The sequence below is a fragment of the Scyliorhinus canicula genome, chromosome 23 (genome assembly GCF_902713615.1).
Source record: "Scyliorhinus canicula chromosome 23, sScyCan1.1, whole genome shotgun sequence".
Classification (NCBI taxonomy): Eukaryota; Metazoa; Chordata; class Chondrichthyes; order Carcharhiniformes; family Scyliorhinidae; genus Scyliorhinus; species Scyliorhinus canicula.
The window spans coordinates 27,062,830-27,134,386 of record NC_052168.1 but is presented as its reverse complement, the minus strand read 5'-3'; the positions used below and the strand labels follow the sequence as shown (position 1 = coordinate 27,134,386).

At 50.0% G+C, this 71,557-nt stretch overlaps 1 protein-coding gene across 2 annotated transcripts; it reads left to right on the top strand.

Moving 5' to 3' along the window:
- The first annotated feature begins 14,129 nt into the window (after positions 1-14,129).
- serhl (serine hydrolase like) lies at positions 14,130-70,294 on the top strand. Of its 2 annotated transcripts, XM_038783435.1 has the most exons (14): positions 15,848-15,862; positions 17,589-17,594; positions 24,228-24,273; positions 31,831-31,980; positions 37,981-38,094; positions 40,096-40,137; positions 41,755-41,774; positions 46,071-46,145; positions 49,209-49,312; positions 54,766-54,845; positions 57,359-57,393; positions 60,373-60,449; positions 60,913-61,006; positions 69,998-70,294. In XM_038783435.1, exons 3-14 carry the CDS (start codon positions 24,231-24,233, stop codon positions 70,106-70,108), a joined length of 945 nt encoding a protein of 314 aa, XP_038639363.1. In that variant the 5' UTR covers positions 15,848-15,862; positions 17,589-17,594; positions 24,228-24,230; the 3' UTR covers positions 70,109-70,294. The 2 variants fall into 2 exon arrangements, with proteins under 2 accessions (XP_038639362.1, XP_038639363.1); XM_038783434.1 differs by lacking the exons at positions 15,848-15,862; positions 17,589-17,594 and adding an exon at positions 14,130-14,175 and having other exon boundaries at positions 24,193-24,273.
- The last annotated feature ends 1,263 nt before the right edge of the window (positions 70,295-71,557 follow it).

Below are 71,557 nucleotides of genomic sequence, written 5' to 3'. Positions count from 1 at the left end.
CGCTAGCTGGGGGTGTCCAAAAATGACCTCGCCTGGAACCTGCTTTAGCCAGTGCGTCGGCTTTTACATTTCCTGGGGGGATGATCGATGGTGGCTTCTAACTTTAATGATGCCATACGTCCTATCCTTTGCCTTCTCTAGGATATGGCGGAGTAATGGGGCTGATGGAAGGGGCTTCCCGTCCGCGGAGACAAAACCTCTTGTCCTCCACAGGGGTAGAAAATCTGTGAGGCTGTTACAGACATATAGACTGTCCGAATAAATATCTGCTGGCTGGGGAACGAAGCTGGGTGGTCCACTATGTATACTATGTCCACGAGCTCTGCTGCCTGCGCGCCTAAGTGACCTGGGAGTTTTAGCGATATCTCCTCTAAAGCTCGTCCCTGCGCATCCTCAACATAAATCCCGCATCCAGTGATGCGTTCGCCATCTAAAACTGTGGATGAACCATCCACATAGATCTTCAGTGAGGCACACATGTCGGTGTGCTGGGGGCTCTGGCTTGAATTCCCTATCTTTCTGGGGGGTGTCTTCGCTATGAAGGGTCCTGTGTTGTGTAGGGGTGCTACTATCTCGCATTCATGGGGTTGTCCTGGATACTGTAGGTTGTCCGCTAAAAATGTGTGTGTCCTGGTCCGTTTAACTGTTATGTCCCGTCCCTGTAACAGAAGTGTCCATCTAGCTGCTCTTATCTGGCTCACTGAACCGTCCTTCAGTCGTCCGTCTAGGAGTAACTGTGTGGGGGTGTGTTCGGTCAGAATGGTGATGGGGTTGAGTCCGGTAATGTACGAAAAGTACTGAACTGCCCAAAAAACTGCTAGGAGGTGCCTCTCACAGGCTGAAAATCCTTGTTCTACTGGGTCTAAAAGTCGGGAGGCATAAGCCACTGGTCTTAGCTGCTCGTGCCGTTCCTGAAGGAGCACGGCCGAGAGGGTCAGATCTGTGCTCACTACCTCTATTGCATAGGGGGAGAGCGGGTCTGGGACTTGTAGCGTGGGTGCTGCGCTAAGGGCTTTCTTTAACTCTTCCACAGCCTCTGTATGCTGCGGAAGCCATTCCCATGGGGCTCCTTTCTTAAGGAGGTCTGAGAGTGGGGCTGCCTTAGTCGCAAAACCATCGATATGGTTCTGACAATACCCAACCAGTCCTAAAAACGACCGGAGGGCTGAAACATTTTGGGGAAGGGGCAATTTGATGATCGAGTCAATTCTTTTGAACTCGATCTCGCGTTTGCCGTGCGTGATGACTGTTCCCAAATACATCACTTGATTCTCCAATAGTTGGGCCTTTCTGGGGTTAACTTTACATCCAATACTTTACAATAGTTCCAGGAGTTCGGACAGAAGCGTGATGTGCTCTGCCTTGGTGTCTGTCTGCCGTAATAGGTCATCCACATACTGTACCAGACATTCGGGTCAGGAAAATTTTGCTAGTCCATTTGCCAGCTGTCAGTGGAAAATGGAGGGGGAATTGTGGAATCCTTATGGGAGGCATGTCCACGTATACTGCTGTCCTTTAAATGTGAAGGCAAATTTGTACTGGCACGCCTTTGCCAATGGGATTGACCAGAAGCCGTTGCTAATGTCCAATACCGTGAAATATTTGAAGTGGAGTCCCTGTTTGAGCATGGTCTCGGGACTTGTTGCTACCGTGGGGGCTATTGCTGGTGTAAATTTGTTGAGTTCCCGATAATCAATGGTCAGACGCCATGATCCGTCGGGTTTCCTAACTGGCCAAATAGGGGCATTATTAGTTGAGGCTACTGTCCTAAGTACACCCTGCTCTAATAGGCTCTCTATAACCTTTCCAATTTCTCCCTCCGCTTCTAGGGGAAATCGGTACTGTCTCTGTGGTCTCGGGTCAAGTCCTGTAATCTGAACTTGTCCAGTCATTCTGCCGCAGTCGTGCCGGTGACTGGCAAATTCTGTCCTGTGTGTGTTCAAAACTGCCCTAACCTGTTTGGCCGTGCTAAGCGTGGTCGGGTCAAAACAATAGTCGCCTACTGCGCTAATCCTGTTTGCATACTCTCCTAATGTGAGAGTTGCGGGTGCTCTGTCAGATTTTGCCATTCTCCAGACACACTGATTGACTGGATCGAACGACAGGCTGTGGGCATTCATAAAGTCAATACCCAGTATGTGTTCTGCTGTGCGGGGCAGATTAACTAAAACAACGGGGTGTCTGGTGGAGATATTCCCTAGTTGGATTGATACAGGGGCTGTAATGTGTCCCTGCTGTGAGTAACCTGTAAATCGGCTGAGTGTAATTGAAGCTGTAGTGGGCCACGTGTCTGCCTGTAGTGTAGTGGAGGAATTAATGGTAGTGCCATTACTGGCACTTCATGAATGCCCATAGCCTGTCGTTTGATCCAGTAAATCAGTGACTTCACCCCACTGTGTCCCAAAGTAATTCTATGGGCTTCCCTCTAATTTTTGCTGTGACCACCGGCCTTCCGGATCGGTCCCAGAGGGTGTCACAGACCCAAGTGGGGGAGCCCGAACACCGTCAGTCCGTTCCGTCCACATTGGTCTGTCCTGACTGCGTCCCTATACTGTGGATTGGCTTAGCTTTGTTCCTGTTCAGAGTGCCTGTCTGCTGGCCTCTCTGAGATCTCTGTGGGCCGTTGCATTCCCTTGTGAAATGCCCTAACTGTCCGCAGTTGTAACATTCCTGCGATTTCTGTGGGGGGCTGTTCTTTCCTTCGTTTACCCATGCAGGGTTTTGGTGCGCTCTTACTGCCTGAATATCTGCTGCAGCCTGAGCAGCTTCTGGGGTCTTCACTTTAACCTTGCCTTGGACAGATTGCTCCCAAGCGCGGGACAATCTTTTCAATACCCATTTTTCATTCTGGGACTCTTCTGAGGGGTCATAACTACTGCAGACATTCTGTCCTGCATCTGTGGCGTGGGAGATTATGGTGCGGGTCCATTTAACCATATTATCGAGGGTTAAATATGCGTGGTCTAAATCGCCAAAAACGGCAGTGAAATGAATCCACAGCCTTCCTGCGAATGCTGTGGGATGCTCTGTCCTCTTCTGCCTACACTTATTTAGGCCTTCAACTGGGTCTCCTCTATTGTACCCTATCGCGTCTAAAATAGATGTATGCATCTCTTCGAGGGTGCCTCCTCCAACGTTCTGTGGGTCGGGGAGGGCTGCTACAACCAATGAGTCTAAACTCAACACTGTGAGCTTTACCTGCTCTCACTCATCCAGGCCGTACATGGTCGCCTGTTGCTTAACTTTTGCAAAGAATTGGTGGGGGTCTGCAGTGGGGAGGAACGGGGTGATTTTCTCACATGCGTCCCTTAGTTGAGTCACGGTTAAGGGGGTGGTGTACGTGACCTTGGCTGCACCTTCTATGGTTGCCTTTCTTTGGGTGGTGACTGGGTTGATTGGTGCGGGTGCTATCTGATCTGTGGGGGGTTGGGGTGCTTTCCTTTTCTGTTGCGCTGCTGGTGCACATGTTCCCTGAACATATCGCTACGCTGTCTCGCTTAATTCTTGCCAATCTGGGGTATTTTCCTCATCTAACTGGGTCCCAAATGTCTCTTGGAACCCATTCTGTACAGAAAGCAGAGATTGCAGCTCCGCAATCTGCTTCCTAGATTTAGCATGATCCACTGTGCTTTGCCTTTGCTCAGTGGTGGCAGCATGGAGTGCTCTTAAAGCTGCCTTTAGGTCAGAGCATTGCCTTTGCAGTGCCTCTACCTGCTTCTCTGAATCTTCCCTGGTCAGAACTGCACGCTGCACAACCTGATAGGCTTTCTCATACTGGGCTTGGGAACTGCTCAGATGGGCTAGACAAGACTGATGTGCCCTCTTGGCATCATCCACCTCTCTATCCTTCTCTGCCAGTCGTTGCCTTAAACCTAGATTCTCCTTTTCGATGTCCCTGACATCCACTTTGCTCATCCTATTCCTCTCCTCTAATTCTTTGCGGAGCGTCCAAATGACCTCCTCTGTGCCTCGCAATTGTGCCAAGCAGGACACAATTGCCATCGGCTTGCGTGCTTTTCCTAAATTCTTTTTATGAATTTGAGAAAGGTTCTCCCATCAAATATGTCCTATACTCCCGGGACTTGTCTCCTCATTCACACAAAACTCACTCCAAAGGGGCCATCCTTTCCCTTTGAGGTACATCCTGAGTTCCAGCTCCCACACGGGACACTGGCCTACTCTGCTGCTGTTGGTCACTGCGACCACGAACTGCTCTGGGTTCATGAGGCGTTCCATTGCCTGCATGGCCATTTCCTTTTCTCTCTGCTCTTTTTAATTTGGAACGAGGGATGATAAGGCAATGCTTATAAATACGGGTACGGCTTTCGCTATGTTCCGACTTATAAACTCCCGACAGTTTGTCGCAACAAAAATCTCTCGGTTTAACCTTACAACCCTGTTAGTTACGCATGCAAAAACACACTTCCGAATTATGATTATTGATTTGAACTACTTGAACACTTGTAGTTTTTCCTTTTCCCAATTGGATTTCAAATTCAAATTTCTGGGTTTTCTCGGAGTGGGGGGGGGGGGGGGGGGGGGGGGGGGGGGGGGGGAGCCACTTCTAATCGAGTCCCAGCGGATGTCGCCACTAAATGTTGCCCGTTCTGGGTGAGTGTGCTTAACACTCAATTTGGCTCTGTTTCGTTACTTAGCTCTGGAGTCGCCAGGCATCGTTAAGATACCGCCACAAGTTTCAAGGTCAAGTTCAAATCAATAAAACCATACACCAATTAGTAAGTTCAAACAAATGAGTTTATTATAGTACAATTATAATACTACCCATGCACACGCTAAGATCATTGAACTATTCCTACTATTAAATAGACCAATATTTATCTTAAAGGGAACTGCCGGATCAGGGGACAAGGCCTCTTGCTCTGCTCTGGTCCGCAGACTTCAGGTTGGTACGGGTTAAAAAGGGGTCAGGAGTGTCTATCTCTGGTAGCGATCATTGTGAGACACTTACTTGCTGGCGGCTGCTGTCCCAAACCTCTCCTCTCTCTCGGTCAAGGTCTTCTTTGGTAAAAGCTGGTCGAGATGCTGGTCCAGAGAGGAGGGCTGGTCAAGAAGAACAAACTAAGTTTGGGACCTGTCTTTTATAGGTCCTAGGGCTTCGCGCCCTTTTGGGCGGACCCTCTACCTGCTGGGAATCGATTGCGTCTCTTCCCAATCGATTTGTTTGAATCCCCCCAATAGTGAGGCTGTCCCTCGGTTACTGGGCGGGCCTTCAGGTGCTTTGTTTTCGAACCCCGCTGGTGCCGGGGTGTCTGGCTTCCCATACACTGTTGCAATCACTTCCCTATTTGTGTCCATTGTCCCTGGGATCATCCCATTGCTATGTTAACTATCCCGGAGATTGCCTCATTAGTATGCGGAATGTTCGTTTCGGTGCTGTCTGCTCTCTTAGCAGACAGAATACACATTAGCTTGGTGCAGCCTGCTGGGGCTGCAAACTTTGTCCATTTTAACCTGCAAGCTTTGCGTTCCTCCATTTTGTATTGAGGGAATGGCCAACTTCGGTGGCTACACCACCAAAGAGAAGGAATTGGTGGATGTTGAGTCTGGAGAATGGTGCGTAGATAGCCTGGGTCACATTGCGATCCAGAAAGACGAGGTGCTGGGTGTCTTGAAAAATATTAAGGTAGATAAGTCCCCAGGGCCCGATGGGATCTACCCCAGAATACTGAAGGAGGCTAGAGAGGAAATTGCTGAGGCCTTGACAGAAATCTTTGGATCCTCACTGTCTTCAGGTGATGTCCCGGAGGACTGGAGAATAGCCAATGTTGTTCCTTTGTTTAAGAAGGGTAGCAAGGATAATCCAGGGAACTACAGGCCGGTGAGCCTTACGTCAGTGGTCGGGAAATTACTGGAGAGAATTCTTCGAGACAGGATCTACTCCCATTTGGAAGCAAATGGACGTATTAGCGAGAGGCACCATGGTTTTGTGAAGGGGAGGTTGTGTCTCACTAACTTTTAAAAAAAAATTTTTTTTTAAATAAATTTAGAGTACCCAATTATTTTTTCCAATTAAGGAGCAATTTAGCGTGGCCAATTCACCTACCCTGCACATCTTTTGGGTTGTGGGGGTGAAACCCACGCAGACACGGGGAGAATGTGCAAACTCCACACGGACAGTGACCCAGGGCCGGGATTCAAACCCGGGTCCTCAGCGCCGTAGGCAGCAATGCTAACCACTGTGCCACCGTGCTGCCCCCGTGTCTCACTAACTTGATAGAGTTTTTCGAAGAGGTCACAAAGATGATTGATACAGGTAGGGCAGTGGATGTTGTCTATATGGACTTCAGTAAGGCCTTTGACAAGGTCCCTCATGGCAGACTGGTACAAAAGGTGAAGTCACACGGGATCAGGGGTGAGCTGGCAAGATGGATACAGAACTGGCTCAGTCATAGAAGACAGAGAGTAGCAATGGAAGGGTGTTTTTCTGATTGGAGGGCTGTGACTAGTGGTGTTCCGCAGGGATCAGTTCTGGGACCTTTGCTGTTCGTAGCATATATAAATGATTTGGAGGAAAATGTAACTGGTCTGATTAGTAAGTTTGCGGACGACACAAAGGTTGGTGGATTGCGGATAGCGATGAGGACTGTCAGAGGATACAGCAGGATTTAGATCGTTTGGAGACTTGGGCGGATAGATGGCAGATGGAGTTTAATCTGGACAAATGTGAGGTAATGCATTTTGTAGAGTCTAATGCAGGTAGGGAATATACAGTGAATGGTAGAACCCTCAAGACTATTGACAGTCAGGGTCACCTGAAAGGGGCAACACAGGTGGAGAAGTTGGTCAAGAAGGCATACGGCATGCTTGCCTTCATTGGCCGGGGCATTGAGTATAAGAATTGGCAAGTCATGTTGCAGCTGTATAGAACCTTAGTTCGGCCACACTTGGAGTATAGTGTTCAATTCTGGTCGCCACACTACCAGAAGGATGTGGAGGCTTTAGAGAGGGCGCTGAAGAGATTTACCAGGATGTTGCCTGGTACGGAGAGCATTAGCTATGAGGAGAGGTTGAATAAACTCCGTTTGTTCTCACTGGTATGAAGGAGGTTGAGGAGCGACCTGATAGAGGTCTACAAAATTATGAGGGGCATAGACAGAGTGGATAGTCAGAGACTTTTTCCCAGGGTAGAGGGTCCAATTACTAGGGGGCATAGGTTTAAGGTGCGAGGGGCAAGGTTTAAAGGAGATATACGAGGCACGTTTTTTACACAGAGGGTAGTGGGTGCCTGGAACTCGCTGCCGGAGGTGGTGGTGGAAGCAGGGACGATAGTGACGTTTAAGGGCAACTTGATAAATACATGAATAGAATGGTAGGCACAGTAAGAAGTCTTACAACACCAGGTTAAAGTCCAACAGGTTTGTTTGAAACAAACCTGTTGGACTTTAACCTGGTGTTGTAAGACTTCTTACTGTGCTCACCCCAGTCCAACGCCGGCATCTCATCATCATGAATAGAATGGGAATAGAGGGATACGGACCCAGGAAGTGTAGAACATTTTAGTTTAGACGGGCAGCATGGTCAGCACAGGCTTGGAGGGCCGAAGGGCCTGTACCTGTGCTGTACTTTTCTTTGTTCTTTGTTCTTTGATAGTGATAGGAAGGGGGACAGAGATAGTTTACAGTGTACGGAGGCACAGTGGGATAGCACCCTTACCTCACCGCCAGGGACCCGGGTTCGATTCCAGCCTCGGGTGACTGTGGAGTTTGCCCGTTCTCCCCGTGTGTGCGTGGGTTTCCTCCGGGCGCTCTGGTTTCCTCCCAGAGTCCGAAGGTGTGCAGAATAAATGGATTGGCCGTGAAAAATTGCCCCTTCGTGTCCAGGGGTGTGCAGATTAATGGGATAGGGTGGGCTGGACAGGGGGAATGGACATGCGTGGGATGCTCTTTCGAAAGGTCGGTGCAGACACGATGGCTCCTTCTGCACTGTAGGGATTCTATGCATCCACCTAATCGGCACATCGTTAGGCTGTGGGAGGAAACCGGAGCATCCGGAGGAAACCCACACAGACACGGGATGAAGGTGCAAACTCCACACAGACACCGAGGCCGGAAATTGAACATGGGTCCCTGCGCGCTGTGAGGAAGCAGAGCTATTGTAACTATGTGAGGTCCCAGCACTGATCCCTGCGACACACCACAATCTATCAACCTGAAATAGTTCTGTTTATTGGTACCGCCAGTTTTCTGTCCATTAACGGATCCTCAATCCGCACTACATTATTACCCCCAATTCCTTGATTAACGCAGAACAAAAATCTTCAGCAATATTCAAATCTGATACAGGAAGAGAAATAAATAGAAGGAGAAGAAGACTGGATTTAAAGAGGAAGGGAAAGAGTCAGAAAAGTTTTTTAAATGTTTTAAATCTCCTGAGACAGCTCATCGCTTGAAGGAATGAGTCTCCACACTTAGAATTGTTTACTGGGTCAAAGTGATTGACTAGTCGTCATTAACAGTTTATCTTCCAGTCAAAGGATATTTCAGCTGATAATTATTGGTCTTATCATTTAGCAGACAATTCATGTACAGATTCACGTACATTGAAAAATTAGAGAAGCTAATCACAAACTGGCCCATCACTTTTGGTGATTTGCAATTGACAGAGAATCTCTTCCTTGCTACTAATTTCTGCCCAATTTGCTCATTAATAACAGCAAACGTCCTTCACTCAAGTTAATCTTTCAACAAGCCCTGGACCAAGATTTTCACACACACACACACACACACACACAAAGGGCCGGACTGTAATTGTAAGGTAGCACTGCCACCTGGTGGCCAACTCCTGACTTTCGTGCAGCGCATACCCTTCCAACCTGATGGCTGATTGAATTTGAGGCCAACCTTTAGACGTTTGTGACTGTCGATAATCAGGACTCAGAGGAAGTCGGGCAGCGCAATGGTTAGCACTGCTGCCTCAAGGCGCTGAGGTCCCAGGTTCGATCCCGGCCCAGGGTTACTGTCCCTGTGGAGTTTGCACGTTCGCCCCGTGTCTGTGTGGGTTTCGCCCCCACAAGCCACAGATGTGCAGGGTAGGTGGATTGGCCCCGCTAAATTGCCCCTTAATTGGGAAATATAAATTGGGTACTCTAAATTTGAAAAACAAAAGGACTCGGAGGAAGTCCCGATGTGTGCACATGCACGGTGCTTACCTGGTGGGGACTGGGGTGCATGATTGATCCCTTTAATCACATTTTGTTTTGACCTTTTAAGTTTCTTTTGCAATTGTGTTTACTTTGATATGGTATCTCTTCAAGCAACTGCATTTGTAATTTAGCCCACAGTTTGTTGGTTTAGTTTGTGGTGAACCAAAAGATTCACGGTGCTTACCCGGGAATTTCAAACTTCCGATGGACATGGTCTGCTGCCTGGATTCTGCCAACACTGACCATACCATTATAGACATGAGCTACGCCTTGAACTTGCCAAAGATTTATTCCAGGATAGTAATGTGGTTAATCACAGGCATAGGACCTGAGTTAAAAGTGATTAACAGCAGAAGATGTGTCGGGAATTCCTTAAAATGTGTTTAATGTAAATGTGCTGAATAAGCAACACCGCTCTCACCCCCCCCCCCCCCATCCACTGATCTAAACCCCCCTCAACCCACTCCCCCATCCACCTCCCCAGCCAACACCCACCTCCATTAACCCCAACCCATCCCTCTTCCCAGTCAAAACCCACCTCCATTACCCCCTCAACACCGGGGCAGCACGGTAGCATGGTGGTTAGCATAAATGCTTCACAGCTCCAGGGTCCCAGGTTCGATTCCCGGCTGGGTCACTGTCTGTGTGGAGTCTGCACGTCCTCCCCGTGTGTGCGTGGGTTTCCTCCGGATGCTCCGGTTTCCTCCCACAGTCCAAAGATGTGCGGGTTAGGTGGATTGGCCATGATAAATTGCCCTTAGTGTCCTAATAGTAAGGTTAAGTGGGGAGTTGTTGGGTTACGGGTATAGGGTGGATACATGGGTTTGAGTAGGGTGATCATTGCTCGGCACAACATCGAGGGCCGAAGGGCCTGTTCTGTGCTGTACTGGTCTATGTTCAACCCTCCCCATTCATCTACGCCCAGCTCCCCCAGCCAACGCCACCCACCACCTTCAGTATCCCCAACCCATGCTCCATCATCTCCCCCCAGCCAACACCCACCTCCATTAACCCCAACCCACCCCCCTAACCACCTCCCTCAGCCAACACCACCCACCTACTCCACTGCCCCAACCCATCCTCCATCCACCTCCTCCCCCACAGCTAACCCACCTCCATTAACCCCAACCAACCCCCCAATCACCTCCCCCAGCCAACACCACCCACCTACTCCACTGCCCCAACCCATCCTCCATCCATCTCCTCCCCCACAGCTAACACCCACCTCCATTAACCCCAACCCACCCCCCCAATCACCTCCATCCCAGCCAACACCGCCCACCTACTCCACTGCCCCAACCCATCCTCCATCCATCTCCTCCCCCACAGCTAACACCCACCTCCATTAAACCCAACCCACCCCCCAATCACCTCCCCCCAGCCAACACCGCCCATCACTCCCACTAACCCCAAACCATCCACCTTCCCCCAGCCAACACCATCTCCACTACCACTTCAACCCACCCGCCATCCATCTCCCTCACCCACCTCCACCCCCACATGCCCATGAACCTCGGCATCGGTGCTGACTGGAAGAACTCGGCCGGTATCAAATCTCCGAGCTCGTCCCCCTGCCGACCTGGGGCTTTGTTCAGCCGATTTGTGGAAAGGTCTTCCTCTGGCCAGAACGTGAGCAGAACCACAGCTGGGTTGGCATGGATACGGGAACATGAGAGACCGACTGCAGCCTGATTGCTAACGGACTTTATTTCGGGAAACAAGGAATAAATTGTCGGATGGAAGCAGATTCTTGAGTCAGATTTTGGGTAGGATTGGGAATGAGGAGGTGGTCAGAGAGGCCAAAGGGTGGTGGCTAGTGATGGGGAAGATGTGTTTCGAGTGTATAGTGAGGGAGCAATGCAAGGACAGATCAGCCCTTCCCACCCCTCCTCGATCATGTTTTTCCTGTTTTTGCTTTCGGACACAGCTGTTCAATATTCTGCCATTCCCACTCGCTCTGGGAAAACATTTTGTCCCTTTATTACAACCATTCCTGTTCCCTTTTGCACCATGACATATTTTGTCTTTCCTCCTCCTCCATCCTATCACAGAACTTCCCTTTTCTCCTTCCTCCCTCTCCGCCCCCTTACTAAAATCTATAAATTAATAGTCACCACACAGGAGGAGGCCATTCAGCCCATTGTGTCTATACTGACCCTCTGAAGGGACATCTAGTTCCACAGCCGTGCCATTTCCCCATAGCCCTGTATTTCCTGTGCCTTTTCAGCTATTGACCCAATTTCCTTTTGAAAGCTTCGATTGACTCTGCCTGTGCCACACTGTCAGCTACGCATTCCAGATCCGAACCACTGGCTGCATGAAAACGTTCCCCCTCGCGTCGCCATTGCTCTTTTGCCAATCACCTGAAATCTGGGCCTCCATGGTTCTCGATCCTTCCACCAATGGGAACAGTTTCTCCCCCACCACCCCCCTCTCCAGACTCCTCATGATTTTGAACACCTCAATCAAATCCCCTCAACCTTCCCCTCTCCCCAGATAACAGCACCAACAGGGATGTCTTGCTGCAATCAAACAGGGCCATGGTGAGGCCACACCCGGAATACTGTGTGCAGTTTTGGTCTCCTTACTGGAGAAACGATGTTCTTGCTCCAGAGGAAGTGCAGAGAAGGTTTACCAGGCTGATTCCTGGGAGAAAGTGCAAACTCCACACAGTCACCCAAGGTCGGAATTGAACCCAGGTGCCTGGTGCTGTGAGGCAGCAGTGCTAACCACTGTGCCACCGTGCTGCCCATTTATGGTACACCTATAAAAGTTGGTAAGAGTCAATGTGGACAGGCCGAATTTCCTTAATTTCCTGAGGAAGTAAAGGCACTGTTGTGCTTTCTTGGTCGATGTGGGTGGACTAGGACAGATTGTTGGTGATGTGCACACCGAGGAATTTGAAGCAACTCCACCTCTGCCCCGTTGATGCAGACAGGGATGTAGGCAGCATTTCACTTCCTGAAGTCAATGACCAGCTCCTTTGTTTTGCTGACATTAGACCATAAGACATAGGAGCGGAAGGCCATTCGGCCCATCGAGTCCACTCCACCATTCAATCATGGTTGATTTCAACTCCATTTACCCGCTCTCTCCCCATAGCCCTTAATTCCTCGAGAAATCAAGAATTTATCAATTTCTGTCTTAAAGACACTCAATGTCCCGGCCTCCACCGCCCTCTGTGGCAATGAATTCCACAGACCTACCACTCTCTGGCTGAAGAAATGTCTCCTCATCTCTGTTCTAAAGTGACTCCCTTTTATTCTAAGGCTGTGCCCCCGTTGACATTGAGGGAGAGATTGTTGTCATTGCACAATGTCACTACGTTCTCTATCTCCCTCCAGTACATGAAGTGCCTCACTCCACTCTCCATTACAGGCTACATTAGCAATGTACATTTACATTTCATGTCAAACATTCTCCGGTGCATTCAGCCCAAGGCATGTTACACAGTTTCCAGTCCCTCGGTGTGCTGTAGCAAGAGCGCTTCAAGCAATGACCTTCCCCCATTGCACCTCTGTGGCGGCTGCCCCCGGCTTTAGTGCAGCCCTCAACATCAATTCTGGGGCTTTGGAATGTGCCAGTCTCCAACACTTAGTCATTGGCAGCTTTTTGCTCTGTAAGGCCCGTAGGTTTTGGCCAGACCAAGAAGGGTTTTGCACCGAGTTGATGATCCTCCAGCAGCAGGTGATGTGTGTCCCTGGGAACAGCCTGTAGAGCACGGAGTCCTGCGTCACGGAACTGCCCTGGATGAACCTTGACAAAAACATCTCTCTCTCCAGATCTTCTTTGCAAAGGCACATTCCACAAGGAGGTGGACAGTGGTCTCTCAGTGAGGATGAGGTGAGACTCTGGGCGTGTCGGAAGGAGCTGACTGGGTGGGCCTTCCCCACCACCACCCAGACTTGGTGCTTGTTTGAAAGTTCTGGTGATGAGGCATTCTGCCAAATGACTTTGGCTGATCAGGGAACCATCCGACAGGATCCACAATATCCATTCCCCACAAGCCCTCCAGGACATTAAACGTAGACGACCACTTCGTGTATGTCACATTCTCCGCACGGAATTTGATTTGACTGTCCAGCTCGGAGTTTTTTTTAAAATCTGCACGCAATGCGGTCATCGCTAGCACGGCCACCATTTATGGTCCATGCATAATTGCCCTCAAAGGGTGGTGGTGAGCCGCCATCTTGAACCGCTGCAATCTATGAGGTGTAGGTACACCCACTGCGCTGTTAGGGAGGATTTTGACCCAGCGATGGTGAAGGAACGGCCAATATATTTCCAAGTGGGGATGGCGACTGACTTGGAGGGTAACCTCCAGGTGATGGTGGCCCCAATGAGTCTGCTGTCCCCGTCTTTCTGGGCGGTAGGTAGGTTTGGTTGAGTTTTTTAAAATATAAATTTGGAGCATTCAATTCATTTTTCCCAATTAAGGGACAATTTAGCCAATCCACCTACTCTGCACATCTTTGGGTTGTGGGGGCGAAACCCACGCAGACGCGGGGAGAATGTGCCAACTCCACACGGCCGGGATTGAACCTGGGGCCTCGGCGCCGTGAGGCAACAGTGCTAACCACTGCGCCACCGGGCTGCCCCTCAAAGGCAGAGAGTTAACAATAAATCGGCAGCCCTGTGTTTCTGTATAAACCGGTGCCATTGCGCCCCCTGTTGTGTTTATGGGGAATCGCGCCATGTTAGCGCCTCCTGTTGGGCAGAAGGTGGATGCACAGGGCCCTGGCCATTGAGGGGAATGTGATTCTCTGTTGACCAAGGCATGAACTCGACCTTTCACGCCAGCTGTCCAGTGATTGGACGGGGCGGTGTCAATCAAGCGGGGCGCCGCGGCCGATTGGATACCAATCTGCCCCGCCTCCGTGGGGGATACCAGGCTCTGATTGGTCACTGGAAGGGGGAACGTCCGTCAGACGTGGGCGGAGCCACGTGGTTGTTGTCCGTGCGCAGGCGCAGATCATTGACGCTTCCGGCCCCGTGGGTGGAGGACCTTCCAGGTAAAGGCTGAGTGTCAGTGAGGGGGACTCACCTGGACGGCACTGCTGAGGAAATATCACATTTAAATTGTTTGGGGATTCACCTTTTTATAAATGTTTTGAATTGAATATGTTTTTGGAAAATAAATCCTGAGGGGGGTGGCCTGTAGGTCCTGAGCCAAGTTGAGGAAAAGCAGATGGGATCCTGAGGAGGAGGCTCCAGAAATGAAAGAAGTTAAACTAAACCTGGAGCGAAGCACCGGTTAGGCCTGAGCTGGAGCCTGGTGTTCCTTTCCGGGGCAGCACGGTAGCATGGTGGTTAGCATAAATGCTTCACAGCTCCAGGGTCCCAGGTTCGATTCCCGGCTGGGTCACTGTCTGTGTGGAGTCTGCACGTCCTCCCCGTGTGTGCGTGGGTTTCCTCCGGGTGCTCCGGTTTCCTCCCACAGTCCAAAGATGTGCGGGTTAGGTGGATTGGCCATGCTAAATTGCCCGTAGTGTCCTACAAAAAGTAAGGTTAAGGGGGGGGGGGGTTGTTGGGTTACGGGTATAGGGTGGATACGTGAGTTTGAGTAGGGTGATCATGGCTCGGCACAACATCGAGGGCCGAAGGGCCTGTTCTGTGCTGTACTGTTCTATGTTCTATGTTTACCAGAATGGTTCCAGTAATGAGAGGTTTGGGTGATGTGGAGAGAGTCAGGAAGCCACGACTGTCCTGTCGAGGGTAGTTGGAAGGTGGTTTGAAGTGTTCAAAATCATGACGGTGCAAAGCCACAAGGCATAGGGGGTAGGGGGCGGCACGGTGACACAGTGGTTAGCGCTACTGCCTCACAGCTCCAGGGTTCCGGGTTCGATTCCCACTGTCTGTGCGGAGCGGTGTCCCTGTGTCTGGGCGGGTTTCCTCCGGGTGCTCCAGTTTCCTCCCACAGTCCAAAGATGTGCGGGTTAGGTGGATTGGCCGTGCTAAATTGCCCCTAAGTGTCCAAAAGATTCTCCCTCTGTGTACCCGAACAGGTGCCGGAATGTGGAGACTAGGGGCTTTTCACAGTCACTTCATTGCAGTGTTAATGTAAGCCTACTTGTGACAATAAAGATTATTACTGTAATTGAGGTTACTGGGTTTCGGGGATAGGGATGGAGGTGTGGATTTAGGTAGGGTGATCTTGGGGGCTGCACGGTAGCACAGTGGTCAGCACTTCTGCCTCACGGCGCCGAGGACCCGGGTTCGATCTCGGCCCTGGGTCACTGTCATGTGGTGTTTGCACATTCTCCCCATGTCTGTGTGGGCCACAACCCAAAAATGACCAGGTTAGGTGGATTGCCCCTTAATTGGAGAAAAATAATTGGGTACTTTAAACTTATATTAAAAAAAGGTAGGGTGTTCTTTCCAAGGATTGGTGCAGACTCGATGGGCCGAATGGCCTCCTGCACTGTGCGGTTCTATGAGTTAGGCCATTCGGCCCCATCAAATCTGCTCCACCATTCAATCATGGCTGATATGTTTGTCTGACCTGATTAATACTACGCTCCTGTATGCTTCACCCGATGCTGGTCTATGTATTTACATTGTGGACCTTGTGTTGCCCTATTATGTATTTTCTTTTATTCCCTTTTCTTCCCATGTACTGAATGATCTGTTGAGCTGCTTGCAGGAAAATACTTTTCACTGTACCTCGGTACACGTGACAATAAACAAATCCAATCCAATCATCCCCATTCTCCTGCCTTCTCCCCATAAACCCTGATCCCTTTATTTATTTTTTAATAAACATTTTATTGAGGTATTTCTGGTATTGTAACAACAACAAAATAAACAATGTACATGAAACTATAAACATTATGCAAAAGCCGTCTCCCTTCCTTACAGGTCCCACCTTTATTAACCCCCGACTCTAAGCTAAACTAACCCCCCCACCTCGCCTGACAATTAATTTTCCATGAAGAAGTCGACGAACGGTTGCCACCTCCGGGTGAACCCTAACATTGACCCTCTCAAGTCGAACTTGATTTTCCCCAAACAGAGAAAGCTAGCCATATCCGATAGCCAGGTCTCCGACTTTGGGGGCTCGGAGTCCCTCCAAGCTAATAGTATCCGTCTCCGGGCTACCAGGGAAGCAAAGGCCAGAACGTCTGCCTCTTTCTCCTCCTGGATTCCCGGGTCTTCCGACACCCCGAAAATCCCCACCTCTGGACTCGGTGCCACCCTTGTTTTTAACACCGTGGACATGACGTCCGCAAGCCCCTGCCAGAATCCCCTAAGCTTCGGACATGTCCAGAAGATGTGGACATGGTTCGCTGGCCCTCCCGTACACCTTGCACACCTATCTTCTACTCCAAAGAATCTGCTCATCCGGGCCACTGTCATGTGAGCCCGATGAACGACCTTGAATTGTATCAGGCTGAACCTGGTGCATGTTGCAGACGCGTTGACTCTACTCAACGTGTCCGCCCATAGACCATTCTCTATCTCTCCTCCCAGCTCCTCCTCCCACTTGCGCTTCAGCTCCTCCGTCTGTGTATCCTCTGACCCCATAGATTCCTTGTAAATGTCTGAGATGCTCCCTTCTCCTACCCCTCCTCTGAAACTACCCTGTCCTGAATCCCCCTTAGCGGTAGGAGTGGGAAGGTTGACACCTGTTTATGTAGAAAGTCCCCACCTGCAGATACCTGAATTAATTTCCCCTCGCCAACCCAAACTTCTCCTCCAGCGCCCTCATACTCGGAAAGCTTCCCTCTATAAACATATCCCCCATCCTCTCAATCCCTGCTCTCCGCCATATCCGGAAGCCCCCATCCATACTTCCCGGGGCAAACCGGTGATTATTACAGATTGGGGACCAGACCGATGCTCCCTCTGCTCCCACATGTCTCCTCCATTGCCCCCAGACTCTCAGGGCCGCCACCACCACGGGGCTGGTGGAGTACCGTGCCGGCGGGGACGGCAGAGGCGCAGTTACCAACGCCCCCAAACTGGTGCCCTTGCAAGAAGCCGCCTCCATACGCTCCCATGCCGACCCCTCCCCCACCACCCACTTCCTGATCATGTCTATATTCGCCGCCCAGTAATAGTAACTACAATTTGGCAGTGCCAGCCCGTCCTCTCCCCGACTCTGCTCAAGCATCACCTTCCTTACCCGCGGGGTCTTGCCCGCCCAAACAAAGCCAGTGATCACTTTGTTGGCCCGTTTAAAAAAGGACCGCGGAATGAAGATGGGGAGACACTGAAAGACAAACAGGAATCTCGGGAGTTCCGTCATCTTCACCATCTGCATCTCCCAGCCAGTGACAACAGAAGCACGTCCCACCTCCGAAAATCAGCCTTTATTTGATCTACTAGCCGGGCCAGATTTACTTTATGCAGCCGGTCCCATTCCCGCGCCACTTGAATGCCTCGGTACCTAAAGCTTCCCCCAACTAATCTAAACGGCAGCTCCCCAATCGCCTCTCCTGTCCCCTCGCCTGGACCGCAAACATCTCACTTTCCCCCATATTTAGCTTATACCCCGAAAACCGGCCAAATTCCCCCAGAATCCTCATGATTTCTTCCATCCCCTCTAATGGGTCTGATACATACAGAAGCAGGTCGTCTGCACAGAGCTAGACTCTGTGCTCTCTCTCTCTCTCCCCTCTCCCCCCCCCCCCCCCCCCCCCCCCCCCGGACCAGCCCCTTGAGGCTCTCAGAGCAATTGCCAACGGCTCTATAGCTAGCGCGAACAACAGTGGGGAGAGGGGGCATCCCTGTCTCGTCCCCCGGTGCAGTCTAAAATAGTCCGATGTCCTATTCATCCTTACACTTGCCACAGGAGCCTGATACAGCAACCTGACCCAGTCAATAAAGCCCCACCCAAATCCGAACAGTCCCAGTACCTCCCACAGATATTCCCATTCTACTCGATCAAAACCCTTCTCTGCATCCATTGCGATCACTACCTCCACTTCCCTACCTTCCGGGGGCATCATGATCATGTTTAACAACCTTCTTACATTGGCCAACATCTGCCTACCCGTAACAAACCCCGTCTTGTCCTCCCCAATAACGTCCGGAACACAATCCTCAATCCTGGAGGACAAAATTGTGGCCAGCAATTTAGCATCCACATTCAACAGGGATATCGGTCTGTAGGACCCACACAGCTCCGGGTTATTGTCCCGCTTCAGGATCAGCAAAATCGTGGCCTGTGACATCGTCGGGAGCAGCACCCCTCTTTCCCTTGCCTCATTGAACATCTTCATCACCACCGGCCCCAATATAACAGAGAACTTTTTATAGAACTCCACTGGGTACCCGTCTGGCCCCGGGGCTCTACCCGACTGCATGGCCTTCAGACCCTCCACTATCTCTTCCAACCCGATCGGGGCCCCCAGCCCTTCCAACTGCTCCCCGTCCACCTTTGGGAAATTCAGCCCCTCCAAGAAGTGCCTCATCCCCTCCGGCCCCGTAGGGGGTTCCGACCTATACAGCCTACTGTAGAAATCCCTAAACACCTTATTCACCCCGACTGAATCTCCAACCAGGATCCCATCTCCGTCATTTTCTTTCTCTATCTCCCTGGCTGCCTCCCTCTTTCTCAGCTGCTGTGCAAGAATTCTGCTGGCCTTCTCTCCATGCTCATAGATGGCCTCCCTCAACTTTCTCAGCTGCTCCACCGCCCTCCCTGTGGTTAACAAGCCGAACTCCGTCTGTAGCCTCCGCCGTTCCCTCTGGGGTCTCCGCATACTTCCTGTCGATCTGTAGTAACTCCTTAACCAGCCGGTCCGTCTCTGCTCTGTCCACCTTCTCCCTGTGGGCCCGTATCAAGATCAGCTCCCCTCTGACCACCACCTTCAGTGCTTCCCAGACCATCGCTGCTGAAATTTCCCCGTGTCGTTGACCTGCAGGTAGTTCTGAATACATTTCCTCAGCCGCTCACACACCCCTTCGTCAGCCAAAAGTCCCACATCTAACCTCCAGTGCGGGCGCTGCAGGTCAACTATACTAACCTGCAGGTCAACCCAGTGCGGAGCATGGTCTGAGATTGTAATCGCCGGGTACCCTGTGTCCACCACCCCAGCCAGCAAGGCCCTGCTCAAAATAAAGAAATCAATCCGGGAGTACACTTTATGCACGTGTGAGTAGAAGGAGAACCCCTTCACCCTCGGCTGCCCAAATTTCCATGGATCCACACACACACACACACACACACACACCCCCCCATCTGCTCCATGAACCCTTTTGGTTTCTTTGCCATTGATGGCACTATTCCTGTTTGACCGGTCCAAGCCAGGGTCAATAACTGTGTTGAAGTCCCCTCCCGTGACCAACCTATGCGGGTCCAGTATCTTCTCCAGCATCCTCTTCAAAAGCTCCACATCATCCCAATTTGGTGCAGACACATTTACTAATACCACCTGCACCCCCTCCAGTTTCCCACTGACCATAAGGTACCGACCTCCCACATCCGAGACTATTCTACCCGCCTCAAACACCACCCGCTTATTGATCAGGATCGCGAAGCCTCTAGTCTTTGAGTCTAGTCCCGAGTGAAAGACCTGACTGACCCAGCCTTTCCTCAGTCTAATCTGGTCAGTTACTCCAAGGTGCGTCTCCCGCAACATTACCAAGTCCGCCTTCAGTCCCCGAAGATGCGCGAACACGCGTTCCCTCTTGACCGGCCCATTTAACCCTCGTACATTCCAGGTGATCAGCCTAGTTGGGGGGCTCATTTCCCCCCCCCCCCCCCCTTCGCCGATGAGCCATCCCCTTTTTTGGGCCCACCTCCAGCCCATGCTCCGCGCCTCCACCGGTCCGCCCCCAGGCAGCTTCCGCCCCCAACCTCCTCTCTGTCCCTTAGCCAAAGTCCCTCCCACGTCAGCAGAACATTTACCCCCCCCCCGTAACAACACTCTGCAACCCAACACCTTTAATAAACTGAACATATGCACCCCCCCCCCCCCCCCCACTGCGCTTCCGTGAGCTAGCCCGCCCAGCTAGCTTGGTGGCCCCCATCCCTGGCGCCAGATAGCCTCCCACCTATTGTTCCCTCCCCCATTTACAAACATATTCCAACATCAAACAATCCCCACACAATTGCCTGACAGAAAGACACCAAGATCTAAACAAGCACACCTCCATCCCCCAACAGTGCAAATGAAAACCTTAACTCACTAAGCTCTACCGCTGGTCCCAAATCAATGCAAAAGGCATTACAAACAGCTTCCACAAAACGAAAAACTTTTTTTTTAAAGAACAGAAAAGCAAAAAAAGAAAAACAAGAACATTGCAGCAGAGTTCAAAAGTTCTCAGTCCACCACCAGTTCTTTCCTTTTCACAAAGTCCAGCGCGTCCTCAGGTGACTCAAAATAAAAGTGCTGTTCCTCATGCGTGACCCAGAAACGAGACGAATACAACAGTCCGAACTTCATCTTTTTCTCAAAAACGATTGACCTAATCTGGTTGAAGCCTGCTCTTCTCCTGGCCACCTCCACACTCAGGTCTTGGTAAACCCGCAGGATACTGTTGTCCCACTTCCAGCTCCGTGTCTGCTTGGCCCACTGTAGAATGCGCTCCTTATCCAAGTACCTGTGGAATCTCTCCACCGTTGCCCTCGGGGGTCTCCCATTCGCGGCTTCCTCGGGAGTGCTCTGTGAGCCCTGTCCACCTCCAAGGGCCAGGAGAATGGCCCATCCCCCAGCAGCTTCTCAAACATGCCCGCTGTGTGTGCCCCAGCGTCCGCTCCTTCGGACCCCTCCGGGAGCCCAACGATTCTCAAGTTCTGCCGGTGGGACCTGTTCTCTGGGTCCTCCACCTTCTCCAGGAGCTTCTTCTGCTGGTCTCTCAGCATCCCCACCTCCAACTCCACCACAGTTTCATGTTCTCCTGCTCAGCCAGCACCTTCTCCACCTTCTGGATCGCCCGATCATGGGCGTCCAATCTAAGCTCCAGCCGCTCAATTAACTCTTTTATAGAGTCCAAGCAGTCCCGTTTCTGCTCAGCAAAGCCTTCCTGAATAACTTGCATCAGCTGCTCCGTTGGCCGCTGGGTCGACAAACCAGAGGTCCGGTCCTCCCCCATGCTGTCTCCCCCATGCTGTCTCCGCCATGCTGTCTCCCCCATGCTGTCTCCCCCATGCTGTCTCCCCCATGCTGTCTCCCCCATGCTGTCTCCCCCATGCTGTCTCCCCCATGCTGTCTCCCCATGCTGTCTCCCCCATGCTGTCACCCCCATGCTGTCTCCGCCATGCTGTCTCCCCCATGCTGTCTCCCCCATGCTGTCTCCCCCATGCTGTCTCCCCCATGCTGTCTCCCCCATGCTGTCTCCCCATGCTGTCTCCCCCATGCTGTCACCCCCATGCTGTCTCCGCCATGCTGTCTCCCCCATGCTGTCTCCGCCATGCTGTCTCCCCCATGCTGTCTCCCCCATGCTGTCTCCCCCATGCTGTCTCCCCCATGCTGTCTCCGCCATGCTGTCTCCCGCTGCAGCTTTACCCCAAACCTTCTCTGTCTTTCTGTTTCTGCCTTTGCGAGCACTTCTAGTCCTCCTCTCCATGCACCGATGTGGGAATTCAGTACATAATTGCCTCTGTCATCAGTTTTACAATTCAAGTCCGGTAGAAAATCGGGGGAAAAGGCCCAAAAGTCTGACCAGAGCGGGAGCCAATGTGCGACTTACTCCTTCATAGCCGCCACCGGAAGTCCCCTGATCGATCCCCTTGTTAATCAAGAACCTATCTCCATCTCTGTGAACTCACTGAAACCTAGAAAATACTTATAGGGATAGACAGGGTAGATGTGGGTAAGATGTTTCCCTTGGGTTGGGGAGTCCAGAACAAGGTATAGTGGGGAATACAGAACAAGCCTTGAATCTATCATCAAGGATGAAATAGCGAGGCATCTGGATGGAAATTGTCCCATTGGGCAGACGCAGCATGGGTTTATAAAGGGCAGGTCGTGCCTAACTAATTTAGTGGAATTTTTTGAGGACATTACCAGTGCAGTAGATAACGGGGAGCCGATGGATGTGGTATATCTGGATTTCCAGAAAGCTTTTGACAAGGTGCCACACAAAAGGTTGCTGCATAAGATAAAGATGCATGGCATTAAGGGTAAAGTAGTAGCATGGATAGAGGATTGGTTAATTAATAGAAAGCAAAGAGTTGGGATAAATGGGTGCTTCTCTGGTTGACAAACAGTAGCTAGTGGTGTCCCTCAGGGATCCGTGTTGGGCCCACAATTGTTCACAATTTACACAAATGATTTGGAGTTGGGGACCAAGGGCAATGTGTCCAAGTTTGCAGACGGCACTTAAGATTTTTTTTAAAATTTAGAGTACCCAATTAATTTTTTCCAATTAAGGGGCAATTTAGTGTGGCCAATCCACCTACCCTGCACATCTTTGGGTTGTGGGGGCGAAACCCACGCAAACACGGGGAGAATGTATAAACTCCACACGGACAGTGATCCAGAGCCGGGATCGAACCTGGGACCTCGGCGCCGTGAGGCAGCAATGCTAACCATTTTGCCACCGTGCTGCCCGTAGACGACACTAAGATGAGTGGTAAAGCGAAAAGTGCAGAGGATACTGGAAGTTTGCAGAGGGATTTGGATAGGTTAAGTGAATGGGCTAGGGTCTGGCAGATGGAATACAATGTTGACAAATGTGAGGTTATCCATTTTGGTAGGAATAACAGCAAAAGGAATTATTATTTAAATGATAAAATATTAAAACATGCTGCTGTGCAGAGAGACCTGGGTGTGCTAGTGCATGAGTTGCAAAAAGTTGGTTTACAGGTGCAACAGGTGATTAAGAAAGCAAATGGAGTTTTGTCCTTCATTGCTAGAGGGATGGAGTTTAAGACTAGGGAGGTTATGCTGCAATTGTATAAGGTGTTAGTGAGACCACACCTGGAGTATTGTGTTCAGTTTTGGTCTCCTTACCTGAGAAAGGACGTACTGGCGCTGGAGGGTGTGCAGAGGAGATTCACTAGGTTAATCCCAGCGTTGAAGGGGTTGGATTATGAGGAGAGGTTGAGTAGACTGGGACTGTACTCGTTGGAATTTAGAAGGATGAGGGGGGGATCTTATAGAAACATATAAAATTATGAAGGGAATAGATAGGATAGATGCGGGCAGGTTGTTTCCACTGGCGGGTGAAAGCAGAACTAGGGGGCATAGCCTCAAAATAAGGGGAAGTAGATTTAGGACTGAGTTTAGGAGGAACTTCGTCACCCAAAGGGTTGTGAATCTATGGAATTCCTTGCCCAGTGAAGCAGTTGAGGCTCCTTCATTAAATGTTTTTAAGATAAAGATAGTTTTTTGAAGAATAAAGGGATTAAGGGTTATGGTGTTCGGGCCGGAAAGTGGAGCTGAGTCCACAAAAGATCAGCCATTGAATGGTGGAGCAGGCTCGAGGGGCCAGATGGCCGACTCCTGCTCCTAGTTCTTATGCTCTTATGTAAGGTGGCACAATTTCAAAATAAAGGGAAAAGCCACTTTGGACAGAGATGAGGAGAATCTTTGAAACTCTCTACCCCAGGCAGCTGTCACTGAGTACATTTAAACCCGAGATTGCCAATGACTTAAAATGATATGGAGATAGTAATTGAATGGCAGAGCAGACTTGATGGGCCGAAAGGCCTCTTCTTATTTAAGGCAGAGGTGGTTAACATAGAAATAGAACAGTACAGCACAGAACAGGCCCTTCGGCCCTCAATGTTGTGCCGAGCCATGATCACCCTACTCAAACCCACGTATCCACCCTATACCCGTAACCCAACAACCCCCCCTTAACCTTACTTTTATTAGGACACTACGGGCAATTTAGCCTGGCCAATCCACCTAACCCGCACATCTTTGGACTGTGGGAGGAAACCGGAGCACCCGGAGGAAACCCACGCACACACGGGGAGAACGTGCAGACTCCGCACAGTGACCCAGCCGGGAATCGAACCTGGGACCCTGGAGCTGTGAAGCATTTATGCTAACCACCATGCTACCCTGCTGCCCAGTTAAGAAAGGTGTTTTTTTTCAATTTTAATTTGCTGTGCTCTTCCCTTTAAATAGGTTTTCATCCGAATCCTTAACCCTGGCCAGTGAAGCAAATGCCTTTCTTTTCAAAATGGATTTCCACAGCAGCCATCAAAGGTAAGAGTTGGTGGGGACGCATTAATCTGTGGGTGGGACATGATAAACCCTAAAAGTTCTGACTCAAAGGTCAGGATGTTATATCCCGAGTCACTTTCACCACAGCAACGGGACGTGTCGCTTTAATACGTTTTTGTTCCTGAGCTGCTTCTCTGCTAAAATCATATTGGTTCAAGCTGGTGAGCTGATCATTCATTGGACTTGCAAGGATGATACCAGAAATGTGCGTACGTGACTATTGACAGGCTGGGTCTCTTCTCGGTGTGTGTGTGTGTATGTGTGTGTAGTGGTGGTGGTGGTGGGAGGGGGAGAGAGAGGGAGAGAGAGAGAAGGCTGAGAGGTGATCCGTATGAGGTTTGTAAAAATTATGAACATCGTTGATAGAGCGGATAGAGAGACGATGTCCCTTCTTGTGGAGAAGAGGCCGCCAACGTAGTAATAATCTTAATTAGCATCACTGTAGGCTTATATTAACACTGCGATGAAGTTACCGTGAAAATCCCCTAGTTGCCACATTCCGGCGCCTGTTCGGGTACACAGAGGGAGAATTCAGGATGTCCAATTCACCCAATAAGCACGTCTTTTGGGAGTTGTGGGAGGAAACCGGATCACCTGGAGAAACCCACGCAGACACGGGGAGAATGTGCAGACTCCCCACAGACAGTGACCCAAGCCGGGAATCGAACCCGGGTCCCTTGTGCTGTGAAGCAAAAGTGCTAACCACTGTGCTACCGTGCCACTCTTAAGATAAGTCACCAAGAAGTGCTGAATTTGGGTGCATTTAAGTGCTATAGTGAGAGTTTGGTGACTGAGAGATATTAAGGGTTTATTTTTTATTTTTATCTAAAGTCGAGTCTTTCTTTTATTTAGTTAATTAACTTAAAAGTTGCTGTTTGGTTGAGAAGAAGGTGAATTTTCAATCAGCTTTAAACAAACTCCTTGCAGCCGGAGTTTGTTAATTAGTTAATTGGATTAGGCCAGTTTTCAGAGGCTAGAGTCACCGTGTAAAGGTGAACCAGCTACAGTGCAGACTTCGGGAGGTCCCCTTTGGGAAGGGGCCATACTGGACCTGGTATTGGGGAATGATCCCGGCCAGGTGGTTGATGTTTCAGTCGGTGATTACTTTGGGAATAGCGATCACAATTCCGTAAGTTTTAGAATACTCATGGACAAGGACAAGAGTGGTCCGAAAGGAAGAGTGCTAAATTGGGGAAAGGCAGAGTATAACAAAATTCGGCAGGAGCTAGGGAATGTGGATTGGAAGCAGCAGTTTAAGGGTAAATCCACATTTGAAATGTGGAAGTCTTTTAAGGAAAGGTTGATTAGAGTGCAGGACAGACATGTTCCTGTGAAAATGAAAGATAGAAATGGCAAGATTAGGGAACCATGGATGACGGGTGAAATTGTGAGACTAGCTAAGATGAAAAAGGAAGCATACATAGGATCGAGGCAACTCAAAACTGATGAAGCTTTGGAGGAATATCGGGAAAGTAGGACGAATCTCAAACACGCAATAAAGAGGGCTAAAAGGGGGTCATGAAATATCTTTGGCTAACAGGGTTAAGGAAAATCTCAAAGCATTTTATTCGTATGCAAGGAGCAAGAGGGTAACTAGAGAAAGGATTGGCCCACTTAAAGACAAAAGAGGATTCAGAGGAAATGGGTGAGATTCTTAATGAGTACTTTGCATCGGTATTCACAAAGGACAAGACGGATGTTGAGGCTAGGGATGGATGTTTAAATACTCTCGGTCAAGTTGTCATACGGAAGGGGGAAGTTTTGGGTATTCTAAAAGACATTAAGGTGGACAAGTCCCCAGGACCGGATGGGATCTATCCCAGGTTTCTGAGGGAAGCGAGGGTCGAAATAGCTGGGGCCTTAACAGATATCTTTGCAGCATCCTTGAGCACGGGTGAGGTCCCGGAGGACTGGAGAATTGCTAATGTTGTCCCTTTGTTTAAGAAGGGTAGCAGGGATAATCCAGGGAATTATAGACCTGTGAGCTTGACGTCAGTGGTAGGCAAACTGTTGGAGAAGATACTGAGGGATAGGATCTATTCACATCTGGAAGAAAATAGACTTATCAGTGATAGGCAGCATGGTTTTGTGCAGGAAAGGTCATGTCTTACAAACCTAATAGAATTCTTTGAGGAAGTGACAAAGTTAATTGATGAGGGAAGGGCTGTAGATGTCGTATACATGGACTTTAGTAAGGCGTTTGATAAAGTTTCCCATGGCAGGTTGATGGAAAAAGTGAAGTCGTATGGGGTTCAGGGTGTACTAGCTAGATGGATAAAGAACTGGCTGGGCAACAGGAGACAGAGAGTAGTGGTGGAAGGGAGTGTCTCAAAATGGAGAAGGGTGACTAGTGGTGTTCCACAGGGATCCGTGCTCGGATCACTGTTGTTTGTGATCTACATAAATGACCTGGAGGAAGGTATAGGTGGTCTGATTAGCAAGTTTGCAGATGATACTAAGATTGGTGGAGTTGCAGATAGCGAGGAGGACTGTCAGAGAATACAGCAAAATATAGATAGATTGGAGAGTTGGGCAGAGAAATGGCAGATGGAGTTCAATCCAGGCAAATGTAAGGTGATGCATTTTGGAAGATCAAATTCAAGAGCGGACTATATGGTCAATGGAAGGGTCTTGGGGAAAATTGATGTGCAGAGAGATCTGGGAGTTCAGGTCCATTGTACCCTGAAGGTGGCAACGCAGGTTGATAGAGTGGTCAAGAAGGCATACAGCATGCTTGTCTTCATCGGACGGGGTATTGAGTACAAGAGTCGGCAGGGCATGTTACTTTGTATAGGACTTTGGTTCGGCCACATTTGGAATACTGCATGCAGTTCTGGTCGCCACATTACCAGAAGGATGTGGATGCCTTGGAGAGGGTGCAGAGGAGGTTCACCAGGATGTTGCCTGGTATGGAGGGTGCTAGCTATGAAGAAAGGTTGAATAGATACGGATTGTTTTCGTTGGAAAGACGGAGGTTGAGGGGGGACCTGACTGAGGTCTACAAAATTATGAGAGGTATGGACAGGGTGGATAGCAACAAGCTTTTTCCAAGAGTGGGGGTGTCAGTTACAAGGGGGTCACGATTTCAAAGTGAGAGGGGGAAAATTTAAGGGAGATGTGCGTGGAAAGTTTTTTACGCAGAGGGTGGTGGGTGCCTGGAACGCTTTACCAGCGGAGGTGGTAGAGGCAGGCATGATAGCATCATTTAAGAAGCATCTAGACAGGTATATGAACGGGCGGGAACAGAGGGAAGTAGATCTTGGAATATAGGAGACAGGTTTAGATAAAGGATCTGGATCGGCACAGGCTGGGAAGGCCGAAGGGCCTGTTCCTGTGCTGTAATATTCTTTGTTCTTTGTCTTTGTTTGCACTCTGTGCTGAATTTGGGTGCATTTGAGTGCTACAGAGAGAGTTTGGTGACTGAGGGAATGAGGTGAGGAAGGAGCAAGGTGCTCCTTTCATTTCATTTCTGACATTTCCTCAAAGAGCGAGAAGGGAGCCGGGAGTTTACAGAGAGTACAGCTGACTGGGAGCAGAGTCGGAGGGCGGAGTTCCAGCTGGTCCACAGGGCAGCTGTATTCTGTAAGGTAAAAGGGAATGGAGGCTAGGGCAGTTGCATCCTCCTCCTGTAGGATGTGGGTGGTGAGGGATACCACCGGTGTCCCCGTTGACTATACCTGCGGGAAGTGCACCCAACTCCAGCTCCTCAGAGACCGTGTTAGAGAACTGGAGCTGGAGCTGGATGAACTTCGGATCATCCGGGAGGCAGAGGGGGTAATAGAGAAGAGTTACAGGGTGGTAGCTACACCCAAGGTACTGAACAAGAGTAGCTGGGTTACAGTCAGGGGAAGGAAAACAAACGGAACAGACAGTGCAGGGATCTCTCGTGGATGTTCCCCTTCAAAACAAGTATACCGTTTTAGATGCTGTTGGGGGGGATGATCTTCTGGGGGAAGGCCCCAGCGGCCAGGTCTCTGGCTCTGGGGCTCAGAAGGGAAGGGGGATAACAGAAAAGCAATAGTGATTGGAGACTCAATGGTTAGGGGAATGGATAGGAGATTCTGTGGTCGCGAGCGAAACTCCCGGAAGGTATGTTGCCTCCCGGGTGCCAGGGCCAGGGATGTCTCGGATCGTGTCTTCAGGATCCTTAAGGGGGAGAGGGAGCAGCCAGACGTCGTGGTGCACATTGGTACCAACGACGTAGGTAGGAAAAGGGGTGTGGATGTAATAAACGAGTTTAGGAGTTAGGCTGGAAGTTAAAAGCCAGGACAGACAGAGTTGTCATCTCTGGTTTGTTGCCGGTGCCACGTGATAGTGAGGCTAGGAATAGGAAGAGAGTGTAGTTGAACACGTAGCTGCAGGAATGGTGTAGGAGGGGGGGCTTCAGGTATTTGGATAATTGGAGCGCATTCGGGGGAAGGTGGGACCTGTACAAGCAGGACAGATTGCATCCGAACCAGAGGGGCACCAATATCCTGGGGGGGAGGTTTTCTAGTGCTCTTCGGGAGGGTTTAAACTAATTTAGCAGGGGAATGGGAACCGGACTTGTAGTCCAGCAACTAAGGTAGCCGATGTTCAGGACGTCAAAGCGTGTAGTGAGGCAGTGGGGAAGGTAACACTGACAAAGGAGAGTACTTGCAGGCAAGGAGATGGGTTGAAGTGTGTATACTTCAACGCAAGAAGCATCAGGAATAAGGTGGGTGAATTTAAGGCATGGATCGGTACTTGGGACTACGATGTGGTGGCCATCACGGAAACTTGGATAGAAGAGGGGCAGAAATGGTTGTTGGAGGCTCCTGGTTATAGATGTTTAAATAAGATTAGGGAGGATGGTAAAAGAGGTGGGGGGTTGCATTATTAATTAGAGATAGTATAACAGCTGCAGAAAGGCAGTTCGAGGGGGATCTGCCTACTGAGGTAATATGGGTTGAAGTCAGAAATAGGAAAGGAGCAGTCACCTTGTTGGGAGTTTTCTATAGGCCCCCAATTGCAGCAGAGATGTGGAGGAACAGATTGGGAAACAGATTTTGGAAAGGTGCAGAAGTCACAGGGTAGTAGTCATGGGCGACTTCAACTTCCCAAACATTGAGTGGAAACTCTTTAGATCAAATAGTTTGGATGAGGTGGTGTTTGTGCAGTGTGTCCAGGAAGCTTTTCTAACACAGTATGTAGATTGTCCGACCAGTTGGATAACGAACTGGCTAACCGATAGAAGTCAGAGAGTGGTGGTGGATGGCAAATATTCGGCCTGGAGCCCAGTTACCAGTGGCGTACCACAGGGATCAGTTCTGGGTCCTCTGCTGTTTGTGATTTTCATTAACGACTTGGATGAGGGAGTTGAAGGGTGGGTCAGTAAATTTACAGATGATATGAAGATTGGTGGAGTTGTGGATAGTGAGGAGGGCTGTTGTCGGCTGCAAAGAGACATAGATAGGATGCAGAGCTGGGCTGAGAAGTGGCAGATGGAGTTTAACCCTGAAAAGTGTGAGGTTGTCCATTTCGGAAGGACAAATATGAATGCGGAATACAGGGTTAACGATAGGGTTCTTGGCAATGTGGAGGAGCAGAGAGATCTTGGGGTCCATGTTTATAGATCTTTGAAAGCTGCCACTCAAGTGGATAGAGCTGTGAAGAAGGCCTATGGTGTGCTAGCGTTCATTAGCAGAGGGATTGAATTTAAGAGCCTTGAGGTGATGATGCAGCTGTACAAAACCTTGGTAAGGCCACATTTGGAGTACTGTGTGCAGTTCTGGTCGACTCATTTTAGGAAGGATGTGGAAGCTTTGGAAAAGGTGCAAAGGAGATTTACCAGGATGTTGCCTGGAATGGAGAGTAGGTCTTACGAGGAAAGGTTGAGGGTACTCGGCCTTTTCTCATTAGAACGGAGAAGGATGAGGGGCGACTTGATAGAGGTTTATAAGATGATCAGGGGAATAGATAGAGTAGACAGTCAGAGACTTTTTCCCCGGGTGGAACAAACCATTACAAGGGGACATAAATTTAAGGTGAATGGTGGAAGATATAGGGGGGATGTCAGAGGTAGGTTCTTTACCCAGAGAGTAGTGGGGGCATGGAATGCACTGCCTGTGGTAGTAGTTGAGTCGGAAACATTAGGGTCCTTCAAGCAGCTATTGGATAGGTACATGGATTACGGTAGAATGATGGGGTGTAGATTAATTTCTTAATCTAGGACAAAAGTTTGGCACAACATCGTGGGCCGAAGGGCCTGTTCTCTGCTGTATTTTTCTATATTCTATGAAACCCAAGAGGGAATTCGGGAGAAACATCTTTGCATGGTGACACAGTGGGACTGTGTAACCCGCTACCACAGGGAGAGATTGAAGTGAACAGATACAGTTGATGGGGGGCACGATGGTTAGCACTGTGGTGAATGGCCTGTTTCTGCACCGTACACCATGTCTCAACCTTCTGTCTGAGGTTTGGAATACAGAGCAGAAAATACATTTTTAAAAAGTATTTAATTGTCAGTAACTTTGACACCCAAGGACCATGAAAAGGTGCCGAGAAAAGGTTGAATAATTATAAAGAGTTTGAACATAAAATTTGTTCATTTTTCATAATTAATATCAGGATCTTTTTATTGCCCCATAAAGTTTTCTTTTTTTTTCTTTCTTCTTTTTTTTAATTTAGAGTACCCAATTCATTTTTTTTTCCAATTAGAGGGCAATTTAGTGTGTTCGATCCACCTACCCTGCACATCCTTGGGTTGTGGGGCCGAAACCCACGCAGACACGGGGAGAATGTGCAAACTCCACACGGACAGTGACCCAGGGCCGGGATCGAACCTGGGACCTCGGCGCCGTGAAGCAACAGGGCTAATCCACTGCGCCACCGTGCTGCCCTATTGCCCCATTAATGACATTTGCCAGCAAATTTTGATTTCGTTTTTGCTACTATTGAGTTGCAAGGTTTGATAAAAATTGTGGAATTTGCTTCTATGCCTGCTGTAGATTTTTCACTGAGCAAGTGTAGTAGAGAATTGTGAAATGCAGTGTTACCTTTTCAGAGAGGGAAGGGGGAGCACGGGGCAGTGTTCAGTGTTCACCTATTCCACCAGCTTTCCTCTAATCTTTATTAGTGTCACAAGTAGGTTTACATCAACACCACAATGAAGTTACTGTGAAAGGCCCCTGGTTGGCACACTCCTGCGCCTGTTCGGGTACACGGAGGGAGAATTCAGAATGTCCAATTCACCTGACAAGCACGTCTTTCGGGACTTGTGGGAGGAAACCGGAGCACCCGGAGGAAACCCACGTAGACACGGGGAGAACGAGCGGCAGACACTCCACAGACAGTGACCGAAGCCGGGAATCGAACCCGGGTTCCTGGTGCTGTGAAGCAACAGTGCTAACCACTGTGCTGCCGTGCTGCCCGAGAGCACAGACAGCTGTCCCAGCTTTCTGTGGGCCATCCCTCGATGGGTCAAACTCCTGCATTGCTAGCCCAGTGACATAACCACTACACCACCTTTGCTCTACTGTTGCTCAGAGTGCTTTCCCACTTATTCTTTTCACACAGGTCTCTGCCGTGAACTGAGTTTCACCGTCCCCTGGGGCCACATAGCGGCCAAGGCTTGGAACCATCCCAGTGGGCGGCCAGTATTGTGCCTGCACGGCTGGGCAGATAATGCAAATACTTTTGACCGTCTTATCCCGTTACTTCCAGAAGGTGAGTATCATTGATTTTGTGACAGAAAGCACCAGCTTTTTTTTAAGATCATCGAAAAGGCCAATGAATTTTATCTCAAGGGGGTTGAATTGGATACTTCTGCCTCTGCTCATGCCTACCGAAACCCTCATTTTTTGCCTTTGTTACTCCTTGACACCTATTCCAGTGTTCTCCACTCCCCTGCTTTGCACCTCCCTCTGTAGACCATAGGAAATAGGAGTAGGCCTTCCAGCCTTTGGAGCCTGTTCCGCTATTCAGCACAATTGTGGCTAGTCCTTTATATAATCCATAAAATCCCTACAGTGAAGAAGGAAGCCATTTGGCCCATCGAGGCTGCACTGACCCTCCAAAAGAGCACCCCACCTAGTCCCACTATCCCACCCTGTAACCCCAGTTATCCTGCACATCTCCGGACACAAAGGGGGAATTTGGCACGGCCAATCCCCCTAACCTATACATCTTTGGACTGTGGGAGGAAACCAGAGCACCCGGCGGAAACGCACGCACACACGGGGAGGACGTGCAGACTCCACACAGACAGTGACCCAGCCGGGAATCGAACCTGGGACCCTGGCGCTGTGAGGCAGCAGTGCTAACCATTGTGTCGTCACGCTAACTCACGCCACACTCTCGCGCTTTCTCCATAGCTCTCGGATGGCTTGAGTCTAAAATCTAGTCTAGAAATGAGCTCATTCCGCCCATGTCCTCACCAGCAGCAAATCGTGCTCCCGTGTGCGCCCGGAACTACACGACGCCTGCTTAAGTAACGGCTCAATTTTAAAGTTTTAATCTTTGTTTTAAATCCCTCCGTACCCTCGCCCTTCCGATGGCTGCAACCTCCTCCACCCCTACAACTCTCCGAAACACCTGTACTTCTCCATTTCTGGCCTCGATTTTAAGGGCTCTGTGTCTCCAGCTGCCTGGGCCCTCGGCTCTGGAATTTCCTGCCCAAATCTCCCCACCACACTTTCTTCATTTTCAGATCCACCTAAATTAAAACCTACCTCTTTGACCGAGCTTTTGCTCAGCTGCATTGTGTGGGTCTAAGTCAGATTTGTTCACTGATACTCCATTGAAGTGCCTTGGGACAGATCACATTAAAAACTCGATATAAAGACATTTTTATTGAATACAAAAATGAGGAATTGATGCTTCCATGTTACAGACCTTTAAAATTGGAGTAATTGTGCTCAATGTTGTGCTCTCCACCTTAGAAAAGGTTATAGTGGCCTTGGAGTGGACATATTGCATTTTTACCAGACTGATGTTTGAGTTTGAAGGTTAAATTGAGGACAGGTTGCACAGAGTAGGCTGGTATTTCCTTAAGTACTGAAGATTAGAGGTGATTTAACCGAGGAATGTATTAAAAGGATTCAGTCAGGTAAATACAGAGAGACATTCAAGAGCTGAATGAGTGCAGCTCCAACAACACACAAGAAGCTGGACACCATCCATGACAAAGCAGCCCCCCTTGATTGGCACCCCATCATTTACAAACATTCACTCCCTCCACCACAGACGCACAGTGGCAGCCGTGTGTACCATCTACAAGATGCACTGCAGCAACTCACCCAAGGTTCCTTAGACGGCACCTTCCAAACCCACGACCACTCGAATCATGGAATCCCTACAGAGCTGAAGGAGGCCATTTGGCCCATCACGTCAGTACCGACCCTCCAAATGAGCACTCCACCCAGGTCCACTCCTCTACTCTATCCCTGTGACTCTGTAACCTACCCTGCACATCCCTGGACAAAGGGGCAGTTTAGCATGGCCAGTCCACCTAACCGGCACATCTTTGGACCACCATCCAGAGGTTCGAGAACGACAAGGGCGGCAGCAGACACATGGGAACGCCACCACCTGGAACCTCCCCTCCAAGTCTACTTACCATCCTGATTTAGAAATACATCAGCCAGTCCTTCACTCTCACTGGGCCAAAATCCTGGAACTCCCTCCCTAACAGCACAGCAGATGTACCTACACCACCTGGACTGCAACGGGTTCAAGAAGGCAGCTCACCATCACCTTCTCAAGGGGGGCAATTAGGGATGGACAATAAATGCGGGTCCTACCCAGTCATGCCCATGTCTCACAAACGAACAAGGGGACTTAGCCTGGAGGTTGGGGCTGGGCCTTTCAGCAGTTCATGTCGGCAAGCATTTCACACACAGGAGTGGAAATCTGAAACTCTTATCCCATTCCCCACCTTCTGCAAAAAATGATGTGGATCAACTGGAGCTGGATAGATTTTGTTGGATTTGGCTGTCGGAGGCAGGTTAATGGAATTGAGGTACAGATCCACTATGTTCTGATTAACTGGAAGAACAGGCCAGAGGGAATTGAAGGGCAGCACGGTAGCATGGTGGTTAGCATAAATGCTTCACAGCTCCAGGGTCCCAGGTTCGATTCCCGGCTGGGTCACTGTCTGTGTGGAGTCTGCACGTCCTCCCCGTGTGTGCGTGGGTTTCCTCCGGGTGCTCCGGTTTCCTCCCACAGTCCAAAGATGTGCAGGTTAGGTGGATTGGCCATGCTAAATTGCCCATAGTGTCCTAAAAGTAAGGTTAAGGGGGGGGGGGGGTTGTTGGGTTACGGGTATAGGGTGGATACGTGGGTTTGAGTAGGGTGATCATTGTTCGGCACAACATCGAGGGCCGAAGGGCCTGTTCTGTGCTGTACTGTTCTATGTTCTATGTTCTATCTCCTGTTTCTGTGTGTGCAGGGAGGTGCTGATGGGGGCTGCGTCCTGTTGAGGAGGCCTTAAGGACGGCAGGGTGTAGCAGTGGTTAGCACTGCTGCCTTAAGGCGTCGAGGACCCGGGTTCGATCTCGGCCGCAGGTCGCAGTCCGTGTGGGTTTTCCACATTCTACCCCTGTCTGCGTGGGTCTCATCCCCACAACCCAAAGATGTGCAGAGTAGGTGGATTGGCCACGCTAAATATGGATGACGATCGTCCAGGACCAGAGCTCAAAGATCAACAACAGACGCTTCAGGGTCAGTACTGAGGTAGTGCTGCACTGTCAGAGGGTCAGTACTGAGGGAGTGCTGCACTGTCAGAGGGTCAGTACTGAGGGAGCGCTGCACTGTCAGAGGGTCAGTACTGAGGGAGTGCCGCACTGTCAGAGGGTCAGTACTGAGGGAGTGCCACACTATCAGAGGGTCAGTACTGAGGGAGTGCCGCACTATCAGAGGGTCAGTACTGAGGGAGCGCCGCACTGTCAGAGGGTCAGTACTGAGGGAGCGCTGCACTGTCAGAGGGTCAGTACTGAGGGAGTGCTGCACTGTCAGAGCGTCAGTACTGAGGGAGCGCTGCACTGTCAGAGGGTCAGTACTGAGGGAGTGCCGCACTGTCAGAGGGTCAGTACTGAGGGAGTGCCACACTATCAGAGGGTCAGTACTGAGGGAGTGCCGCACTATCAGAGGGTCAGTACTGAGGGAGTGCCGCACTGTCAGAGGGTCAGTACTGAGGGAGTGCTGCACTCTCAGAGGGTCAGTACTGAGGGAGTGCTGCACTGTGGGAGGGTCAGTACTGAGGGTGCTGCACTGCCAGAGGGTCAGTACTGAGGGAGTGCCGCACTGTCAGAGGGTCAGTACTGAGGGTGCTGCACTGTCAGAGGGTCAGTACTGAGGGAGTGCTGCACTGTCAGAGCGTCAGTACTGAGGGAGTGCCGCACTGTCAGAGGGTCAGTACTGAGGGAGAGCCGCACTGTCAGTGGGTCAGTACTGAGGGAGCGCTGCACTGTCAGAGGGTCAGTACTGAGGGAGTGCTGCACTGTCAGAGAGTCAGTACTGAGGGAGTGCCGCACTGTCAGAGGGTCAGTACTGAGGGAGTGCCGCACTGTCAGAGGGTCAGTACTGAGGGAGAGCCGCACTGTCAGTGGGTCAGTACTGAGGGAGCGCTGCACTGTCAGAGGGTCAGTACTGAGGGAGTGCTGCACTGTCAGAGGGTCAGTACTGAGGGAGTGCCGCATTGTCAGAGGGTCAGTACTGAGGGAGTGCCGCACTGTCAGAGGGTCAGTACGTTGGGAGTGCTGCACTGTCAGAGGGTCAGTACTGAGGGAGCGCTGCACTGTCAGAGGGTCAGTACTGAGGGAGCGCTGCACTGTCAGAGGGTCAGTACTGAGGGAGTGCTGCACTGTCAGAGCGTCAGTACTGAGGGAGCGCTGCACTGTCAGAGGGTCAGTACTGAGGGAGTGCCGCACTATCAGAGGGTCAGTACTGAGGGAGCGCTGCACTGTCAGAGGGTCAGTACTGAGGGAGTGCCGCACTGTGGGAGGGTCAGTACTGAGGGTGCTGCACTGCCAGAGGGTCAGTACTGAGGGAGTGCCGCACTGTCAGAGGGTCAGTACTGAGGGAGTGCTGCACTGTCAGAGGGTCAGTACTGAGGGAGTGCCGCACTGTCAGAGGGTCAGTACTGAGGGAGCGCTGCACTGTCAGAGGGTCAGTACTGAGGGAGCGCCGCACTGTCAGAGGGTCAGTACTGAGGGAGTGCCGCACTGTCAGAGGGTCAGTACTGAGGGAGTGCTGCACTGTCAGAGGGTCAGTACTGAGGGAGTGCCGCACTGTCAGAGGGTCAGTACTGAGGGAGTGCTGCACTGTCAGAGGGTCAGTACTGAGGGAGTGCTGCACTGTCAGAGGGTCAGTACTGAGGGAGTGCCACGCTGTCAGAGGGTCAGTACAGAGGGAGTGCCGCACTGTCAGAGGGTCAGTACTGAGGGAGTGCCGCACTGTCAGAGGGTCAGTACTGAGGGAGTACCGCACTGTCAGAGGGTCAGTACTGAGGGAGTGCTGCACTGTCAGAGGGTCAGTACTGAGGGAGTGCTGCACTGTCAGAGGGTCAGTACTGAGGGAGTGCCGCACCGTCAGAGGGTCCGTTCACTGGCAGCGGGGAGATGATGGGGTAATGGTAATGCCACTGGACTAAAAATCCAGAGGCCCAGGCTGCCACTCTGGCGACGTGAATTTGAATCTCACGGCAGCTGGTGAAATTTAAATTCAATGAATAAAATCGCCATTATTCTGGTTATTCTCAGCCTTAGCGACCATGAGACTGTTGCTGTGACAACCCATCTGGTTCACTAATGTCCTTCAGGGAAGGAAATCTGCCGTCCTTACCTGGTCTGGCCGACATGTGACTCTAGCTACATGTGGCTGCCTTATAACTGCCCTCTGAAATGGGCGAGCAGGGTAATTAGGGATGGGCAACAGATGCTGGCCTAGCCAGCAATGCCCCACTCCCAGGAAAGAATTAACTAAAAATAAATATCACGTTTGTGGATCTGAATCAGTTACAGTTAATGAGCTCAGACCTTTCTGAAAATTGTGCTCCTGGAGTTGGCCATCGCTGGGCCTAACTGAGAAGTGAACTTCATTTCACCGGGGAAAATGGTTGTTCTGCAGAGACGACGGGCGAGATTCTCCGTTCCCGATTTCCTAATCGGTGATCGGGTAGAGAATCCATTTTTACGACCGAATCAGGGCCGGCGCCTGTTTTACGCAGGTTGCAAATGCTCCGGCCCCTCCAAAACGGCATCATCGGGGGAGTACGCCGATGGGACGGCCTCAGGACGTCACCTGAAGACCCTCCCTGATGCTCCGCCCCCCGATGGGCCGAGTTCACGGCAGCGCCGTGCGGGAACGTGGCGGCTGGCGACTGTGTCCAGCGCCGTCACAGTCGGGCGAGAGCCGTGCTGCTGGCCGGAGGGGCTTCGGTGAGGGTCAGGGGTCTGGTGGGGGTTGTCCAGGGGGGGTACTATCTGGCAGGTCGGGTCCATGCACAGCCAGCACCATGTTGTACGGCGCGACCGCTGCATGTCGTCGCTGTGCACGTGCGCGGCCATGGGCTCGGCTTTCGCGGAATCCGGCTATTTTACGTGGCACAGCTGCTAGCCCCTCATCGGTCGCAGTATCGGCGCTGATTTTCCCCACGGATCCTCCGGGCATGGCCCCAAAATCGAAGAGTTTAGCCCGACGTGTACTGACTACGCTTTCCTCTTTCAGAATTTTATTACGTGGCGTTTGACTTCCCTGGCCATGGTGTGTCGTCCCACCGGCCCCCTGGTATACCCTATTACTTCACGGAATACATTTCTGACGTGCGGAGAGTGATGGATGGTAAGTTTCAGATTCTCGAAAGGGTTTGGCAGGGTGAGGGAGGGGGGACACCTTTACTCAGCTCCGTTTCCAGCCCAATATGACTTCAGCTGGAGCGAGGTGGGTTTAAGCTGTTGAAGAGTTGGGGTGGGGCATGTGGAGCAAAAGAGACGTGCAGTCACGGTCGTGATGGGAGAAATGGGGCATCAAACCTCCACAGCCCAGGCAGTACAGCACAAACCCAGCAAGTTAATGACCAGATTCAATTTTCTTTGGTGATCTTGGCTGAAGGATCACGTGGCCACAACACCAAAGAGAACTCCACTGCTCTTCCTTGAATAGTGAGGTTCGACCTTCAGCGTTGCCCTGAACAGGGAAACTGTAATCCAGGCTGATGCTCCGATGCCGCGGGGACACAGCACGCGGAGACATCAAACCCCCTCCGCTTTCTCAGGTGGATGGAAACGATCCCACCCCACTCTTCAAAGAAAGGTGCAGCACGCTAGCACAGTGGTTAGCACTGCTGCTTCACAACTCCAGGGTCCCAGGTTCGATTCCTGGCTTGGGTCACTGTCTGTACGGAGTCTGCACATTCTCCCCGTGTGTGCGTGGGTTTCCTCCGGGTGCTCCGGTTTCCTCCCAAAGTCCAACGAGGCGCAGGTTAGGTGGATTGGCCGTGATAAATTGCCCTTAGTGTCCAAAAAGGATAGGTAGAGTTACGGGGATAGGGTGGAGGCATGGGCTTAAGTAGGGTGCTCTTTCCAAGAGCCGGTGCTGACTCGATGGGCTGAATGGCCTTCTTCTGCACTGTAAATTCTATGATAAAAGCAGGCGCGCCCTGCCCAATATTTATACCTCGAGCAACGCCAGGATCGTTATCTTGGTGTTATTTTTGGAATCTTGCTGTGCCAAATTGGCAGCCATGTTTCCGACAAGAGAGTGGCTGCACTTTCAAAATACTTCACTGGCTGTGAAGCATTTTGGGACTTCCTGAGGATCCAAATTCTAAATGCAATTTCTTTCCTCTTTAAACATGAACAGAGATGTTTCAGCATTACTTGGTCTTGGCCGGAAACATCAGCTGGAGATTTCAACCGACCCCTCCAATCACAGTCTTAATGTCCACTGCTGGTTGTGTGTGGGCAGGGAGGGGGAGGAGAGCTGTGACAACATCCCATAACCTGCAGCACCTGACACCCAGGCTCCAGCAAAGGTGCTTGAAGAAAATGCCAAACTACTAACGTCCTGGGGGGGTTACCATTAACAAGAATCTGAACTGGACTAGCCGTATAAATACAGTGGTTACCAGAGCAGGTCAAAGGCTAGGAATCCTGTGGAAAGTAACCCACCTCCTGACTCCACAAAGCCTGTCCGTCATCTACAAGGCACAAGTCAGGAGTGTGATGGAATACACTCCACTTGCCTGGATGAGTGCAGCTCCAACAACACTCGAAGCCCAACACCATCCAGGACAAAGCAGCCCCGCTTGATTGCTCCTCCTTCCACAAACATTCAAACCCTCCACCACCGACGCATAGTCGTCAGCTGTGTGTACCATCTACACGATGCACGGCAGGAACTTACCAAGGTTCCTTAGGCAGCACCTTCCAAACCCACAACCACTACCATCTAGAAGGACGAGCAGCAGATACCTGGGAACATCACCACCTGGAGGTTCCCCTCCAAGTCACTCACCACCCCGACTTGGAAATATATTGACCGCTCCTTCACTGCCGCTGGGTGAAAACCCTGGTATTCCCTCCGTAACAGCACAGTGGATATACCCGCACCTCAGGTACTCCAGCGGTTCAAGAAGGCAGCTCACCCCCACCTTCTGAAGGGCAACTCGGAATGGGCAATAAATGCTGGCCTAACCAGCGATAAGCCGTAGATGAAATTTTAAAAATGTATGGAACTTGCCCCTGTTGAGGAGTTGACATCTGCAGGAGAGGAGGGCTGGAAATTGATGAGACATTAAAACTTCAAATGTGCTTCTGATCTTATTTCATTTTCTTATTACAGCCTTGAACTTGAATAGATTCAGCATTTTAGGCCACAGCATGGGTAAGTGGTCAGCCAAATTAATCCAAAAATTCCATTATTGTCGCTGCACATACAAAGTCCAAACCAGGTGTAGTCTTCAGGTGAAATGGGGTTAGAGACCAACGTAATATGTAATTGTCAAGTGTGATAAATGTAGAAATTGACATATTTTATTTCACATTCTGTGGCAGTAATGTTATTTAAAAACCCTGGTTTAAAATGAATACAGGCAGTGTGTCTACTAAAGCTATGATGTGGAGATGCTGGCGTTGGGCTGGGGTGAGGACAGTAAGAAGTCTTACAACTCCAAGTTAAAGTCCAACAGGTTTGTTTCAAATCCCTAGCTTTCGGAGCACTGCTCCTTCCTCAGGTGAATGAAGAGGTATCATTCACCTGAGGAAGGAGCAGTTCTCCGAAAGCTAGGGATTTGAAACAAACCTGTTGGACTTTAACCTGGAGTTGTAAGACCTCTTACTCTACTAAAGCTGTAATTAAAGAGTTGTAAAAGGTGAGGTAGTAATTGATTCCTACCACTTACTTAAGTTACAGATAAAAGGCTAATGGAATTGTGTTTTGATTGCTGGAGATTCACTGGAGCATTGGTAATTTAGGAGGGGTGTGGTGTTTAGCCCTAGCAAAGCAGGTCATGGAATTTTCTGGGAAACAGATATAATTCATGGAAGGAGCCAGGTTTGTCTGTCTGTTTTGCAGTCTTATTAGAATATTTTAGATTGAACAGGGGTTTTGCCAAATGTTGAGCTGTTGGGTTGAGCGGAAGGGCACTGGATCTGCTCTAGAAAGGAACCCTCTCCAAAAGTCTACACAACTAAGCAAGTGACCTGTTTTGTTAACTTTATTTATAAGTGGCATTTGAACTGTATTGTATTGTATATTTGGAATTAGTGGCAAGTGTAGATAGTAAGTCACCAAGCTAATGTGATTAATTCTGTGTTTAAATTAAAGTTTGTTTTGACATGAAAGATACCTATTAGTCAGAGTCACCCATCACTCCTGGGGTGAAGTATTCTTTCCTCACAGCTTTACAAATTAAGAAAAATTTTTGGGGTTCTCGTCTGGAATCCTAACAAAAATTGGGGTCTGGTCCGGTATCCAACACAAGTGAGTCAGAAAAATGCAGATTCAAGCCCCACTCCAGACTTGAGCACACAATTAATGCTGACGCTCCCAGTGCAGTGCTGAGGGAATGCCGCAGTGTCCGGGGTCTTTCAGACCGGGCAGCAAACAAAAACGTGACTTTGAACAAAGCTGGGCAATTAACCATTCCGTGCTGCATTCTCCATGGTGACATCTCCACCAATCAGAGTCCGCTTGCCAACCAATCAGCACACTCTTCTCATGAAACAGGAATTATCGTTTACTATTGGTAATTCCTTGCTAGCTGTCCTGCTCAGTGCCAGATGAAAAACTTTGGCAGCATGTTCCCCCCCCCCCCTCGAGTTCTGTATTACCAAATGACTGTTTATCCTGATATACTGACGGTCGAGATGAAGAGCAGTGGGAAGAGATTCTTGTGGGATATAAATGCCAGCATGAGCAAGTGGGACCAAACGTTGCCCTGCTGTAAACTTTAGCCAATTTTAGTTCAGATATTAATTTTTCTCCGCCATTCCTTTTCAGGGGGAAATGTTGGCGGAATGGTGAGTGCTGAGATTTTGTCCATTTTTAAATGTGCTGCGGATGACAAAGCTGTGGTTTGATTGTGTAATTTCCCTTTTCAGTACCCATGGTCATGTACTATCGAAACCCGTCAGCTTTTTGTTTTTCCCCAGAGTCTGGGGCTGTGAGTGGCCCAGGGAGCTGTGAGGAGGGAGCAGCAGCGCCCTTGACGTGTCCTGCTGCGTCAGCGGGTATTGCTTTGCCCTCAGTATTTCCTCCAGGTCTTAAGTGAAGGCTGCATGCCAACAAGCTGCCAACCTGGCAACAAACCTGGTGGAACAAGAGCCTCTGCTGTGACGATGATGCTGAGCGACGTCAGGGCAACATTGACAAGTTGGCCAAATGGGCAGACACCTGGCCGATTAATTTCTTTCTTTTTAAGCTTAGATTGCCCAATTCTTTTTTTTTCCAATTAAGGGGCTATTTATTTAATTAATTAATTTTATAAATTTAGTCTACCCAATTAATTTTTTCCAATTAAGGGGCAATTTAGCGTGGCCAATCCACCTACCCTGCACATCTTTTGGGTTGTGGGGGCGAAACCCACGCAGACACGGGGAGAATGTGCAAACTCCACACGGACAGTGACCCAGAGCCGGGGTTGAACCTGGGACCTCGGCGTCGTGAGGCAGCAATGCTAACCACTGCGTCACCGGGCTTCCCTTTTAAGGGGCAATTTAGCGCGGCCAATCCACCTACCCTGCACATCTTTTGGGTTGTGGGGGCGAAACCCACGCAGACACGGGGAGAATGTGCAAACTCCACACGGGCGGCGACCCAGAGCCGGAATCGAACCTGGAACCTCGGCGCCGTGAGGCAGCAGTGCTAACCACTGTGCCACCGTGCCACCCCTGGCAGATGAATTTCAATGCAGAGAAGTTTGTTTTACATTTATTCGTTTATGGGACGTGGGCGTTGCTGGCTGGCCCAGCATTTATTGCCCACCCCTAATTGCCCTCGAAGGGGCAGTTGAGAGTCAACCACATTTCTGTGGGTCTGGAGTCACATGTAGGCCAGACCAGGAAAGGACGGCCAGTTTCCTTCCCTAAAGGACATTCGTGACCCAGATGGGTTTTTAACGACAATCGACAATGGGTTCACGGTCATCATTAGGGTTTCAATTCAAGATTTTTATTGAATTCAAATTTTGTCTTCTGCCATGGTGGGATTCAAACCCATTAGCTTTATTCTGGGTCTCTAAATTACTAATCCAGTGACAATACCACGACACAACTGTCTCCCCTGGAATGTGAGGTGATGCATTCTGGGAGAAGAAACATGGGGCGGCAATATAGGCTCAATGGTACAACTTTGAGGGGAGTACAGGAGCAGAGGGACTCGGGATTCAGGTGCATAATTCTCTGAAGGTTGGAACACTTGTTAATGTGGCTAATAGGTTTAGAAATAGAGGCAGAGAGCATAAAAGCAAGAAAGTGACACAACACCTCTTCAAATCATTAGTCAGACCACATTTGGAATATTGTGTTCAGATCTGGGCACCTTATTTAAGGAAGGATGTTAAAGCCCTGGAGCGAGTGCAGAGGAGATTTACATGAATGATACCAGGAATGAGGAATTTTCAATAGAAGGAAAGATTGGAGAAATTAGGCTTTTTCCCCTTGGAGCAGAGAAGATTAAGAGGTGAACTTATTGACATATCCAAAATATTTAGAGCGCTTGGCTCTTCCGGCAAGTTCCCCACCGCTATTCAATGACACTTAGTCTCTTTTTTTGGACCCTGGTTAGTTTCTCACCGGTATAGCCCACACTTAGAATTGTTTTTAGCACTGGGGAGCTGAACCCAGAGATCGGGCCGCCATTTTGAACGGGTGTCCTGATCTCTAACTAAGTGAGCTTGTGGGTCCCCACGCTCCACACCCCCACACACATGGCCACTACCCCACACACATGGCCACTACCCCACACACATGGCCACTACCCCACATCTCCCAAGTGAGGACACTCTGCAATGGGGTCCCGGGAGGGGGGGTCTCTTCAGCCCCCTACTTGCCTGCCCTGTACACCCCCATCCTTCAAAGCCCCCTCCACCCGCCTTTCATGGGCATGGCCCCCCCCCCCTCCCCGGGGCCCTGACCCTTGGCAGTGACACCCTGGCACCTGGGCACCCTTCCACTGGCACCTGGGGAGTGCTCCAACTAGCTTGGCAGTGCCAAGGTGCCAGCTGGGCAGTACCAAGATGCCCACGTTCCGGCGGAGATCCAGGTGTTCACCCTGCACTGACCCTGACCCACCCAGAGGTCTCCGCTAGCCCGGGAGACCCCCCTCCCCCGGGTGCCATTCCGCGTGGCCCATGTTCTTGTGAACCAGCACTGATCGGCGCCCAACTGCAGCCGCCATGGGGAGGCCAGAGAATCGAGGTAGGCTGGTGGATCCCGGGTAGGGAGGTCTGAAGTAAGTTTATGACCTACTTCCAGGAGCACCGTTTGGTCATGGCCCTTTTGGGCAGAGTTCCGAATCCGACCCCTCACAGGACTCGCCCGGAGGCGCAGAGGCTGCCGGGAAGCCTCTGAGAGGGCTCTCCGGAATTCTCCGGCTGTGAGGTCTCGGAGGACTGGAGAATTGCTAATGTTGTCCCTTTGTTTAAGAAGGGTAGCAGGGATAATCCAGGGAATTATAGACCTGTGAGCTTGACGTCAGTGGTAGGCAAACTGTTGGAGAAGATACTGAGGGATAGGATCTATTCACATTTGGAAGAAAATAGACTTATAGTGATAGGCAGCATGGTTTTGTGCAGGGAAGGTCATGTCTTACAAACCTAATAGAATTCTTTGAAGAAGTGACAAAGTTAATTGATGAGGGAAGGGCTGTAGATGTCGTATACATGGACTTCAGTAAGACGTTTGATAAAGTTTCCCATGGCAGGTTGATGAAAAAAGTGAAGTCGTATGGGGTTCAGGGTGTACTAGCTAGATGGATAAATAACTGGCTGGGCGACAGGAGACAGAGAGTAGTGGTGGAAGGGAGTGTCTCAAAATGGAGACGGGTGACTAGTGGTGTTCCACAGGGATCCGTGCTCGGACCACTGTTGTTTGTGATATATATAAATGATCTGGACTAAGGTATAGGTGGTCTGATTAGCAAGTTTGCAGATGATACTAAGATTGGTGGAGTTGCAGATAGCGAGGATTGTCAGAGAATACAGCAAAATATAGATAGATTGGAGAGTTGGGCAGAGAAATGGCAGATGGAGTTCAATCCAGGCAAATGCGAGGTGATGCATTTTGGAAGATCTAATTCAAGAGCGGACTATATGGTCAATGGAAGGGTCTTGGGGAAAATTGATGTACAGAGAGATCTGGGAGTTCAGGTCCATTGTACCCTGAAGGTGGCAACGCAGGTTGATAGAGTGGTCAAGAAGGCATACAGCATGCTTGCCTTCATTGGACGGGGTATTGAGTACAAGAGTAGGCAGGTCATGTTACAGTTGTATAGGACTTTGGTTCGGCCACATTTGGAATACTGCGTGCAGTTCTGGTCGCCACATTACCAGAAGGATGTGGATACTTTAGAGAGGGTGCAGAGGAGGTTCACCAGGATGTTGCCTGGTATGGAGGGTGCTAGCTATGAAGAAAGGTTGAGTAGATTAGGATTGTTTTTGTTGGAAAGACGGAGGGTGAGGGGGGACCTGATTGAGGTCTACACAATTATGAGAGGTGTGGACAGGGTGGATAGCAACAAGCTTGTCCCAAGAGTGGGGGTGTCAGTTACAAGGGGTCACGATTTCAAAGTGAGAGGGGGAAAGTTTAAGGGAGATGTGCGTGGAAAGTTTTTTACGCAGAGGGTGGTGGGTGCCTGGAACGCTTTGCCAGCGGAGGTGGTAGAGGCGGGCATGATAGCATCATTTAAGCTGCATCTGGACAGATATATGAACGGGGGCAGGGAAACAGAGGGAAGTAGATCCTTGGAAAATAGGAGACCGGTTTAGATAAAGGATCTGGATCGGCGCAGGCTGGGAGGGCAGAAGGGCCTGTTCCTGTGATTGGCGCAGGCTGGGAGGGCCGAAGGGCCTGTTCCTGGGATCGGCGCAGGCTGGGAGGGCAGAAGGGCCTGTTCCTGTGCTGTAATTTTCTTTGTTCTTTGTGTTATGCTCTCGCTCAAACGCAACGCGGCCGGGAATCGCTCCCTCTTTTTCCACTATTTGCTAAGTCAGTGACTAGAGGTCACCATTGGTCAGCAAGAGAGCTAGGGGTGAGAGGTGACATTTATAACAGTGTCTTTTTTCTTTCTGATTCCCTAACATGTGTTCTTGCTTGTAGTTCTGTTCCCTTTTCCCCGAGATGGTGGATAAGCTGATTATACTGGACGGATATGGGTTTTATCCAATTGCGGATGTAAGTTTTATTTTCTTTCTTTAATAAAAATGACCAGAATCTGAGTAAAAGCAAGCTGGTGGTATGTTCCGTACGAGCTTGCTGAAATTGCTGCCCCCAGCCCTGACGCTTTAGCTACCTTCAGCCTGGTGGCCAGGGCAGTCTGTACAATGGAGCCCTACTTCTTGTTTTCTCCTCCCCAGCAGAAACAACCTATCTCCCAGCCATGGGGGAAGGCAGCTGCACAGTAGACAGTCTCTGGACTAATTAATCCGGAGACCTGGGCTATGTACCTATGAGAACAGGCCCTTCTGCCCTCCCAGCCTGCGCCGATCCCAGGAACAGGCCCTTCGGCCCTCCCAGCCTGCGCCAATCCCAGGAACAGGCCCTTCGGCCCTCCCAGCCTGCGCCGATCCAGATCCTTTATCTAAACCGGTCTCCTATTTTCCAAGGATCTACTTCCCTCTGTTTCCCCGCCCCCGTTCATATATATGTCCAGATGCATCTTAAATGACGTAGTCATGGGTCCCTACATGCAGAAGGAGGCTATTTGGACCATCGAGTCTGCACCGACCCTTCAAAAACGCACCCTACCTAGTCCTACTCCCCCACCCGATCCCCATGACCACACCCACCTGGACAAGCGACCACGGCCAATCCACCTAACTGGACGGTGGGAGGAAACCGGAGCACCCGGAGGAAACCCAAGCAGACACAGGGAGAATGTGCAAACTCCCTGTGACGCAAGGCCAGAATCGAACCCAGTTCCCTGGAACTGTGAGGCAGCAATGCCAACCACCGTGCCGCCCGTAATCACGAATTGTCATGAAACCCCATCTGGTTCACTAATGTCCTTCAGGGAATGAAATCTGACAACCCTACACGGCCTGGCCTACTCGTAACTCCAGATCCACACCAGTGTGGTTGACGCTAAACTGCTCTCTGCAATGGTCGAGGAAGCAAGCGCAGTTAGGGAACAAATGCCCCCTGAAAGAATAAATAAAAAATAAAATGGCGGCGTTGCACAACAAAATTCAGACGGTGCTGTCAGGCTTCTTGGAAGGGTTGCCGCTGCATCCTGGCTCTGTGCTGCAATGGAGAGCGGGAAGTTCCTTAACAGACCCGTATCGCCCCTCGTAGACTTTCAGGTCCGTCCCTCAGCAAGTGGTAGCGTCTCTGACATCCATCCCCACCATGCCCTGCACTGAGGATACTGCTTCTGTCGCCCTTGCCAGCCGGGCAGACTCCAGATCCTGACACCGGGACTGAGCTGCGAGGATGGGTTTCGAGGCAGCAGGGTGGCGCACAAGCAAGACTCAGCACTGGACACGGTGCAAGCCGCTGGGTTTTAAGCTGGTGTTTGTCACACCCTCCAGAGGCCGAGGTGAGTCTGGAGGCCACAGAGGTTCCAACACTCGGGAAGCTGGGGAAGGAAGGCTGTGTTACAGCGACGGACGTAAATTCTCTCACGGCTGTATGGGAAACGGGGTTTAACGCTCAGCTGGGGGGGGTCAAGCACAATGCCAAAGTTGTGAATACTCTACTGCAACCTCAAATAAGGTACTGTAGTGTAGTGATCAGTGGTTATGTTACTGAACTAGGCCTAGACTATTAGACATAGACATAGAACAGTACAGCACAGAACAGGCCCTTCAGCCCTCGATGTTGTGCCGAGCCATGATCACCCTACTCAAACCCACGTATCCACCCTATACCCGTAACCCAACAACCCCCCCCTTAACCTTACTTTAATTAGGACACTAGGGGCAATTTAGCATGGCCAATCCACCTAACCCGCACATCTTTGGACTGTGGGAGGAAACCGGAGCACCCGGGGGAAACCCACGCACACACGGGGAGGATGTGCAGACTCCGCACAGACAGTGACCCAGCCGGGAATCGAACCTGGGACCCTGGAGCTGTGAAGCATTTATGCTAACCACCATGCTACCCTGCTACAGAGTCTTAAATTCAAGACCCAGGACAGCACCTGGGGGACTTAAATTCAATTAATTGAATAAATCTGGCATAAAATGGTGATCATGAAACGACTGGATTATTGTAAAAACCCAGTGGTTCCCTGATGATCTTCAGATTGTTTATTTGGTCTGGCCTATAAGTGGGCCTAACCTACCGCGATGTGATTTACTCTTAACTTTCCTCCGAAATGTCCCAGCAAGGCCCCCTCGGTTGTTTAGAAGGTCTCCAGAGCAATTGGGAATGGGTTAAAAAATACACACCCACATCCCAAAAAATAGTAACTGAAGTAGGCCCTGAAGCCTGATCGGCCATTCAGTGGCTGATCTGTAATCTGACCCCATAAACCTTTGCCCCATATCCCTCAGTGCTTTTGGCAAATCTCTGTTTTTAAAATTACCAGTAGATCTCACGTCAGTTGTCCTTTGCAGAAGAGAGTTCCACCCTTTGCCTGGTGTTTCCCAATGAGTAAAACAAATGTGAGCCCAGGTGGGGAATGGAGACAGTTTTCATTAGGACAGGAGAGATTGTGGGGTGACTGGATAGAAGTGTTTAAAATTACAAAGAGACAGTGTAGGTTGAAACGGTATTGCCAATGATTCTGGCTTCTCTTAGAACATAGAACATAGAACAGTACAGCACAGAACAGCCCTTCGGCCCTCGATGTTGTGCCGAGCAATGATCACCCTACTTAAACCCACGTGACCCGTATACCCATAACCCAACAATCCCCCCATTAACCTTACACTACGGGCAATTTAGCATGGCCAATCCACCTAACCCGCACATCTTTGGACTGTGGGAGGAAACCGGAGCACCCGGAGGAAACCCACGCACACACGGGGAGGACGTGCAGACTCCACACAGACAGTGACCCAGCCGGGAATCGAACCTGGGACCCTGGAGCTGTGAAGCATTGATGCTAACCACCATGCTACCGTGAGGCCCCCAATGCTTGATGCTTGAATCTGACTCGCCGTCTGTCGGGAGAACAGGGAGCAAAGGGCTGTTTTATATACAGGAAGGAAGGGCAATGAACTGGTTCTTGACAGGTTGAGAGTACCTGTGCTAAACTTTCATTGTGAAATACTTTGTTTTAATTACCAGGGTGCGGAGCCTGGACAACTTCAGGAAGCAATCGATGAGCTTCTAAAGCTGGAGAAGGAGCAGGGTTCTCCCAGGGTGTATACGCCTGATGGAGCTCTGAAGAGGTTGGTACTGATGGTATGGCTGGAATTAGGAATGGGTCAGATTGTTAACTGGCACGACCTAGTGAGAGAAATCGCATTTATATCACCTGTCACAGTTAGGACATCCCGAGAGTTTCACTTTACTTCTGAAGTTCTGGCCAGCACTGTAGCACAGTGGTTAACACTGTGGCTTCACAGTTCGAGGATCCCAGGTTCGATTCCCGGTTTGGGTCACTGTCTGTGCGGAGTCTGCACATTCACCCCGTGTCTGCGTGGGTTTCCTCCGGGTGCTCCGGTTTCCTCCCACAAGTCCGGAAAGACGTGCTGTTAGGTAAACTGGACATTCTGAATTCTCCCTCGGTGTACCTGAACAGGCACCGGAGTGTGCCGACTGGGAGATTTTCACAATAACTTCATTGCAGTGTTAATATAAGCCTATTTGTGACACTAATAAAGATTATTATTATAAGTACAGGTTCGCATGGGAGCCAATTTGCAGACATCTAAATCCCTACATTCCTAAATTTAGAAGAATGAGAGATGATCTTATTGAAACACACAAGATGCTGAGGAGACTTGGGTGGAGCAGTGGTTAGCACTGCAGCCTCACGTCGCGGAGGACCCGGGTTCGATTCCGGCCCCGGGTTACTGTCCGTGTGGAGTTTGTACATTCTCCTCCTGTCATTCTCACCCCCACAATCCAAAGATGTACAGGATAGGTGAATTGACCATATTAATTTGTCCCTTAATTCAAAAGAAAAGAATTGGGTAGTCTAAATTTTAAAAAAAGATGCTGAGGAGACTTGATAAGGTGGGTACCAGGAGAATGCTTCCACTTGTAGGAGAAACTAGAACCTGGGTCCAAGGTTTAAGAATAAGTGGTGTACTGACTAAGATGGTGATGAAAGGGATTGTTTTCCTCAGTGACTCGTTACTCCGTGGAATTCCTTTCCCCGGAGAGCAGTGGAGGGTGTCATAGATTCCATACTGTAGGCCATTCGGCCCATTGGGTCAACACCGACCCTCTGAAAGAGCACTCTATCCAGGCCCAATCCTCCACCCTATCCCCTTAACCTTTGGACATTAAGGGGTAATTTAGCATGGCCAATCCACCTAACCTGCACATCTTTGGACTGTAGAGGGATATGGGGAGCAGTCAGCAAAGTGGAGTTGAGACCTCAGCCATGATATTATTGAATGACGGAGCAGGCTCGTGGGGCTGAATGGCCCACTCCTGCTCCTAAGTCTTCTGTGCGCCAACAGTAACTGAGGTGATTGACCAGTTCATCTGTTTTGGCAACGGTGCTAAAGGTGGGAATGTTGACTGGGACACGAGGCCAAATCGCCCCCGATCTTTGAGTGTGGCTGTGGGGTATTTCTACTTACATTTGAGCAGGCAGGTAAAATCATAGGAAAGTTGCAACACAGAATGAGGCCATTCGGCCCATCTTGTCCGTGCCATCTGGTCTGCCAAAAAGACGGCACTTCTGACAATACGGTACTCCCGCAGTACCACACTGAGATGCCAGCCCAAATTACTCGCGGGAAATTAAGGCAACCATTTGACTTGGGCAGATATCTATTTAATACCAGCAGAGGTGGGGCCATTCAATTGTCCGGCAAATTTGATCCCGAACCGCAAACTCCCAACTCTTTCCACGTTTCCAGTCCTCTCCTACCCACTGAACCAGGACCTTCTGCAGTCTTGGCATCTTCTCTGACCCCTGAGCAAAGCCTCCGACCATATACTCCGACCATATACTCTGACCATATACTCCACCCTGCCCACCGAGATCGCTGACTTCCACCTCTGTAATATCACCAACCTTGTTCGAAATGGCAATGAAGGGATTTAAACTCTAGTGGTGTCGGAGTAACAAGCATCCTTCAAAGAGGAGGGAAAGAAAAATCCTGCCTTGGCCTGCATTTTATTTTGAAGCCTTGGGCAAGAGCCGGGGATTCCCAGAGATCTGATAATCTGTAGAGAGCAATCACTTCAGGAATCGGCCAAGCCAGATAAGGTTCTAATTGTCCTCCGGTTGTACCTATTTAAGGCAATTGGGTTTTGTGGGCTTGGGGGGGGGGGGGGGGGGGGGCGGGGGGGTGGAATTATTCACTAGTTGACTAAATGTTTAATATGTCACATGTGATAAAGTTCTTTTCCTTTTTAAATATCACACCCCCCTTTTTGAAATTTGAGTGACTGCCTTCAAGTAAAACGTCTCAATCACAATTCGCTGTGTTTTTTAAAAAAAACTCCTCCATTCACCTCGCGCTCTTTTCCAATCATCTTAACTTTATGCCCTCGGGAGACTGCTAATTTCAGCTGATTCACCCTCTTGATAACCTTCATGGTTTTGAATGTCTCCATTGAATATCGCTTTAAACTTCTCTGTTCCAAAGAGGACTTCCTAATATTGCCACGTAACTAATTGGTAATTAATTCCTAATATTGCCACGTAACTAATTGGTATCCATTCTCTTCCCCACTAGAGAGGGTGCGGAGGAGATTGACCAGGATGTTGCCTGGGCTGGAGCGTATCAGCTATGACGAGAGGCTGGTTAGACTGGATTGTTCTCTTTCGAGCAGAGAAGGCTGAGGGGAGACCTGATTGAGGTGTACAAGACTATGAGAGAGTAGCTAGGAATAAAACCTTTTCGCCCAGAGGGAGGTGGGAGTCTGGAACTCACTGCCTGAAAGGGTGGTGGAGGCGGGAACCAGGGCCGGCTCAAGGCACCGGCAACTCGGGCCGTCGCCCGGGGCGCCATGTGCTCGGGGGCGCCAGAGACTCGGGTCCCGCGCATACGCAGTTGGGCCGGTGCCAACCAGCGCATGCGCGGTGGCCGCCCGCCCCCAGGGCGGCACCCCGGCTCGGTCCCCCCCGCCCCCGCCGCCCCTCGGGTCCGCCCCCCCTCGGGTCCGCCCCCCCCCCGCCCCCCCCTCGGGTCCGCCCCCCCTCGGGTCTCTCGGGTCCGCCCCCCCGCCCCGCCCTCCGGTCCGCCCCCCCGCCCCGCCCTCCGGTCCGCCCCCCCACCCCGCCCTCCGGTCCGCCCCCCCCCCCGCCCCGCCCTCCGGTCCGCCCCCCCGCCCCGCCCTCCGGTCCGCCCCCCCGCCCCGCCCTCCGGTCCGCCCCGCCCTCCGGTCCGCCCCCCCGCGAGTCCGCCGCCCCCCCCCCCGCCGCCCTCGGCCCCGCCCCCCCCTCCTCGGCCCCGCCCCCCTCCTCGCCCCGCCCCCCTCCACGCCCCCGCCCCCCCTCCTTGCCCCCCCTCTCTCGGCCCCGCCCCCCCGCCTCCTCGGCCCCGCCCCCCCCTCCTCGCCCCCCCCCCCTCCTCGGCCCCGCCCCCCCCCCCCTCCCGGCCCCCCCCCCCCCCTCCTCGCCCCCCCCCCTCCCCGGCCCCGGCCCCCCCCCCCCCCCCCCCCCCCCCCCAAGGGCGCCGAAGTTCAGCTTGCCTGGGGCGCCAGCAACCCTAGAGCCGGCGCTGGCGGGAACCCTCACAACATTTTAAGAATCATAGAAGCATGGAATTTACAGTTCAGAAGGAGCCCATTCGGCCTCTCGAGTATACACTGGCCCTTGAGAGAGCACCCCACTTAAGCCCACACATCCACCCTATCCCCGTAACCCATAACCCCACCTAACCTTTGGACACTACGGGGCAATTTAGCGTGACCAATCCACCTAACCTGCACATCTTTGCACTTCTGGGAGGAAACCGGAGCACCCGGAGGAACCCACGCAGACACGGGGAGAACGTGCAGACTCTGCACAGACGGTGACCCATCTGGGAATCGAACCTGGGTCCCTGGCGCTGTGAGGCAACAGTGCTAGCTACCGTGCACAGAAGCATGCAGGTGAGCAGTTGAAACATCACAACATTCGAGACCAAATGCTGCAAAGTGGGATTGGAACAGATTGGTGCTTGATGACCTGTGCAGACATGATGGGCCAAAAGGCCTCTTTCTGTGCTGTAAATGACCCTCTCCAAAGCCTTAATATCCTTCCTAAATATGGTGCCCCGAATCAGGCACATCATTTTCCTCTTTGATCATTATGTCTAAGTGAAGGTCCTTTGGGTGTTTTTGTCCAAGAAGGGCATGATATAAATGCAAGTGGCTGTTGAAATTGGATGACAGTTGCAGAATGCCAATACGACACTAACTATAATAATTCGAATCTTTATTAGTAACACAAGTAGACCTACATCAACATTGCAATGAAGTTACAGTGAAAATCCCCCAGTCGCCACATTCCGGCGCCTGTTCGGGTGCAGAGGTAGAATCCAGAATGTCCAATTCACCGAACAAGCACGTCTTCAGGACTTGTGAGAAGAAACCGGAGCCCCCGGAGGAAACCCACGCGGACACGGGGAGAACGAGCAGACTCCGCACAGACAGTGACCCATCCGGGAATCGAACCCGGAGCCCTGGCACAGCGCTAACCACCGTGCCGCCCATAACTCTGAATTCCACAAAGTGGCTTGCAAGTTAGGAAGGAGCTTGCTGGTTGAGGTCTCGGGTGTTGGCAATGTAGAGAAAATCCGGGGGGGGGGAAGCTGGAAGTACTCAACAGGTCTGGCAGCTTCTGTGGAGAAAGAGTTTCATGGCTACAATCTTCTGACTCCTCTGTGGCTAGTTTGGTGGTGGGGAGGGGGCATTCCATCAGACAGGTGGTTGGGGGAATAGGGATTTCCCAGCTCCACCCTGATTAAGTCTGTGATGGAAAGGTGCATGGGGGGCCTTCCTGCCCTGTGTTTGATTGAGGCCCTGGAGTGGCCAATCCAAGGCCACTTAAGAGGCATCATCCCACTTGGGATGGGAAGTGTAAATGTGCATTAAATGAAACGGGTACTATTAAATGTGATTCTGCAAATGGGCAGTACCTCCTGAACAATCCTAAGTGTGCTGATAGGTATGCCAGCAGAAAAAGATCATCAGTCAAGTTCAAAGCGTGGCTCAGTAACGTTTGCTAGAAGCACCGTAAAATTCGTCCGCAGGGACCCCTTCTCTGAAAACAAAAGGAATATGTTCAAGCCGTCACCTTTTTTGCATTACCCTTGAACTTGTGGAGCCTATAGTGCCCCACTGCTTTCTCCATGGCAACGCCTCAGCCAATCAGAATCTACTTGCCAACCAGTCAACATTATTTTTCTCTTGGGATATAAATTGCCTTAGTCGAATGATGTTCAGCATCCTCGCCTTTGCCCTGATGAGTGCAAGACAAAAAACTTCAGCGACAGGTCTCTCTTTTCAGCAATATTCGCAGCAAAGAAATGAAAGATATGTCAAGATGAGGCTTGAATGGGTACATCGATTTGAATGAAGGGATTAGAAAGAGACAAGACCCACCCCCGGCACTGACTCCAAACCTATTACATTACAACTTTTCACTCTCTCTCTGCTTTTATTGTCCGTTGTGTGTTGTATTGAACTTAAAGGTTCTCTTAAAATCAAACTCTCGTCCCTCTTCCTTCAGGCTGCTGCAGGGGAACAATTCGATTTCGGAGGAAAGTGCCAAGATTCTGCTTCAACGGGGATCTACCGAGGTAGCTGAAGGTAAAGTTAGGGTTCGGCAGAATGGGGGGAAACACACGCAGACACGGGGAGAATGTACAAACTCCACATAGACAGGCAAGGTCAGAATTGAACCCAGGTCCCTGGCGCACTGAGGCAACAGTGCTAACCACCGGGTCGCCTGGGAGGCATAACTAGGCCGTTTGGCTCACTGAGTTCATGTTGGCTCTCTGTGGGGCCGGTTCCATTTCCCTTCTCTATCCCTGTGCCACTGAGAGTTTATTTAACTCCAGTGTCCACCCCATTTCCTATTGAAATCATTGATTGCTTCCGCCAGCCTTGCGGGCAGCAAGTGCCAGGTTACCGCTCACTGCTTTTTAAAAAATACAAAGTTAATTCCTCACAACCCCTTCAATCTCCTGCCCAAAAATCTTAAATCTGTGACCCCCTGGTTTCTTGGACCATCAGCGGGAGGAACAGCTTTTCATTCCCTGGGAAACCTGCTGGTTGTCTGTACCCAACCTCTGTAGCGTCACCTTACACTCACTGTCGCATCTCACTCTGTTTTCAACTAGATCCTCGCTCTTTGCCATAATTGTTTTTAAAATGAAAGCCAAACGGTGGTGGCAACTCGATTTTTTTATTTTTTGAAAGAATCTCAATTAGATTTTAACCTGTTTGGCTTCTCAGGAGAGGAGCAAAACAAATTCAGCATCCGCTGTTGGTATATTGGTCCTATGAGGCATAGAGGATTCTCAGGGGGCTTAGCAGGGTAGATGGAGAGGTTGTTTCCCCTTGTGTGAGAGTCTAGGACCAGAGGACATAATCTCAGGGTGAGGGGTCGCCCATTTAAGAGAGATGAGGACGTTGAGCCGGCTCTTTGAGGGGGTAGATGTGTGTGAACATTGTGGGGGAGGCCCCGCAAACCACGTTCATATGTTTTGGTCCTGTCCAAAGCTGGAGGATTACTGGAAGGAGGTGTTTAGGGTAATCTCTAAAGTGGTGCACGTGAAACTGGACCTGGGCCCTCGGAAGGCCATGTTCGGGGTGTCAGACCAGCCGGGGTTGGAAACGGGCGGTGGGGGGCAGATGTTGTAGCCTTCGCCTCGTTGATTGCCCGAAGGCGGATCCTGTTAGAGTGGAGATCAACCTCTCCACCCTGTGCCCTGGCTGGGCGGGGGGACCTGCTGGAATTCTTGACTCTTGAGAAGGTGACATTTGAACTGAGGGGAAGGATGGAGGGGCTCTACAATTCATGAACGTTATTCATTCTGCACTTTGGAGAATTGAATTACATCGAACATTAGGGGGGTGGGTGGGGGGGACTGTATGTGTTAATGGAGACTATGGGTGATTCCAAATTCCTTTTTGCCATTTGTTTATGTGAACATGCGGGCAAATGTTTGGGGTTTGGTGGGAGAATGGGATCGTTGTTATTGATGTGGGGATTGACATTACATTCGTTACTGATTATTGTTTATTGTTGGGTGTAAATTTGGGAGAAAATGTGAGAAAGGAGAATAAAAAATATATTTTTTTAAAAGACAGATGAGGAATTTCTTCTCTTGTGGGTAGTGGATCTGTGGAATTCTTTACCTCAGAAAGCTGTAGAAGCTGAGAAAGACAGATTGCTAATCAGTCAGGGAATCAAGAGTTACGGGGATAAGGCAGAAAAGTGGAGTTGAGGATTATCACATCAGATCAGTCATGATGTCATTAAATGGAGGACCAGACTCGATGGGCCGAATGGTTAACTTCTCCGTCTTATGATCTTATTGGATTTGTGATCCAGATTCTCTGGGATGCAGGGGCTGGTTTAGCACACTGGGCTAAAACGCTGGCTTTGAAAGCAGACCAAGGCAGGCCAGCAGCACGGTTCGATTCCCGTACCAGCCTCCCCGAACAGGCGCCGGAATGTGGCGACTAGGGGCTTTTCACAGTAACTTCATTGAAGCCTACTCGTGACAATAAGCGATTTTCATTCTCATTTCAGGTGCCTGTATTAATAATCTAGAGATTGAGTTTAAATCCCACCATGGCAGATGGGGAATATAACCTCTGCCCTCTGCTTAGCAAACCACTCAAGAGGATGACTCGCCACCGCCTCCTTGAGGGCAATTAGGGTTGGGCAGTAAATGCTGGATTTTTCAGTGATGGCCATATCCCATGAATGAATTCTCTCTCCGATCTCCTGCCCAGAATCTCAGCCATCAAAATCAACCGGTGAGGAAAATTGATCTCATTGTCGCTTGTGGGAGCTTACCAGGTTTCAGACATTACAAGAGTTACTGCACTTCAGAAGGACTTCATTAACTGTGCAACACTTGGAAGTACTGAGGATGGGAAAGGCGCTGTATGAATGCAAGTCCTTTCCTTCGAAAGGACCTTTAGAGTGTGGCCTTTCTAAAAGATCCCCAGGTGTGGTTCTTTTTACAAGCATGAGGCTCTCTTAAAGTGAAAGATAGAAATGTTAACGGGGGCACTTATTTATCAGAGAAACTGAGAATTGTATTTGTTTTTTAATTGCTTCTGATTGTTGCTGTCATTCTTTTAAGGTCTTACCTATACCCGAGATTTAAGAATCAATCTGGTGAGTTCCCACATTAACTTTGGCAAGTGCGACACTGGTGATAAACTATTACTTCACTTTTAGTTAAGGTTTCTTCGACCCCCCCCCCCACCACGCCTCACTCCCCTTCACAAGCACCCACTGCCCACCCCCCACACACACACACACAAGACCAGAGTACGCTAGGGATCAGAGATACTAATATTTGTTCTGCAGCCAAAGACTGACTGAGAAATGGCCTCCAAAATGATCCAAGGTATTAAACCGGATAGCGAAGGCAAACCCAGATCGTGCTAAACTATGACAATCAGACTGGAGAGGGGGAGATGTGGTTTGAATCAAAGACTAATTTAATAGTCTTTGGGCCTGTTCTGTGCTGTATTTCTCTATCTATTTCTCTATCTCTATCTACTGACATCATGCTTTTTTAAAAATTGTTCACGGGGATATGAGGCCATTATTGCCCATCCCTCATCACCCTGAGAAGATGATGCATTAGCATCTTGAACCACTGCCCTGCCTGTGGTGTGGGAACACCCACAGTGATGTTGGGGGGGGGGGGGGGGGGGGGGGGGGGGGGAGAAAGTAGGGAGTCGGCCATTCAGCCCCTCTAGTCTGCTTCACCATTCAGCCAGATCATAGCTGAACTGATTGGGGCCCAAACTCCTCTTGCCTGCCTGCCCGCCCCCTTAACCCTTTGACTCCCTTGCAAATCAACAAAGATATTCACACACCCAGCCTCCACTGCTCTGGAGTAGAGAGTTCCAAACCATCTGCCACATTTAATCTGGGCCCTGTATGAACCCTTGAGGTTCACCGCTTGTTGCATTGTGGCAACCTGAGGTGGTGGCTCAGTGGTATTGTCACAGGATAGTAATCCAAAGATCCAGGTTAATGCTCCCCGGCACTGAATCTCGCCACGGCAGAATTTAAATATCTGCCGTTAAAAGTCTAATGATGGCCCCAAACATTATTGATTGTTGTAAAAACCCAACTGGTTCATTTAATGTCCTTTAGGAAATCTGCCATGCTTACCTGGTCTGGCCTACGTGTGACTCCAGACCCACAGTGTGGTGGGTGACTCTTAAATTCCCTCTGGAATGGTCTAGCAAACCACCCAGTAATACTCGATCGACAGGCACCAGAAACGACAACGGAAAACCCAGTCATAGAACATAGAACAGTACAGCACAGAACAGGCCCTTCGGCCCTCGATGTTGTGCCGAGCCATGATCACCCCACTCAAACCCATGTATCCACCCTATACCCGTAACCCGACAACCCCCCCATTAACCTTACACTACGGGCAATTTAGCATGGCCAGTCCACCTAACCCGCACATCTTTGGACTGTGGGAGGAAACCGGAGCACCCGGAGGAAACCCACGCACACACGGGGAGGACGTGCAGACTCCACACAGACAGTGACCCAGCCGGGAATCGAACCTGGGACCCTGGAGCTGTGAAGCATTGACGCTAACCACCATGCTACCGTGAGGCCCTGCAACGTTCCCGTCACTAACATCTGGTGTGAAAATTGGGAGAGCTGTCTCACAGGCTAATCAAGCAACAGCCTGACATTGTCATACTCATGGAACAATACAGACAATATCCCAGGCGCCCCCCATCCCTGGGTATGTTCTGGCTCACCAAGCAGGTCAGACCCAGCAGAGGTGGTGGAACAGGCTTCAGTCGGGAGGGAGTTACCCTGGGAGTCCTCAACATTGACTCTGGACCCTATGCAGTCTCATGGCTTCAGGTCAAACACTGGCAAGGAAACCTCCTACTGATTGCCACATACCGTCCTCCCTCAGCTGATGAATCGGTGCTTCTCCGTGTTGAATACCACTTGGAGGAAGCACTGAGGATGGCAAGGGTGCAGAATGTACTCTGAGTGGGGGGGACTTCAATGTCCATCACCAAGAGTGGCTTGGTAACACCACTACTGACTGGGCTGCATCTGTCCATGACAGTGACCACCACATAGTCCTTGTGGAGACAAAGTCCCAACTTCACATTGAGGATACCATTGATCAGAAACTGAACTGGACTAGCCAAATTAGTACTGTGGCGACCAGGGCAAGTCAAAGGCGATGAACCCTGTGGCGATTAACTCCCCCCCCCCCCCCCCCCCCCCCCCCCCCCCCCCCCCACACACACACACACGCACACATACACCAACCCCAACCAACATGGCTTATAATGACACTGGAACTCCCTCTCTAACAGCACTGTGGGTGCACCTACACCACACGGACTGCAGCGGTTCAAGAAGGTGGCTCACCACCACCTTCTGATGGGCAACTAGGGATGGGCAGTAAATACTGGGCCTGCCCACACATCCCATGATTGATTTTTTTTAAGAACTGCCTCCTATCTCCTAATGGAATCTCTACCCAGACCAATGGACTGTCTTCAATTCTATGTTTATTCAATTCTTTTTTTATGTATTATGTGTAACACTATCAAGTGCTTTTTGGCCGTCTTCAAGAAATGAATCAACTAAGTCCATTACCCTGCTCAGTCACTCTGTCCTTAACAGATTCCAGTGACATTTCCACAACAGATGTTGGGCTAATGGGTCTGTAGTTCCCTCGTTTATCTCGCCTACCCTTAAATAATGGAGCAATAGTGGTAGACATCTTCCCTCTCGCCTCCTCTCCTGTGTTTCACTGACTGTTGAGGGTAGGGAGGTCATTCCCCCCCCCCACCCCGACCATTGTGTACCTGGCACTAAGGATGGCAGGAGCTGCCTTCATTGCTTACCTTTGACCCAGCCTTCCTCTGCCAAACATCAGGAAGGGATTCAGAGACCGTTGTGGGTGCCTGTGGGCCAGGCCACCAGACAGCTTCTCTCATCGGGCTTGAACCACCCTCATCCATAAATGCCCGTGAGAGTGGCGTCCCTGTTGAAGAGCAGACCTGTCAGATTGGAAACACAAAGTGCCGTCGGTAAAAGCTGAGTTTAATGGTTCCTCATGTTTTCGTTCAATCTCACCAGCCCACCCCTTTGAGGATCACCATCAAACAGTGTCTGAAGCTTCAGAAGAATATCACTGCGGCCGTTCTCCTCATTGGGTAGGTACATCGCCCGTCCGTGACACCCTCCCCAGGCTGTTTGCCGAGGAGCCAGCTTGGGGCTGGGGCCTAGGCTCTGAATCAGGAGGATGTGAATTCCAATCGCATGATAAGCCAACACTTCCAGTGCGGTGCTGCACTGTGCGAGCGGCCAACTTACTGTTGATACATTAGTATAAGAACATCAGAAATATGTGCTGGAGAAGACGATATTGCCCCTCTAGCCTGCTCTGCCATTCAGTACGATTGTGCAGGTGGACCCCAGTATGATTTAGTCTCTTGGGAAAGGGGAGACTGGCCACAATTCATCCCCCCTCCCCTCCCCCGGCCCCATCAGCCCTCCCTCAGACAGAATGTGCTGCAGCCAATCAGGCGATGGAGCAATAGGTGTCTGCGCTGCACGAAGGGGGTTTTACTGCAGCAGCCTGATGTCAGTGACCCTGTGCCATTCTTTTGCTTTCAGCGCTAAGGATGGACTGATGAAGAAGGAGAAATGGAATCCGAACAAACCACCATTTAGTCTCATACTGGAGGGGTACCACAGTCTGCCTAATCAGGTAAGAGACGTATCTCAGATGTCAGGACTGAAACCACATCTCTCCGCAGTCGGGCCCTTGTAGAACAAAAGTCATTCCACCTGAACAGGCTTTGAATTAGAGAACAATCCAATCGAACACCTTTAAACAAAGAAAATTACAGCACAGGAACAGGCCCTTCGGCCCTCCCAGCCTGCGCCGATCCAAATCCTTTATCTAAACCTGTCGCCTATTTTCCAAGGTCTACTTCCCTCTGTTCCCCGCCTGTTCATATACCTGTCTAGATGCTTCTTAAATGATGCTATCGTGCCCGCCTCTACCACCTCCGCTGGTAAAGCGTTCCAGGCACCCACCACCCTCTGTGTAAAAAACTTTCCACGCACATCTCCCTTAAACTTTCCGCCTCTCACCTTGAAATCGTGACCCCTTGTAACTGACACCCCCACTCTTGGAAAAAGCTTGTTGCTGTCCACCCTGTCCATACCTCCCATAATTTTGTAGACCTCAATCAGGTCCCCCCTCAACCTCCGTCTTTCCAACAAAAACAATCCGTATCTACTCAACCTTTCTTCATAGCTAGCACCCTCCATACCAGGCAACATCCTGGTGAACCTCCTCTGCACCCTCTCTAAAGCATCCACATCCTTCTGGTAATGTGGCGACCAGAACTGCACGCAGTATTCCAAATGTGGCCGAACCAAAGTCCTATACAACTGTAACATGACCTGCCAACTCTTGTACTCAATACCCCGTCCGATGAAGGCAAGCATGCTGTATGCCTTCTTGACCACTCTATCAACCTGCGTTGCCACCTTCAGGGTACAATGGACCTGAACTCCCAGATCTCTCTGCACATCAATTTTCCCCAAGACCCTTCCATTGACCATATAGTCCGCTCTTGAATTTGATCTTCCAAAATGCATCACCTCGCATTTGCCTGGATTGAACTCCACCTGCCATTTCTCTGCCCAAAGATGTGCAGGTTAGGTGGATTGGCCATGCTAAATTGCCCTTAGTGTCCTAAAAAAAAAAGGTTAATGGGGGGGGGTTGTTGGGTTACTGGTATAGGGTGGATACGTTGGCTTGAGTAGGGTGATCATTGCTCGGCACAACATCGAGGGCCGAAGGGCCTGTTCTGTGCTGTACTGTTCTATGTTCTATGTTCTAACTCTCCAATCTATCTATATTTTGTTGTATTCTCTGACAGTCCTCCTCGCTATCTGCAACTCCACCAATCTTAGTATCATCTGCAAACTTGCTAATCAGACCACCTATACCTTCCTCCAGGTCATTTATGTAGATCACAAACAACAGTGGTCCGAGCACGGATCCCTGTGGAACACCACTAGTCACCCTTCTCTATTTTGAGACACTCCCTTCCACCACTACTCTCTGTCTCCTGTTGCCCAGCCAGTTCTTTATCCATCTAGCTAGTACACCCTGAACCCCATACGACTTCACTTTTTCCATCAACCTGCCATGGGAAACCTTATCAAACGCCTTACTGAAGTCCATGTATACGACATCTACAGCCCTTCCCTCATCAATTAACTTTGTCACTTCCTCAAAGAATTCTATTAGGTTTGTAAGACATGACCTTCCCTGCATAAAACCATGCTGCCTATCACTGATAATGCTATTTTCTTCCAGATGTGAATAGATCCTATCCCTCAGTATCTTCTCCAACAGTTTGCCTACCACTGACGTCAAGCTCACAGGTCTATAATTCCCTGGATTATCCCTGCTACCCTTCTTAAACAAAGGGACAACATTAGCAATTCTCCAGTCCTCCAGGACCTCACCCGTGCTCAAGGATGCTGCAAAGATATCTGTTAAGGCCCCAGCTATTTCGACCCTCGCTTCCCTCAGTAACCTGGGATAGATCCCATCCAGTCCTGGGGACTTGTCCACCTTAATGTCTTTTAGAATACCCAAACCTTCCCCCTTCCGTATGACAACTTGACCGAGAGTATTTAAACATCCATCCCTAGCCTCAACATCCGTCTTGTCCCTCTCCTTTGTGAATACCGATGCAAAGTACTCATTAAGAATCTCACCCATTTCCTCTGAGTCCACGCATAAATTCCCACTTTTGTTTTTAAGTGGGCCAATCCTTTCTCTAGTTACCCTCTTGCTCCTTACATACGAATAAAATGCTTTGGGATTTTCCTTAACCCTGTTAGCCAAAGCTATTTCATGACACCTTTTAGCCCTCTTTATTGCGCGTTTGAGATTCGTCCTACTTTCCCGATATTCCTCCAAAGCTTCATCAGTTTTGAGTTGCCTCAATCCTATGTATGCTTCCTTTTTCATCTTAGCTAGTCTCACAATTTCACCCGTCATCCATGGTTCCCTAATCTTGCCATTTCTATCTTTCATTTTCACAGGAACATGTCTGTCCTGCACTCTAATCAACCGTTCCTTAAAAGACTCCCACATTTCAAATGTGGATTTACCCTTAAACAGCTGCTCCCAATCCACACTATCTTCCCTCCGATAACAACACACCTCTGTGCCTCTTATTTCTCCTGCTATTTTATAAAGTTTCTCTTTAGGTTAACTTGCATAAGTAATCATGGCATAAGAAAACAAGGAATGCTACAAGTTATGGAACTCTAAAAGAAGGCGCTAACTTTAAACGGTGCATTGGTGAGGCCGTGTCCTGTTGTGCCACCTTATTGACCGGGAGATAGTTGTTTGCTCATAAAGATGGATGAGTTCATTCTCCGTCAGATTTCTGTGCACAGATATCTAGCAATAAACAAATGACCCAAACTCCTCACTCAGTGTAGACATTCAGCAGCCTCGTTACGTTCGATACGACACGCACACTGTTAATGGCTCCTTTCTAAACCACATCTTGATGCAGCGCTGTCTGTACTCCAGCTCCTCCGTGCTCTCAGTTACTGTTTCTCTCGCTGTGTGTGACCATCTCTGACTTTTCACACTGACTGAGGTGTGGATTATCAGTGTCTCTCTAACCGCTCTGGGCTTTGTTGTGTAAACAGCTTCGAGATCATCTTTGGTAGCTGCATCTTTCTGGATTATGAGTAGGTTTAACTTGTCCATTTTGTGATCTCTCGCTGCAGTTCCTCCCTACCTTGTCTTTATTAGAGAGTTGCTGCTCAACATATAAAGACACGGATGTAAGGAAAAGCGAGGTATTCCCGGTGAATGAGCTGGGACAACAGGCTAATTTAGGGGAGATGTCATTTACGGTAGCGAGGAATAGGTTTAGGTATTTGGGGATTCAGGTAGCGAGGGAATGGATGGGGCTCCATAAGTGGAACTTAACGAAGCTGGTGGAGGAGGCTAGGGAGGATCTTAAGAGGTGGGGTACACTGCACTTAACGTTGGCGGGGAGGGTCCAAGTGGTGAAAATGAATATTCTGCCGAGGTTCTTGTTTATCTTTCATAGAACATAGAACATAGAACGATACAGCGCAGTACAGGCCCTTCGGCCCTCGATGTTGCACCGACATGGAAAAAAAAACTAAAGGCCATCTAACCTACACTATGCCATTATCATCCATATGCTTATCCAATAAACTTTTAAATGCCCTCAATGTTGGCGAGTTCACTACTGTTGCAGGTAGGGCATTCCACGGCCTCACCACTCTTTTCGTAAAAAAACCCACCTCTGACCTCTGTCCTATATCTATTACCCCTCAATTTAAGGCTATGTCCCCTCGTGCTAGCCACCCCCATCCGCGAGAGAAGGCTCTCGCTGTCCACCCTATCTAACCCTCTGATCATTTTGTATGCCTCTATTAAGTCACCTCTTAACCTTCTCTCTAACGAAAACAACCTCAAGTCCATCAGCCTTTCCTCATAAGATTTTCCCTCCATACCAGGCAACATCCTGGTAAATCTCCTCTGCACCCGTTCCAAAGCTTCCACGTCCTTCCTATAATGAGGCGACCAGAACTGTACGCAATACTCCAAATGCGGCCGTACTAGAGTTTTGTACAGCTGCAACATGACCTCATGGCTCCGGAACTCAATCCCTCTACCAATAAAGGCCAACACACCATAGGCCTTCTTCACAACCCTATCAACCTGGGTGGCAACTTTCAGGGATCTATGTACATGGACACCGAGATCCCTCTGCTCATCCACACTACCAAGAATTTTACCATTAGCCAAATATTCCGCATTCCTGTTATTCTTTCCAAAGTGAATCACCTCACACTTCTCCACATTAAACTCCATTTGCCACCTCTCAGCCCAGCTCTGCAGCTTATCTATGTCCCTCTGTAACCTGCAACATCCTTCTGCACTGTCTACAACTCCACCGACTTTAGTATCGTCTGCAAATTTACTCACCCATCCTTCTGCGCCCTCCTCTAGGTCATTTATAAAAATGACAAACAGCAACGGCCCCAGAACAGATCCTTGTGGTACGCCACTCGTAACTGAACTCCATTCTGAACATTTCCCATCAACTACCACTCTCTGTCTTCTTTCAACTAGCCAATTTCTGATCCACATCTCTAAATCACCCTCAATCCCCAGCCTCCGTATTTTCTGCAATAGCCGACCGTGGGGAACCTTATCAAACGCTTTACTGAAATCCATATACACCACATCAACTGCTCTACCCTCGTCTACCTGTTCAGTCACCTTCTCAAAGAACTCGATAAGGTTTGTGAGGCATGACCTACCCTTCACAAAACCATGCTGACTATCCCTAATCATATTATTCCTATCTAGATGATTATAAATCGTATCTTTTATAATCCTCTCCAAGACCTTACCCACCACAGACGTTAGGCTCACCAGCCTATAGTTACCGGGGTTATCTCTACTCCCCTTCTTGAACAAAGGGACCACATTTGCTATCCTCCAGTCCTCTGGCACTATTCCTGTAGCCAATGATGACCTGAAAATCAAAGCCAAAGGCTCAGCAATCTCTTCCCTGGCTTCCCAGAGAATCCTAGGATAAATCCCATCCGGCCCCGGGGACTTATCTATTATCACCTTGTCCAGAATTGCCAATACTTCTTCCCTACGCACCTCAATGCCATCTATTCTAATAGCCTGGGTCTCAGCATTCTCCTCCACAATATTATCTTTTTCTTGAGTGAATACTGACGAAAAGTATTCATTTGGTATCTCGCTTATCTCCTCAGCCTCCACACACAACTTCCCACCACTGTCCTTGACTGGCCCTACTCTTACCCTAGTCATTCTTTTATTCCTGACATACCTATAGAAAGCTTTTGTGTTTTCCTTGATCCTACCTGCCAAAGACTTCTCATGTCCCCTCCTTGCTCGTCTCAGCTCTCTCTTTAGATCCTTCCTCGCTTCCTTGTAACTATCAAGCGCCCCAACTGAAACTTCATGCCTCATCTTCACATAGGCCTCCTTCTTCCTCTTAACAAGAGATTCCACTTCTTTGGTAAACCACGGTTCCCTCGCTCGACCCCTTCCTCCCTGCCTGACTGGTACGTACTTATCAAGAACATGCAATAGCTGTTCCTTGAACAAGCTCCACATATCCAGTGTACCCAACCCTTGCAGCCTACTTCTCCAACCAACACATCCTAAGTCATGTCTAATGGCATCATAATTGCCCTTCCCCCAGCTATAACTCTTGCCCTGCGGGGTATACTTATCCCTTTCCATCACTAACGTAAAGGTCACCGAATTGTGGTCACTGTTTCCAAAGTGCTCACCTACCTCCAGATCTAACACCTGGCCTGGTTCATTACCCAAAACCAAATCCAATGTGGCCTCGCCTCTTGTTGGCCTGTCAACATATTGTGTCAGGAAACCCTCCTGCACACATTGTACAAAGAACAACCCATCTAATGTACTCGAACTATATCTTTTCCAGTCAATATTTGGAAAGTTAAAGTCTCCCATAACAACTACCCTGTTACTTTCGCTCTTTTCCAGAATCATCTTCGCCATCCTTCCTCTACATCCCTAGAACTATTAGGTGGCCTATAGAAAACTCCCAACAGGGTGACCTCTCCTTTCCTGTTTCTAACCTCAGCCCATACTACCTCAGAAGAAGAGTCCCCATCTAGCATCCTTTCTGCCACCGTAATACTGTCCTTGACTAGCAGCGCCACACCTCCCCCTCTTTTGCCCCCTTCTCTGAGCTTACTAAAACACCTAAACCCCGGAACCTGCAACAACCATTCCTGTCCCTGCTCTATCCATGTCTCTGAAATGGCCACAACATCGAAGTCCCAGGTACCAACCCATGCTGCCAGTTCCCCTACCTTATTTCGTATACTCCTGGCATTGAAGTAGACACACTTTCAGGCTCTCCTGATCTTTATACCAAAGGCCTTTTTTCGGAAAGTGGATACGATCATCTCTGACTTTGTATAGGCGGGGAAGGTACCGAGAGTGGGGAGGACCCTGCTACAGAGGCAGCAGCGGGGGCGGGGAAGGTACCGAGGGTGAGGAGTACCCTGCTACAGAGCCAGCAGGGGGGGTGGAGAAGGTGCCGAGGGTGGGGAGGACCCTGCTACAGAGGCAGAGGCAGCAGAGAGGGGGGGGGGGGGTTTGATGTTGCCGAACTTGCTTCTTTATTATTGGGCGGCGAATGTGGAGAAGGTGCGGTGGTGGTGGGAAGGAGAAGGGGTAGAGTGGGTTAGGATGAAGGAGGAATCCTGTAAGGGGTCTAGTTTGAGGGCTATGGTGACGGCAGCATTGCCAATGGCTCCGAGTAGGTATTCAGGGAGCCCAGTGCTGCAGTCCACGGTGAAGATATGGAATCAGCTGAGGAGGCAATTTAGGATGGAAGGAATGTCGGTGCTAACGCCGCTTTGCGAGAATCATGGGTTTGAGCCGAGGGGGGGTTTGGTAAAGGTGAGGGATTTGTATTTGGAGGAAGGGTTCGCCAGTCTGGAGGAGCTAAGGGAGAGGGTAGAGCTGGCAAGGGGTAGCGAGGTCAGGTATTTGCAGGTAGGGACATTGCACGAAAGGTCTGGAAGGGGTTCCCTAGATTGCCGGGATACACCCTGCTGGAGCGACTGCTGCTTTCGGATGTGGAAGGGGAGGGAAGAATTGGGGATATATGTAAGTGGCTGGGGGAGCAGGGAGGTGAGCGGGTGGTGAAGATCAAGGAGAGATGGGAAGTGGAGTTGGGAATGGAGCTCAATTGGGGAGTATGGAGTGAGGCACTGTGAAGGGTAAATGGGACCTCCTCTTGTGCAAGGATGAGCCTGATACAGTTTAAGGTGGTGCACAGGGTGCATATGACTCGGGCGAGAATGAGTGGTTCTTTCAGGGGGTAGCAGATGAGTGTGAGAGGTGTGGGTGGGGGCGAGCGAATCATGCGCACATGTTTTGGGGTTGTGAAAAATTGGGAAGATTCTGGGCGGGAGTGTTCATGGTCTTAGCCAGGATAGTGGAGGAGGAGGTGAACCCGCACCCTTTGGTGGCGATATTTGGGGTTTCAGAGAAGCCGGAGCTCATGGAGAGGAGGAAGGCCGATGTCTTGGCCTTCGCCTCTCTGATTCCATGGCGGAGAATTTTGCTGGAGTGGCGGTCGGCATCGCCACCGGGAGTAGCGGCTTGGTTGGGTGACCTGTACGACTTCCTGCGCTTGGAGAAGATAAAGTATGGGTTAAGGGGCTCTGTAGGGATGTTGGGGGATGTTTGTGACCGTGTTTGAGGAGCTGTTCGTCGTGGGGAGGAGGGGGGGGGGGGGGGGGGGGGGGGGGGGGGGAGGGGATGGGGAGAGGAGGGGGTGAAAAAGGGGAGAAATCTGTACACTGTATAGTTGATTGCTGGGTAGTATGTTTCCCGGGGTGTTTACTTACTGTAACCTGCTTTGATACATGTTTGTAATAAAATATGTTTTTTTTTAAACATGAAGACACGGTGGCACAGTGGGTTAGCACTGCTGCCTCGCGGCGTTGAGGTCCCAGGTTCGATCCCGGCCCTGGGTCACTGTCCGTGTGGAGTTTGCACATTCTCCCCGTGTCTGCGTGGGTCTCACCCCCACAACCCAAAGATGTGCAGGCTAGGTGGATTGGCCACGCTAAATTGCCCCTTAATTGGGGAAAACAATGGAGTACTCTAAATTTAAAAAAAAAGACGCCAAACCTAAATGAATGAGAACTACATACTTAAAAAAGATCACATCTAAAAATAAGTTTTAAGTAACTGTGAAAGTACCTAATCATTCAGGAGGGCGAAGGGACCTAGTTCCTAACCTCCTGTTTTTTCTTTATTAGTCAATTCCAAGCTCTGGGTTTTCTGTGACAGTCTCTTTGTTGTGTGGACCAGCACGTTCAGAATTTTGGGGGAAATTACCTAAGCTTAAATCGGGTACAGCAGACGGCAGGAGAGCAAAATGGGTAACTGACGCACACCTTTGAGAGTGGGACACCCTTCCCCTCAAATCCCTGGGTATCATCAACCACAGGTTGTTTGGTGTGTTCCTAACTGATAGCCATAATTCTCCCCGATATTTTAGAAAAATTGGAGAACCACAAATTGCCAGAGCACGGTGGCACAATGGTTAGCACTGCTGCCTCACAGCGCAGGGCCTAGGTGGGGTATCTTTCAAAGGGTCATTATGGACTCAATGGGCCAAATGGCCTGCTGCACTGTAGAGATTCTATGGATTCTATGACCTACTGGGCTAGGGTTCTTCAATGACCTTTGAATGTTGATGGGGCCATGGGACAAAGTCCCATTAGTCATTCTGATACCCCTGCCACACAGTTGGAGTGTGCTAACAAATAGCAGTTAAAAGCATCTAGATATTGTATAATAAAAATGCCAAACCTAGTGGTTTCCAACTCTCTAACTCTCTCTTAACTACTGTGTATGCAACTTGCGTAAAATTATAGCACGGAAGAAGGCTATTCAGCCCCTCGCTTGCCCCCAGCTCAACGCTCTGCTCTCCTCCCCCTATTTCCAAGGTGGGGGGGGGGGGTGTTAGCTCTCTCACTCTTTCACTATTCCTTGTTTAAACTCTACCACCCTGACTCTCCTCGCGAGTATCTCATCCTCTCTTCCTCCCTCTTCGTTTTCCCGCAGTTCCAAATGGAGAAAGTCGAAGGGACTCACCACGTTCACCTCAACCAGCCGGAGCACGTTGCAGGAATTATCAGCGAGTTTCTCAGGGTGGGGGTCCCCTCCAAGCTATGAGGGTGGAACATGGACAGGCTATGCCCAGCACTGGTGAAGGAGAGGGAAGCTCCCGGTTACCGGCAGCAAAAAAAGCAGACGTACCGGTCCTTCTGAATGCAGCTGGGTCTGACCAGTAAATAACCAGTTTAACTATCTGTTAATGGGAAACATTAATGGCCATGTAAAATTAATTGCTGGCTTGAATTGAGATGTCAAGGTGATTTTGTTTGCTGGATACCTGCAAGCTGATGGTTTGTTGAAATAACAGATATGGACAGCAGGTTAATTGGGAAATGATTGAAGCTTGCTGGGTATGGAAATTTGGATTTTCTGCTTCGTTCACAGCGTAGAAAATTAAACTCTTAAAGCCGATATTGTGATTGAGCCACGGCGAATGTCATTGGCCCCCTCTGGCCATGGCAGTCCAAGACCCCCCCCCCCCCCCCCCCCCCCCCCCCCCCCAACTGCCCGAAGTTCTAATGCACTGTAACTAATTCAGTGATCGCCCACCAAGGGGCCCACTGCATTGAATTAATGGCACTAATGCTAACACCTTGCTTTTGTCTAAAAGTGTAAATCTCTTCATCCTATCGAGGATTCGTTTGTGTGTTTGCATCGAATTTACAGGACGGGAACAGGCCATTCGCCCCAACTCATCCACGGTGGTGTTTTCTAAGCCTTGCTGTGTGTAATTCTCTAGTAGTCCAGAGGGGGCGCGCCTCTGTCATTCCGGAGAGGGAGCGGAAAAGAGGCACTCGGCCATAACGGGAGAATTTGGTAAGGTTGTGAGGGAGATTGGCCTTGTTCAGTCATGATTACTCTGAAGGAGTGAAGTTGCTGTTTACGTTGCTGCGTTCTCAGGATGTGTTAAAGCAGTTCATTGCCATGGTGAAAGTGTACTTTTGTCATTCATTATTAAATTGTAGATTTGATTTATTTTTCTTACCTGTAACAGCATACACCAGTTTCATTGTGTTTGTAAGCAAGAAATAAGACATTCTTAATTGAATGGATTATGGCCGAGTCTGTCACCTGTCATGTAACAACGGGGTTAATATATTAGTTAATAAGTCGAGCATTTTGTTCGGGAAGTTCTGAACTGTGGATGATTCTGAATAGGTTTCAGAATGTGGCAACTGGCAATTAATTACGGCTGAACGATTTTTGAAGCAAATCCAGGAAGCACATTGGGCAATATTTTTTTATCATAGAATTTACAGTGCAGAAGCAGGCCATTCAGCCCATCGAGTCTGCACCGGTTCCTGGAAAGAGCACGCTACCCAAGGTCAACACCTCCACCCTATCCCCATAACCCAGTAACCCCACCCAACACTATGGGCAATTTGAAAATTGAAAAATTGAAAATCGCTTTATTGTCACGAGTAGGCTTCAATGAAGTTACTGTGAAAAGCCCCTAGTCGCCACATTCCGGCGCCTGCTCGGGGAGGCTTGGACACTAAGGGCAAT

What these genes read in the sequence shown, in the direction of transcription:
- serhl (XM_038783434.1), top strand. Translation starts at nt 24,231, where the DNA reads ATGCCTTTCTTTTCAAAATGGATTTCCACAGCAGCCATCAAAG. An exon ending in TTCCACAGCAGCCATCAAAG is followed by an intron (nt 24,274 to 31,830) that starts GTAAGAGTTGGT and finishes CTTTTCACACAG; the next exon opens with GTCTCTGCCGTGAACTGAGT. An exon ending in CGTGCGGAGAGTGATGGATG is followed by an intron (nt 38,095 to 40,095) that starts GTAAGTTTCAGA and finishes TTCTTATTACAG; the next exon opens with CCTTGAACTTGAATAGATTC.